The sequence below is a fragment of the Amblyomma americanum genome, chromosome 1 (assembly GCF_052857255.1).
Source record: "Amblyomma americanum isolate KBUSLIRL-KWMA chromosome 1, ASM5285725v1, whole genome shotgun sequence".
Taxonomy (NCBI): Eukaryota; Metazoa; Arthropoda; class Arachnida; order Ixodida; family Ixodidae; genus Amblyomma; species Amblyomma americanum.
In genome coordinates this window covers 396,127,742-396,199,830 of record NC_135497.1, presented here as the reverse complement: position 1 = coordinate 396,199,830, position 72,089 = coordinate 396,127,742, and the positions used below count along the sequence as shown (strand labels likewise).

The 72,089-nt window shown below is 46.0% G+C and overlaps 1 protein-coding gene across 1 annotated transcript; it reads right to left on the bottom strand.

Moving 5' to 3' along the window:
- Positions 1–31,364: 31,364 nt before the first annotated feature.
- On the bottom strand, positions 31,365–59,978 carry LOC144123500 (uncharacterized). The gene is made up of 8 exons (XM_077656319.1): positions 59,931–59,978; positions 45,702–45,794; positions 44,738–44,754; positions 43,427–43,479; positions 42,897–42,962; positions 35,767–35,817; positions 32,828–32,940; positions 31,365–31,580 (listed from the first exon to the last, which is right to left on the bottom strand). Exons 1-8 carry the CDS (start codon positions 59,976–59,978, stop codon positions 31,455–31,457), a joined length of 567 nt encoding a protein of 188 aa, XP_077512445.1. The 3' UTR covers positions 31,365–31,454.
- Between the last annotated feature and the right edge of the window lie 12,111 nt (positions 59,979–72,089).

Sequence of the window (72,089 nt, the reverse complement as noted above, 5' to 3'; positions counted from 1 at the left end):
CGTAGGTTGTAGCGTCTGGCGTCGGACCGCTGCCTCTCTTTGATCCGTAATCGGGCAAGCCTTCGAACTTCTTCTGCGCGTTGACGGTAGGCGGCAACGTCGACGTTCTCTTCTTCTGTAACGTTGGGCAGCATTGCGTCTAGCGTGGTCGTGGCATCCCTGCCATGGACGAGCCTAAAAGGCGTCATCTGGGTGGTCTCCTGCACTGCGGTGTTGTAGGCGAAGACGACGTAAGGCAGGATGACATCCCAGGTTTTATGTTCGGCATCGACATACATAGCGAGCATATCGGCGATGGTTTTGTTCAGGCGCTCGGTCAGTCCGTTGGTCTGCGGATGGTATGCAGTTGTCCTCCGGTGGCTGGTTTGGCTGTAGCGCAGGATGGCTTGCGTGAGTTCCGCCGTAAATGCTGTTCCTCTGTCCGTGATGAGCACATCGGCGGCGCCGTGTCGAAGAAGAATGCACTCCACGAAAAATTTGGCCACTTCTGCTGCTGTTCCGTTCGGTAGGGCTTTCGCCTCGGCGTAGCGGGTCAGGTAGTCGGTCGCTATGATGATCCACTTATTTCCAGATGTTGACGTTGGAAAAGGGCCAAGCAAGTCCATGCCAATCTGCTGAAAGGGTCTTGAGGGAGGTTCAATGGGGTTCAGAAATCCTGCTGGTCGTGTGGGAGGAGTCTTTCGTCGCTGACAATCTCGGCATGTTTTCACATAGTGTGCGACATCGGCAGACAGTCGGGGCCAGTAATACTTGTCTTGAATGCGGTGGAGGGTGCGAGTAAACCCGAGATGTCCAGCTGTCGGCTCGTCGTGTCAAGCCTGTAGAACTTCTTCGCGGAGACAAGTAGGTACAACAAGGAGGTAGGCTGTTTTGTTCGCTGTAAAGTTCTTCTTCACAAGGACCTCATTCTGCACACAGAAAGAAGACAGTCCTCGCTTGAATGAAGCGGGGGGTGAAGAAACCTTGCCTTCCAGGTACTCGATGAGGCCTTTTAGGTTGGGATCCGAGCGTTGCTGCTGAGCAAAAGAGCTTGCGCTGATGGGTCCCAGGAAGGCGTCCTCATCGTCGTCCAGCGGCGGTGCATCTACAGGGGCTCGTGAGAGGCAATCGGCGTCAGTGTGCTTGCGTCCGGACTTGTAAACGACGGTGACGTCAAACTCCTGGAGACGCAGACTCCATCGAGCGAGTCGGCCAGAGGGATCCTTCAATTTGGCAAGCCAGCAGAGCGCGTGGTGGTCGCTGACCACCTTGAACGGCCGTCCGTAGAGGTAGGGGCGGAATTTCGACGTAGCCCAGATGATGACAAGGCACTCCTTCTCAGTGGTCGAATAGTTAGCCTCGGCCTTAGAAAGGGAACGGCTAGCGTATGCGATGACCTTCTCCAGCCCGTCACTTTTTTGAACGAGAACGGCGCCTAGTCCCACGCTGCTTGCGTCGGTATGAACTTCAGTATCGGCGTTTTCATCAAAATGCGCAAGGATCGGTGGGGACTGTAAACGACGCTGAAGTTCCTTGAAGGCGTCTGCTTGCGGCGCTTCCCATTTAAACGGCACGTCTGCCTTCGGCAGTTGGGTCAGGGGCTCGGCGATGCGCGAAAAGTTTTTCACAAATCGTCGGTAATATGCGCATAGTCCGAGAAATCTGCGCACTGCTTTCTTATCGGCCGGCGGTTGAAACTGTTCAATAGCGGCTGTTTTCTGCGGGTCTGGGCGTACTCCTTCCTTGCTAACGATGTGGCCTAGGAACAGCAGCTCTTCGTAGGCAAGGTGGCATTTCTCTGCTTTCAAGGTTAGGCCAGACGACTTGATTGCGTCTAGTACTGTTCGAAGTCTTTTGAGGTGCTCTTCAAAGTTCGAGGCGAAGACAACTACGTCATCTAAATATACCAGACAAATCTGCCACTTCAGGCCTGCCAGCACTGTATCCATTACTCGCTGAAACGTCGCTGGTGCGGAACAGAGACCAAATGGCATCACCTTGAACTCAAACAGCCCATCCGGAGTTATGAATGCTGTCTTCTCGCGATCTCTTTCGTCGACCTCAATTTGCCAGTAGCCGCTCTTGAGGTCCATCGATGAGAAATATTTGGCGTTGCAGAGGCGGTCCAGTGTGTCGTCGATGCGGGGGACGGGGTAGACGTCCTTCTTTGTTATGTTGTTCAAGCGGCGGTAATCCACGCAGAATCGAAGTGCGCCGTCTTTCTTTCTCACTAGAACAACCGGTGCCGCCCATGGGCTGTTTGAAGGCTGGATGACGTCGTCGCGAAGCATTTCTTCGACTTGGTCCCGGATGGCTTGTCGTTCTCGCGGAGACACACGGTAGGGGCTTTGACGGAGAGGTCGGACGTGTTGATCCGTTATAATGCGATGCTTGGCAATTGGCGTCTGTCGCACCTTCGGCGATGTCGAAAAGCACTCACTGTAGTTTTGAAGCAGATTGCCGATCTGGTCTTGTCTGTTCCGATGCAGGGCTGGGTTGATGTCGAAAGTGGGCGAGTTCTCTTGGTCAGGCGGTTCTTCTGCGGAGGGGTCGAAGAGGGCGAAGGAATCTCGTACGTCAGATATTTCGTCGTCGAAAGCAATCGTCGTTCCTCTGTTAATATGCCGGTATTCTTCGCTGAAGTTAGTCAGCAGTACTTCGGCCTGGCCATTGCGGAAATGTGCGATGCCTCTTGCGATGCTGATTCCTCGGTCTAGTAGCAACTGCATGTTCCCCTCGATGATGGCTTCAGTGTTTATGGCTTTCGTGGCGCCTACGGTCACGATAACGCTTGAACGGGGTGGGACGCTCACTTCTTCCTCCAGGACACTTAGGGCAACGTGATTTTCCGAGTTTTCATCGAAGCGATGGCTTCGTCCGTCAAAAGCGTGATCAGCTTGGATCGCAGGTCAATGATCGCCTGATGCTCATTAAGAAAATCCATACCCAAGATCACTTCGCGGGAGCATTGCGGTAGCACAACAAAGGTCGCAGGATAGGTATGTCCTTTGACAGTCACTCGCGCTGTGCATCGTCCTGATGGCGTAATGAGGTGGCCCCCAGCGGTGCGAATTTCTGGGCCGTCCCAAGCCGTTGTGACTTTTCTGAGCTGTGCAGCGAATGTTCCTTTCATCACCGAGTAATCGGCTCCTGTGTCGACTAGAGCGGTAACTTTCCGGCCGTCGATAGTCACTTCTAGGTCGGAGGTCCTGGCTCTTGCATTGCATGTCGCTCTCGGCGTCGGGTCACGGCTTCGTCGCGTATGCGAGTCACGGGTTGGGCGTGTGGTCGAAGCTCCTCTGGGTGGCGGCGTCGATTTCAAGGTAGCTTGCGTCGTGGTCGAGGTTCTCATTGTGTGCGGCGTCGGTGCAGCGAGTGTCGGTTCTTCATGCGGCGTCGCGGGTGCAGCGTCTTCATGGGGCGTGGTCGGTGGAGGATCTTCGGCGTTTAGCTCGTGAGCAACCTCACCTCCAGAGGTTGCTGCCTTTAGTTTCCCCTACGGGGGCTGGGCGACCTTCCTCGTACCGCGGCTGCGTAGCTGCGGCGTGGCGACGCAAAGCGCGAGGTTGACGGCGATGGTGAGCGCGAAAAGCGGTTCGGCGTGTACTCTTCTCGACGCAGGAACTCGTCGATTTCGTGCGGACGTTGTCCGAAGCGTGGTCGTGGGGCGTTAACGGCAAATCCTCGAAGACCGATACGTCGGTACGGGCAGTGACGAAGAATATGGCCGGCCTCACCGCAATGAAAGCACAACGGCCGGTTGTCGGAAGTCCTCCAGGCGTCGCATTTCCTGGGGCTTGAGCGTCGGTCATAGGCTGGGCGGGCGGGGGCTGGGAGGTGGCGTTGTGGAACGATTGGCTCATCTCGGGGAGGACGTGGGGGTTGTCGCTGGGGCTGAGCAGTACTTACTGCAGCGGCGTAGGTCATGGCCTGGGGTTCTGTGGCCGTCGGGGTGCCAAGTGCCTGTTGCACTTCTTCCCGTACCACATCCATCAGAGTCGCTGCTTGTGGCTGTGGGGAAGATGGCAGTAATCGGCGTAGCTCCTCTCGGACGATTTCGCGGATAACTTCCCGCAAGCTGTCGCTGGTGGTGGCCGGCGTGTCCGAACGGATTGCACAGGCAGAGGAAGGGCGATTGTACTGCCGAGCTCGAACGTCGAGGGTCTTCTCAATCGTGCAGGCTTCTTGCATAATCTCCTCGACTGTTTTTGGCGGCTGGCGGACGAGGCTTGCAAAGAGTTGTTCTTTTACGCCGCGCATTAAAAACTGAACTTTCTTTTCCTCGGTCATCCCGGGATCGGCGCGGCGAAATAGGCGCTTCATCTCCTCGACGTAACTGCGGACGGGCTCATTCGGAAGCTGGATCCTGGACTCGAGGAGTCGTTCGGCTCTTTCCTCACGACACTGGTGAATACCTTCAATAGTTCTCTCTTGAATAGCTCCCATGTCGTAAGGGACGACTCGTAGTTTTCGTACCACGTGCGTGCGGAGCCATCCAATGAGAAAAAAACGTGTCCAATCTTTGCCGCATCATCCCACTTGTTGAATGACGCCACGCGCTCAAATTGATCCAACCATTCTTCAGGGTCTTCGCCTAGGGATCCATTGAAAGTTGGCGGCACCCGCGGCTGCTGCAGTATGATCGGTGTCGACATCTTCGGCGAGATTGCGGTGCTCGTAGCCGCGTCTTTTCGCTGTCTTGTGCGGTCCGGCAGTTTCCCGAACTCAGGCTCCTCTCCCTGGAGACGTCGGCTGGCTCGCTGAGCTGCTGGCTCGTCCTCGGGTGCGAAGCGCTCAGGGCTGGCTTCACGACTTGAAGGGGGCGTCCGGAACATGGAAGGCTACCCCGCACCTCCACCAGATGTCACGTAGTGGTGACGGCAGTCGAAGCAGCGATGAAGACGGACGAAAGGATCTTCTAAAAGAACTGTTTATTGGGCTGACTTGCACCCAAAATGGACTGAATCACTCGGTGGCGGCGAAGCGACAAGCGTGCTCGGCGGTCGTCGAACAGAATGCCCGCCGCAGTCGGCCGTGCTCAATTTAAAGCTGATAGCGAACATTCGAGATAAAGGGCGCAAAGTTACTAGAACATTCCGGAACAACGTAGAATCAGCTTTGCCTGGCTGCGATCAATCGAGATAAATCTAGTCGCGTCTTGCGTCGCAAACAAAGCGATAAGGTGGTGTCGCGGCAGATTTGAAAAACGAACAAACACTGCCAATATTGGCGGCAATATGTTTTCTTTCCAGGGTTTGCAAGTATCCAGCCAGGAGGCCATCGATCTCGAAAAGAACACGAGGCAGCAGTCTGGCAGCAAGATGTGGAAGAGAGACCGCGTCCATCGATTGACTGCTTCTTCATTTGGGGTTGTGGTCAAGTGCCCTACGGGGACAGAGATTGGCCTGCAGAACCTGACTGCAGACAAAGACCTTTCCTGTGTCAAGCCTGTTCGGTAAGTGAGGTCTTATTTTATTAAGTACGGACAATGAATTTCAAACAACACATATCGTCATGGGTAGTGCTGTGAAGCCTTCTATGTGCACGTCGAATAGCTCAACAGGTGAGCACAAGCGGTAGATTTAATCACTATTTGAAAGACAAAAGGTCAAACTTTTTCCCTTCAGAAAATGAAGAATGAATACCAACAAGTGCGAAGCATATGACATGGCATGCAGAACGTTGCCTGGAGAGCTCACCATATTTTCAGCAAAATATGTGGACATCTGAAAAAAAGAAAACGTTGCCTTTATAGACCATTTCAAAAAGAGGCCAAATGGTGTCAGCACATTTGCTTCTTTGCTGTGGATATGCACCAAGTCAGGTTCAGAACAGCATGTTTTCTTTCCTTTATCTTGATTTTTTGATTAGCCGACTGCCCTACAATACAATGCGAACGGTTATTTATTTGCTGTAGACCAGGCAAGCAAACTCAACTCTGGTCTAGGTGAAACTTCCTCTTGTGATGAACGTGCCTGCCTTTATTATGCTGTTATTGCAGGTACGGCATCACGAATGAGCAGCCGGCTGTGCAGCGGTACGTGGCTGTGATGAAAGCCAGGGGCCATGATGTCGAGGCCTTTCGGAGCGGACTGGTCGTGGACATTTCGTGTCCATGGCTGCGAGCTTCACCTGACAGGCTACCCTTCGACCCGTGCGAAATTCCTTTACATGGCCTTCTTGAGGTGAAGTGCCCATACAGTTTGAAGGGAAAAACTCCCGATGATATGGGGGATGGGCACTGCCTCAAGGACAGCATGGGTGTGTTTAGGCTGCACCATGGCCAAGAGTATTACTACCAGATCCTTGGCCAGATGGCTTTATCTGGTTTATCCTGAACCGATTTTGTTGTTTTTTATGATCAGTTCCTGATCATTGACCGCGTAAAGTTTTCTGCTGAAGATTGGGCTGTTGCAAGACAGAAACTCTACAATTTCTTTTTTCTGTGCTGTTGCCATATATGGCCTCGAAACGCCTTTAAAGATGCACTAAAGAGAAATCTGAACTCGTCCTTTTACCGAGGGGGCTCTATCTACACGTTCCGAGCATTCTTAGAAAATTCGAATTATTATCCAGTGCGGCCAATTTTTACCGCGGGAACTCTATTTACACGTTCCGGGCATTCTTAGAAAAATCGAATTATTATCCTGTGCGGCCAATTTTTACCGCGGGAACTCTATCTACACGTTCCGGGCATTCTTAGAAAATTCGAATTATTATCCTGTGCGGCCAATTTTTACCGCGGGAACTCTATCTACACGTTCCGGGCATTCATAGAAAATTCGAATTATTATCCTGTGCGGCCGATTGCACTAATTAAATCGGATGAAACGTCCCGGTTCCCGCCTTTTTTGAACTGAACGCTGTAGGTAGGCGGAGTCAACCAACTCGTGTAGTGCTTTTAATTCAGTCCAGTGGTGGCTTCGCTTTCATTTAGATTTTTATGTTTCTGTGAATAAACAGTTTCAGTCACAGGCAATATAACCACAAATTAGGCCCACAGAAATAAAAATACACGTGGGCTCATTGAACTACGTATCACTCCACCGAGGGCAGAGCGGCAAGCCGCCACGGGACTGGCTGACACGTTGGTTGACTCCTCCTACCTACCGCGTTGAGTTGTAAAAAAAAAACGAAAAGGCGGGAGCTCGGACGTTTATTCCAATTTAATCAGGATAATCGGCCGCCCAGGATATTTCGAAGCTTCTAAGAATTTCAAGAACGTGTAGAGTTACCGCGGTAAAAAGACGAGTTCAGATTCCTCTTTAGTAAACCTTTCAGAATGTTTAGTGCCTGTAAACCAACGATTCTGCTCTCAATATTGTTAAAAAGACGACAATGAAAAAGCGGGCAGTGGCACGGAACTGAGCGATGACACTAGGCCAGCAACCATTAAAATTGTATTTCGCCTGCCATCATGTCGTACTGTTCTTTGGCTTGCCACCCCGTATCAATATTATAAAAAGGAATGTAGAGTCCAAATCTCTGTATGTTTTACCCCTCTGTCATGTGTGAGTTAAGTATACCTCTTGTGAGACATGAAAACTTCAGCATAATTTCTTTGTCATCTTCATTCACTGTAGCAGTAAAGGCAGCCTGCCTGAACAGCCAGAAATAGTTGGCGAGTACCGCATGGTCTGTATTTACTAGTGTGGTACAAACCATGAAGAAAATCTAGCAACTAAAGTTTGGTGTCTGTACTCCTTTAGAACATGTCTTATGTGACGGGGAATACAATAGTTTTTGTTATGTAAAGGAGATGACAAGCATGTTACAATATTTATTCAACACTGCGAAATGCATGCAAATATTTAATAAACTCTGGAAAATACACCAGTCAAAAACGGACCAGTACGACAGCGAGACGTACTCCACGACCACTGGTGATGTTCTCAACCTTGCCCTTTTTTGACTGGTCCTGCTCTGGATCATGTACCATCTGGCCCATATTTCCACTCTATCTTAGGAATTCCGGGATCTAAACAAAGCTAAATGATCTAGAGCAATCGCGCTGGCTAATACCACGCGTATGGGTGATTTAATCACGCATGTTGTTTACTCCCGGGCTGCCCATTCCGCGGGATCTGTCAAATCACACCTTGCGAGGAACGGCTTGAGAACAGGTTCCCGGTAATACCTGAAAGCCGGTAAACCATCTTCACAGAAGCGCCGCAGGATGCTGTTGTTCTGGGAATATATATGCAAGAGCTATTTCAAAGATTTCATTATTTAGAACCAGGTTCAGTTCTATGACATGTAAAGAACAGCGATTCACCTTTCCAATAAAATGCATAATGCCTGAGAAGACGTAGAGGCTATATCTCCATGTTTTGGGCAGGCAATTAGTGAGAACCTGACTTTCATCAAATGCTTGACAGTATTTTTGGTTTTTCAAAGCTGCTTTGCTTATTCGCCATTCAAAAGACGAGTATAATCACTGCGCCTAAAGGCAGGACGAGGCAGGTGTGTTAAGCTTAGCGTGTAGTGAGAAATTAATGGTGACTTCCAATCGCAGTGTTGGAGCACTTCGGGAGCAACGTTTTCTGCTCTTTTCGGAGCAACTGTATTCCAAACGCAGATCTGTGCCACGGATCGCGTCTTCCAATGGTAGACAGGGAGCGGTTGCCGAGCCGAGATTGCTCTGTGAAGCAGTTGGGACTGCTCCGCCGAAATCGGCGGATCCGACCGGAAGTTTGCGTGACGTTGTTTTTAGCGGCGCTAGCAGCGCCCTCCATTTCCAGCGGCTTGTCGCGTCCGCCGCGTCAGCTCCTCTCCGCGCTGCGTAGCAGACGATAACCTTCGCCCGAAGCTATGTACTCAAAAGTGAATCGCGACTGGTGCTCGCTCTGCTTTACGACAGCGAGTCGGAAAACAGTAGCTTGTCATAAACTTCAGGCGTCACCTTCATCTCAAAAGGCAGCGGGTGTAGTCTTCACCTCTTGCAGAAACGGTCGAAAAGCAAACGACGACGCGCGATAAACGCGGCCAAGCGCAAGGAATGACGGGTACTTCCTCCAGCAGTTCGCGAGCGCCAACTACATGCTCTGGCCAGAGCAAGTGTACTCCAATCGCAATTTCAGGTCGGGCGCTCTGCGCAGGATTCAGGCGCTCTATCACAGAGCGTGCAGACCGCTCCGGGCCTGCGATTGGAATTCACCGTAAGAGATCACAGGCGCGAGAACAGCTTACAGCCCCGCATCAGAGAGATTATTTACAGGGAGGAGCAATTTTGAAGTGTAAGGTATCTTTTTGCTTTTTGGAGGCACGAACGTGAGCGCATAGCTTGCTTTTTTCACGATTTAGACCAGTGCGCAATCTGGAACTAGGGCCGTACGAAAACATTGCAGGAACTTCGGTATTTAGTAAAGTTCTGAAGTTCAGCGATGTGGCGAACGTTCATGATGCAAAACTTATCTTAAAGTAAACACGAAATGAAGGCAGGACGACGCCTACGAACGCTAACTCGCAACAGAGGGTTATTTCTGAATGTACGCAACTTATACATGACACCACAAAAAAAAACATTAAACGCACAGGTCTCCTCGAGAGCCGAGTCAAAGGCTAAAAAGAAACGCAAGCAGTATGTGTCACTCATCATTTACGGAAGAGAAGTAAACCAAGGACACTTTACCAATAACCCTTCGCGGCGGAGAATACAAAATTATTTTCACAATCAGTAATGACTACAGAGTGCTGGCTGATGCACTGATATCGACAGATCCGTGTGTGGTAAGCTTCCATGTGTGTGGTAAGTGGTGTATAAAAAAGATGGTTGTACTAGCAACTGCAGGTGTGGACTTTTTATTTTCCCAGTTTTCTATATTTTCATGTGCGGCAGTTTGCAGAGAGATTGTAATACCTGTCGTTAAGCGAATTTCGATGTTCGCCTAGTCTCACATTAAGGCAGGTTTCGCGACAATAAAGTCTTTAAAAAACTTACCACAGAAGCCTTCGATGTCAAAGCCACTTGGAGTTCGCGAGGAGGGAGGCTGACAGCTCTGCCAGGTTGGGCGCGCTCTCGTGCATACAGCTCGGGTGGCCCTCCGCCCGGAGCTCTGTTGCGGCGGCTGACTCCACATCCCAGTCCTCCGTGCTTGCTGCCGGAGAGTAGGAACGAGATCACGGGGCACTGGCAAAGATCGACGACCGTCGGCCACCAAAATGACCCCTGCTCGGAGGGCACGCAGTGGGCTGAGTTCCCGCACCGGCAACCCAATCCTTGCTGGGGGCACCACGCCAATATGCTCGCGTCTGGACACACAGTGGCGCAGCCGGTGAATAGTTCGGATCCTCAGTCGGAGAAGTCTTGACGAAGGCACACTGCATGGCTACTCCTCGCAAAAAATAAACGCTCTCTGCAGTGTCCGCGTTCGAAGCATCGAATGCTGGAGGGGTAGAGAGGTAGGTAGGCCTCAGGCATTGCTGGCACATACCCACAAGGTAGAATGGGACGAAGGAAGGCCTCAGACGGTGTTGGCGCATACCCACTACGGGGGACTGACGAAGACACAGGCGGTTAATTGCTGGATAAAGGAAAGTTTTGACGGGAAAAGGAGTGGTAATAGTATATAGTCGGATAGATTGGAAGACGGAAGGACAGGGGTCCTGTTAACTTGGATATCGAGGACAGGACAGTGACTTAATGTGCATAATAGTATACAATGCCTGTAGTGTTTCAACGTCGTACTGACTGAGAGCGGGAATAGGAATTAGAATGGGAGTCGCTGCGTTTCTTGAAGAAAATTTTGCACAGCAGAGCGCACTCTCCTCTCGCTTCGTACAAGCAAGAAGCGCCAATGGAAAGAACAACCGCGGAGGACACAGGCAAGCCCAGTTGATGAAATGGAATTTGCAAAAGACGCTTCCTCAAATGAGAGAAGCGGCGGCAGAACAGCAGGAAGTGATCCATTGTCTCAGGTTCGGCACAAAAAGGGCACAATAGGAAAGCCGCCAGGCCAGATCTGTCAAGGTAGAAATTTAGAAGGGGAACCCGGCAACGCAAACACGTGAAAGAGACCTCTAGTCTGCGCGAGCGCCAGTGTTTCCTACTCTAAGGATGCAGAATGGCTGCGCACGCGCGATTCTTCTTCTTCTTCCTCTTAAAACGTGGCACATACCCACAAGAGGGCTGGCCAAGGTGTAGTGGCATAAGCAAGAAAATATCCATAGGAGAGTACGACCAAATGTTTTAATGAAGCGGGAATTTTGAAAAATGTATGAAGAAAAACGAGAGAAGAACATTTAAAGTAAAATAACAGACAGAATTGTGATGAAAAAAGAAGAGCTCGAAGAATTTTAAAAGGATTAGCAATATAACCGTCCAGTTGCAATTATGTAATATTCGAGAATCCCACAAATTGAACCCAAAGCAAATATTTTGGCGCTCCCCCCGAAGGATGATAACAGTGCAAGAGATAACTGGAGCCCTAACCTGGAGAAAGGAACCTCCAGGTAAAGCTTCCTGTGAAGTGCGAACTTTTGAGAGTAGAGGACAAAATTGTTTACAGATTCAACTTCCCCGCATGCGTCACATAGGGTTGTCGGTGTCAACCCACACCTGCATAGATACAAATTCAAACTGAGAATCCTGCACCGCAACCGCAACATTGATACCTCATATAGCCTGGTTTTACACAAACGGACTTTCCAGTTATATGTTAAGCGCTGATAATCAGTGGTATTTAGAAAGGGATCCCGTAAAATGGCTTACATGAGTTAGAAATGCTGAAACCTGGAAATCGCCAGCAGGCTGAATTACTCGACCGCAGCGGTGGCCAAGTGGTTGAGCATGTGCCTCGCATGCGGGAGAAGCGGGGCTCGATCCCCAGTGCCGCCGAGATCCCACCGGTGATCGGTGATACAATAGGTAAAATCTTTCCCCTGGTCTTATGCTAAGCTTCTTTAGGGTGAAATGCTTGGGAAATGGGTCTTTTTCCCCAATTTGAGAAACAGAAAATATCTTGTGCCATGGCGCTCTTTGGCCGTAGATGCACTTGCGCCATAAAAATTCATAATCATCATCAGGGTGAAATACTGGATGATATGTATCACTGACCCGTGAAGAGCCGACCTTGCCAAGTAATCAGCCACCTCATTTGAATGAATACCTGCATTGCCAGGAACACAAAAAAAAACGGGCCTCCTTCAAAGTGCATGGCACAAAAAATCTCAGGCAACGCCTCAAAAAATTTCTTTGTGAAGTTTCAAGGCAGACTAAAACTTACAATCGGCGAGCATAATAACGTGAGGCACATGACATGGAATTTTCTGCGGGGCCATTCCAACAGCCAAAAAGTTGGCAAATAGTATAGGGATATAATCTGGGATGCGGACAGAATAGCTACAAGCAAACTGCAGCTTTTTGGCAGCTGACGGAGGCATCAGTAGATTCTTCTTATCCTGCCTCCTCTTCTTGGCACTTGCGCAAATAAATATACTGCTCGGATGACATCGGCAGTTGTATTACAGTGCCTAGAATATACTGGCATATTCTTAGCACTGCCGCAGTATTACAAGCGAGACATTTTTCGGCTGATATGCCCATCTCAGGGAGCATGGCGTAAAATAAAAGAACAAATTTTACTCGTAATGAAGTAGCGGCCCTAAAGATTAAGATGGACAGGAAAAATAAGGAAAGAACAACGTAACAACCTCGGTCAAAATTTGGACTGCCAATAGAGTTTAGGCGATGATGATGATCAGTGTCTAGAACAAGATGGACTGTCGTAATCAAAAGATCAAATTAATAATTTTGCAATGGAACTGCAGAGAATTTAGAAAAAAGAGGCCACATTACAGCAATATTTAAATATCGTTTATCTAAAAACCGCGGTAATAGCGCTGCAGGAGACTAATGCGTACGCGAAGCTAAATCAATACAAGACCTTTAATCTTCACCCAAGCACATGCATATAAGTACGTAAAGAATACACGTCACAAGTCATTAATCCTTAAGTAAAGGGGGTAGAATATTTTTGCATAGAAATGTTACCCTTTGTGGAGAAAACAAGAGTACTTGGATCGTAAAAATCCATACCGGGCCGAAGGACACAAGGGGCAGGGTCGAGGAAATACGCCTCATGTCTGCAGTCCTCATCTTCGCAATTTGAGTTAAATAACTTTCACGTGAATGGGTTTCAAGTGAACCACTACAAAAATTGCGCTCACAAGGCGTGTGTGCTTTCCTTGACAGATTTAGAGCAATAAAGCCAATAGAGTCGATAATCGATTAAAAATAGAGAAATAAGTGAAAACTTTTCATGAAAGGTGTGTGAAAACAGAAGGTTTATCACTTTAAAAAATTTTTTTATGCTCTCCAGCTTTTTCTGTTTTCTGCTGTACAATTGCAAGCAGTGCAATAACCGCGATTGATCGAAGAGTACTGCGTCGCATTGCCTTGTATTCTTGTTGCTGTAGTTTTGGCAATATTTCAACCACAAAGTTTTGCTACGTACATGTAGGCCGTATCACTTCGTTGAGCCAACTCAATAACACTTTTCGCTCTTTGTGAGTATAATATAAAGGGCAACCTGTATCAATATTAGACAGCTCAGTGAAATGAATAAAGACACGTTTACGCGCTAAGGTAGCCGTGCTAGCTTCACACGTAGCTTTAGAAGTGGCGAGCGACTGCAGCCCTCCGCGAGGCGGTGGTTATGGTGCTCCAGCGTTGACCCTGTAGAATGTGCATCAGTCCTTGCCGCGGTGAACGCATTTAGATGAAAGGTTAAATGCTAGATGCCCGAGAAATGTGCGTTTGTCAGTTCAGGCTAAAGAACCCGAGGTGCTTGAAATTATCCAGAGCCTTCCACTACGGCGTCCTGCATAGCCAAAGCAGCTCTGGGACGTTAAATCGCCTGAATTTAACCAGAAGGCTTCAGCCTGTATTTCTGACGCCCCAATCTTCAAACTTAGTAGTCCAAGTCGCCTAAGAAAGCGCACTACTCTCAAGATAGCAACAACATTAGAACTTCACCGGACAAATAAAAGTGGCGGTTTTTCAACATGAAGTTTCGTGCTTGAAAACACCCCGAGGGTTTTTTTTCTCAAATAAAGCAAGTGTACATAGCTCGAAACACATGTTTCGGCGGCGAATATGTCCAATTCCTACTTTCTAACCTATATATTTATGTGTCAATTAAATCAGAACAGCTGAACCTTGACACATCTCTGAAGGACTTTCCAGAGATGGGAAGCACAGGCCACCGTTAAGATTAAGAAGCAGATGAAAACTTGAGCTGCTGCTTATGTCGGTGGCTTTAATGTCGTGACTTGCGGCTCTACTTTGTGTGCGAAGTTTTCTTTGTATGGAGAGTTGATCTTGATCAGGGAGTCAGTAAAGAGCGAACAAGCGATGGAAAAGATTTCGGGAGCTACGCCGCGTATTGTATGTACCCGCCAACCAACAAGCCCAAAAAAGAACGCTGTTACTGTGTGTGCATTAGCTCTAAAGGACACCCTATGTGTCTCGCGCGAGCGGTTGTTCGCGTGCGTACTGCGACTGCGAAGAGAAAATCGCAGCGGTGGAGTGGTCTCTCATGACACGAAAACTGGCAGCACATTGGCATTTCAATTCCCGCGACTTGTAATGCTACTGTTGTGCCGAGGCTCGAGACGTGCAGGTGGCATATGTCGTCAGGATTCTGTGTTCTCACGAGATTAAGGCACAAGGAAACGCCCGATACGCACCTCCCAGGTTGCAGAGTCAGAAGCAAACCTCTTTGTTGCCTGCACGTTTTGTAGTCTAGGTGTATCGTCACGAAACATTCGACTCTGCCTCAGGAAGTTAATGCTGAAATTCATTTATTGGAAGGAAGGTCTCGTCGAGACTCCGATGTAATTGGTCTAGCTTTGATAATCAGAAGCGAATTCGCCGAATTACCGTGCTACATTGAACAGCACGTTTCCATCTCAGGTAGATTGACGGCTGGCCCTCTCTGTGCCGGGATATGCTGTGCCTTTTAAGCGCGCAAGTGTTTAAAATCCCGATGGCATCAGAGTTCCAGAAGCGTATTTTTATGCCTTGTAGAACGCAACAGAGAGCAACTGGACGGAAGGCGGCGCCATTTCATATAGGCAGCTTGGCTGTCCACCAGTATATTTTCATTACGTTCTGATAAATTGCGGGTGCCGGCAAGGCCGATGTGTGGCCTATGTTACTCGGGAATGTTTCTATTAAAAAGGCATATAACGTGTGGTATGGAATAATTTAAATTCACAGTGCGACCAAGTGTAGGACGCCACTGGAAGTGGGTTGTTATAGCAACAACCTTTTCCGCATGTTGTTGCATTTTCGGCATTTTTTGCGCATCAACTATCGCGGCGTATAAAAGAACGCATGAATGGTTGTGACCTATTCAAATATTTACGCGTCCCTTCGGATACTAAGGCATAGTTCCCTTAATTACGCGAACGGTCTTTTTTGTTTATTCCTTAATAAAGTTGATGTGGATTTCAGCCCCGCTTTCTTAACCGGATAAACTTTCACGTAAAGATAGCATTCATATTTAGTTCGAATTATGTTTGCCTTTCAAATGACTTTGAGAAACAGCCTTTTGGAAGAAAGAAGTGTGCCCCTGCTAAGGTGGCGGCACAACGCTCTTCAGAAAAACCTCGCCATCCACGTAAATACGAACCCTATTTGAAGAGAAGTGTATCTTCGCTTTCTGAAGAAGCTCCAGACGTCCTCTCACCGTCTGATGCCTTCTGGAAACCATGCTTGCAGCTGAGCTGGGCACTGACACTAGGCTTAGTGCCTCCGCTGCCACGCTGGTGGAGGTAGCTCTGCCGGCGTCTCTCCTGGCAGCACCTGCCACGCAGTCGACACCTGATCCGCGGCGCCAGGTCCAGCTTTGTTCTTGTGTTCATAAGCAGATGCACCCCTCCTGCCTTCCCAAAATGCCGAACTGCTCGTAAGTTATCTGCCCCCAGGGCCAATGGACATCAAGTCTACACTTCCGGATGAGCCTCAAACCGCACGGCATAATAAACCGGGCATTCTAATGGACTTATGGCACCTCTACCCGTGCAAAAGTGCCCTCGTGCCACTCACAAGAATCCCTCAAACGACAGCCAATCGATTCCATCTTCGGCAAGTGATGGCTCCCAAGACAAGCGCACTTGTATTACGATCGAGAACTCGGTAGAGCCTACACCCTGATCGTCTTCTTATATAGTGGTCATTAAATCACTGGCCAACAGAAGACTAATGGATATACCAAACAAGATTTTAAAAGTAACTTGCACGCGTGCCTCGGAACCAAAAGTTTTCGGGGCTTCACAGCCAGGACATTGCCCAACACTAATGCAGTGTGGCTTCCGACTCTGACTGCAGTAGAACGACTGCAAACGCTCACCAGTATTTCACTAACAAGCGAAATCTTTGTGCCAGTAGAAGTGTACTTAGTTGAAGGCTCCGACTTGCAGCGCTGCATCGTCTACAACTTCGATATCACTGAAGATCAAACTGCACTCCAGCGTGAGCTGTGGCGTCCCACGCACCATGTCATTAAGGCCCGACGCATGGGAAAGGGGCGCTCTTGTATAAAAACCTTGCAAGGCCCCCTGACACTACCAGCCAGTCTGTACTATTATGGCTGTTTTTTACGATGCCGGCTATATAAACCAAGTGCGGTATATTGCTATAACTGCTTTCCTACTGGGCATATGCGCAAATCCTTTCCATTCACTGCTGCTGGTGAAGGTACATCGGAAGGAAAATTGGCTTATCGATAGGGCCTTTGTAAATCCGACGACCACGAGATAACATCTCCAAGATGTCCGATAAAACAAAAGGCAACGCAAAAGGCTCGTCGTTGAATGACTAAGCATTGGCCAAATCATGACAGTACAACTTCATTGCAGACATTCAGTCGGTTCGCAGCTCTCCATTGGAATGACGACGATTGGCCGGAGCTTCCTGAGCACATCTCGCATGACCCTTCAGCTCAGCAGCCTTCTAACGATGCTGCGCGAGACGAACGCCTCCGAAAACATCCAACAAAGCACCGCAGTGTGCCTGAACTAACGCAGGACGATATGACCGCAGTCTACGAAAAAATCGCACGACTTCTAGCGGCAGTCACAAAGCTTCGCAACACCGTGAACTGCTCGCTCGATGTAGACGGGCAGCGGAATCATCCACCGCATCTATCAATGGCGCAGCAACATCGCCTTCCTGCCGCCAACCAGTGTCATTTCCTGTCGCCTCTTCCCAGATTACCGCAATGCCACTGGACAACTCTGCGATTTCTCTGCTCCGGTTTATGGTAAACCAGTTGTCCAACCTGACGTCCGTGATACTACAGCGCTTGGGCTAGTAACTACAAATGGCAAGTTCCAGTCCTGCTGGTGTGCTGCAGTGGAACTGCAGAGGTATTTCTACAAAGGTGGGAGAGCTGAAGACCCGATTACGAATTCACAAGCTCCAGGTATGGGTCATGTTGCAACAGGAAACAAACGCCTTGACATCAATTTCAGGTTTCAGTGCCTACATGTCTCATTCAATGATAGACCGCCGTGTACAAAGTGCTGCTCCCCGGGAAAGGCAGCTGTGTATATGGACTCACGTTTTCCGCATGTACGCCTTGTTCTCAAAAACTGGCGCACGTCTTATCAAGAGGTAGTGGCAGTGGTTGCGAAATTTAAGAAGAGAACCATTGTGGTCGTTTCATTTTACATTAGACCATCCGGTGGCGCTCCCTCCCGTATTAATCTTGGCCAGTTAATAAGTGTCCCTCGGCCGTGTCCCGGGTGTCCGATTTTAGTCCGAGGCGACTTTAACGCACCTCACCAGATTTGCGGTACTCTACTTCGAGTCCTCGTGGCCGGCGTGTGCAGGACGCCATCAGAGATGCCCAATTCGTGCTGCTCAACCAAGATTGGACAGCAACACGGCCAGTGCGTCAAACTCGCAGTGCTTCCTCTGCTACAAAACGTGGTGGTCGGGTCCGGGTACTCCCTCCTAGCACATGGAGCCAGACTGCTGAGGAAGTGACCATCACCCTATCATCATCGATCTTCACACCTCACATTTCCGACCTTTACGCTACAAATGTTCTGTGATCAACTGGAAGAGTTTTCGCTCCTGTCTGAACAATCTCTCTTCAGATTCTTCGCCAATCGTTGTTGAGCGCATACAAACAGCGCTCAAGAGTACTACAACTACCACCTTGACTGATGTTGGTCAACCGGCACCAGACGTCGGCCTTCTTAACTTGTGGGCGGCACGCCGTCAAGCCGAGCTGGCTGCTACGCGAGAACCTTCTTTGTCGCAGGCACGTAAGCAATTCCACTATCTTACAGCTAAGGCTCGCAAATATGAACGCTACCTCTCTAGACGGCAGTGGCATGCGTTGTGCGAACAACTTTCTGCAAAATCCTCGAATGACTCTCTCTGGCGAACATTCCGTACAATGGAACGCCGTCGCCGTTCGACTGACGCAGCAGCAACCGCATGCTTCGCGGCTGATTTGCCGCCAGATTATTTTGCCAAAGAAGCAGCGCGAAAGTTTTCCCCAAATTACGAAGCTGTGCCTTCTTCAGCCGCTAGTTTAAATATGGCAGGCATCCCAGCGCATGCATATCGAATGCCGTCTGATGTCGACGCATATGGAATTGCTTGTTCGTTCTCTATGCCTGAGTTGCTAGCTGCAATAGATGATGCGAAACGAAAAACAGTGCCCTCCGCGGACAATAATCAGTACGAGGTGTACCAGAACCTGAGTAGCGCTGCACTCCCTCAAATACTAGACACCGTAAACAAAGTATGGCTGGATGGCTTCGTGCCCGAGAGCTAGAATTCCGCTGTCGTGATTCCTATCCCGAAACAAGGAAAGCCTGTGACAGACCTTGCAAACTTACGACCTATCTCCTTAACCTCTACGCTGTGCAAGCTGGCGAAGAAAATGCTAGCGACACGATTGTCATGATGGCCAGAGCAGCACGGTTATTATCACCCCGCACAAATCGGCTTTCTCCCATATGTTGGTAAAAAGGAAGGGTTGGCTGTCTTGGCACCTGCAGTTTTGTCATCTACCCGCAGCCGCAATGTGCGTACTGTTTTAGCAATGGACTTTGAAAAGGCATATGGCAACATCAGTCATGCCGCCATTCTGAACTCCATGGACATGCCTCATCTCTCTCTGAGAGTGCGTAGTTTTCTCAGATCATTTTTGTAATTCAGAAAATTTGCAATAGGCCTCAGCGGCGAAGCGGTCCGATCATTCGTTCCTCTCTGCGGCATGCCCCAGGGATCAGTATTGTCACCGACGTTATTTAATATTGCTTTCATCCCTTTGGCTTCGCGCTTACATGACATCCATGACACAAAATTTCTTCAGTACGCTGATGCGATCACCGTGTGAAGTACTCAGAAAGATCTCCGTACTCAGGAGGCTGCCCTTCAATCTTCCTTGGATGTTACCTCTAATTACACATAATCCATCGGACTTCAGCTATTCGTGCATAAAACAACATACACGTCGGTCGCCAACCCCTGGTGACGCTTTAAACTTGCTGCAAGTTCAATCCGTCTTTGTCTATCAGGCACCCCAGAACAGGAAAGTCGAAGTTTAAAAATTCTTGGCTTAATGATTCCCCAATCAGGATCAGCGACTGCATGGTTTCTCAGGCAAAAAGGCAAGCTATTCCGACTTTGGGTTTTATTAGAAGAATTGCTCTTAACTCAGGCGGCGCAGGCTCGTTTGTTGCACGGCAGTTGGTGAGAGCAGTTCTGCAGCCACGTATTGTTTATCAAGCCCAGTTTCAACATCTTACAAGAGCCAAATGGGATCGCTTTGAAGCCGTGAACCGAGAGGCTATGAGGATCATTACGTGCCTTCCACGCATCACACCGGTCAATGCTTGACAAGAGAATGCGCAGTTTAATACCATTGATGAGCTGGTGCAGCAGCGGCGTGATGCGCGCAGCCTTAAGGCCAGTCCATCACACTCCACGCATGCACTGATGACTTATGCAACGTCACACTCCATTCTTCAGCAGCCAACACCAGTTCTTCCCCCATGTAAGTTTGTACAGCTCAGGCGACAACAAGAAAACAGATAATCGCTGACCAACATCTGCTAATTCAGCGTCGTTGCTTCGCCAGAAATTTGAGGAACAAGATGCTTGCCTGCCTGAAGTATCTATTGTTGTCAACGTAGACACAAGCATACAACCCTACGAAGCAACAACAGCAATGTACTGTCCATGCAGACCTGCCCTGAATCAATCCTCTTGGTTTCAGCTTACGGAACCCCCTTCGTCCTTTTGTGCTGAGCTCGTTGCAGTTCAAGAAGCTCTCTGCTCCGTGGCCGACAAAACTATGCTCCCTGCGGCCCGCGTCGCCATTCGCACTGACGCCCTTCAAGTTGTCCGGTTGCTACGACGTGTTAGCCGCTGTCCAACGATATGTGAGAACATCCACAGGTTCGCGGCACGCATCCCACATCCAGTACGTATTAAGTGTGTCGCACAGGATCTGCTGTACTCTCAAAGCCAGGCAGATTCAGCGACGCGCCTTGCGAATCCAGACTCATCACTGCCTTGGCTCCTTCATTTGGATAACATTACCCTCCTTTCATCAAGAAAGGAACTCCTCCGGCGCCGCACACGTGCTCTCATCTCTCCGTGCGCGGGAAGCCTCCCTCGCGGTCTTACCCGTGCAGAGGAGGTTGCGCTTAGGAGGATCCGGGTCGGGGTTGCCCTCACACCTGCCGTCACCAGGAAGTGGCCTCATTACCGAGATTGGTTTCCTCGGCCAGGGTGTCCGTTATGCGAACACGAGGACATTGAATTGAACACGAGGACAAGGATCCGGCACCTGAAGGTAGCCGGTCTTTCGCCAAGCAACCCTGCTTTATACATTGCCTCGACGCAGGGACCGTACTATCGTTCTCTACTTGACTTCATCAAAACAGCTCGCCTTTTCCCAATCATTTAACCGCTACTACATCTTTCATCACACCTTCATCCATCATTGATGCCTTGGGGCAATAAACTTCGCTTAAAAATGCCTTTGATTACAGTCGAATTGGGGTTTTAAGCATTAATAGAAAAAAGGCGTTACATTGAGTGGAAATATTTGCGATATTTAGGATTTTCTAAACGTTTTTTGTTATTATTACCATATTGTTCCTCGTGCGAACCGCTAGGATGTTCCATGTTTCTATACTTTTCAAGCGCTGGTATATTCACAGGGCTCTGATGTCAAGCAAAGGGAGTTTCTACTCTGAAATCATGCGTTAAAAACACAGGTTTTTTTCTTTACATATGCAACATCTTCCAAAGTATGAATTTCGCTGAACTTCTTTCCGAACGTCAGTTTTGTTGGCTACAGATTGGTGTTCGTCTCATCTTTCTGTAGTTTGTTTATTACGGCTTCTGAGTGTCGGGCAGGTCGGCGGAAGACAATACGACAAGGACTATCAGAAGCAAGGCGGCAATGTAAACTCCAGTAAAGTCGTGTAATTTCCCCGTGATGTTAATTATCGACACACATTGCGTGGAAAAAAATTATGCATAAACAGCCGCAGATTCTTAGTCTAAAGGGAGCTTGACAACCATTTGAAACTTTTCTATACGTTTCCTTGCTAGTTTCACACAAAATGTAGTGTGACAAAGATCTTATTAGCCAAAAAGTTACATTTCACCACTTTCATCTCCTGTACCATTCGACGACGAGGTCAGACTATTGTAGTATGAAAACGACCCTGTGTAGTGTCACATTCTGTACGGCGGTACTTCGCAAGGAAGAGACAAGCTATTTCCATTGCCACATCAACAATTGCCACCTCAAGCATTTCCTTAGGCGCAGGCTGTAAATGCCGCGCCGCCATCGCAATATCCAGTCTATAGCTGGGTGATACGTTCAACTAGCGTGGTATATGTTGGCACACGAAACTCCAATCTCGGCCACTACTGCAATGAGCAGTCAATATGCTGTGAAAATCCTGCCGACCAGTTTTCAGATAAGGAGGCAAAGAAAGCAAAAAACAGGTTCCAAAATTTAGCTTAATATGAGTCCCTTAGTTTTCTGTATGCCTCATTTCGAGACAAAAGAGAGATCAAATTTGTATGTTACTTTCATGTCTATGCTAAACTGCTTAAAAAATTCGCAGTTCCTAAACCTGGCTAACCCTGGAAATCAGCGATAAGCAAGCACGCATGCTAAGCGTCTGAGGGCCGTGCATGGCAGCTTCGCTACGTGCTCGTGACAGCCGTTCTATATATACTAAACGAACACATGGCTGTGACGTGGTATCACATAGTCTTGCGGAACCCCTATCGGATGTCATCACATGCTTCACATAACCAAACTTGATGTTAACATGAAAGGTCAGCCTGAAGGTCACCGAATGTGGAAGTTCCGAAGTCAACTAAAGGTCATAGGTCAAGGTCAGAGGACGAGGGTTCGACACCATAACTGTACCACTTATGGTCACACACGGCTATCGTTGGTCAGGCTGAAGGTCGTTCAAGGTCGTTGTGCGGCCTACCCGAAGACTTCTTTACCTAGCGTAGAAAGCATTTCGCTTCAAAAATAAACTACGCTTCTCTGAACTCGCACAAAATGAAGCAGTGCTATTGCGGAATCTTTGAAGACGTAGATATTGTGACACCGTGACTCCAGCTTGAAGCTACGTCTCATTGAAAGCAGAGGCGAAAATTACCTGCCTTGCGCACGTGAAATGTGCAAATCTTCGTGCACCTACTGAGGTGCGGCGAGTCTCGAGGCCTGAAAGCGCAGAAGGATATCGCCTACTCTCACCGACATTTCGCTCGGTGTAAGTTGAAACACTTAGTGAATAGAAATATGCAGACTTCTAAGAGAAGCCAGTGACCAAAGCGCCTTGTGGAGGTCCCCGCAGTAGTCCGCCGAGATTATTGTGCCAACATTAGAGCAGTGTGGTAGAGTGTACTCAGGCCGTAGTATCCATAGCACAGTAATGGAATGAGACCTCCAGACGACAAAATGCAAGCCAGCTTCATAAAAGATGCGGCCGCCACGGTACCAGCCTGCATCTGGTTTCGTGTTAACTGACATAGGCAGCTTCATTCCTTTTTAAGTTTATAGCTCGAAACGGCTTCTGCAAAGGGATGCTGAGAATATAACTCCATCCAAATAATTGTAATTTGTAAGCATAAACAATCTTGCCCTTTACAGCGATGCTGACGTTTGTCCAGCGACAAAACGGGCATTTATAACCGAAATAATAAAATTAGTGTTCCCGCCAGTCGGTTCAAACTCCACATGCCCTAACGGCAAATAACCGGTTTCTGAAGTTTTGAAGTGCAGTGTGGTGTCAGCAGCATCTGGAATCCTTGTCAAAAATCGTTGTCGACGGAGTAGCTCACTTGGGGAATGCGCCTGTGGAGATCAAAATTGATTTTTGTGTTTGGTCTCTTCTAGGTTATAAAAGCTACGTTGAGGTGAAATCTCTATTATTGCCCAGCTCTTTGCTTGTTGTTAGTTACTCTTGCACGCGCTAAAGGAACACATTGTGGTATAACAGCGTAACCGTTTCCACCAAACTGTTCCGGTGTATTATTTAACCTAAGTAAAGAAAATATTAAAGTAAATAAAGCATGTCTTAAGCTTGAGATCACCGGCATTCTAAATTTCATGGAAAAGAGTCTAATTTGACTCAAGTGTCATTCAATCTGCACTAGAAGATTTTTTGAGCTCCGCTTCGTTCAACTCAAATTCCACTCGACAAGCGTAGAACAGATATTACACAGTTTCGAATGCATTGGAAACGCGAACACTATTACCGTGGAGAGCAGTTTCCTCGCGCCATCATTCGGAAGATGATTTTTAATTTGAAAAAGAGGGCTATTAAATTCAGAAATTCTAACGCACATTACATGGGACACTAACCTTTCTATAAACTGTGCCGTGTATATAGAAGCAAAATACGTCGGCTCCGGTCGTCAAATATGGCGTCATTGTCTTTTCCTCCTGCGGCCATTATGGCACAGAATTTACTCCGACAAACCGCTATAAACGTGCGCTTGCACTTACAATTCGTGCACTTACAGTATTAGAGAGGAGGTATGGGGGACATTCGATTTGGCGCAAGCGACTCGCATATGTTGTAGCTTCGTTAGGGCCACTTGTGGTATCGTATCTGCGGTACAACATGAAGCTGCCCGCCGGCTGAGAGATAAACTCTAGAAGAGGGCTGCGGAGTGATTCTCAGCGCATAAGGTAGCTTAAGGTCAAATGACATCGCAGAGCGGACGTGTGTTTTTGAATTTCGTCTCCATCAGAATGCGTCTGTACAAGCTACTGAAGCTGTGTAAAAGGGCGAGGACAACAAATAGATTTTCAAATCAGATTTTTTCACGCACGCCCGCAGTGAAAACATCCATCTTTCTGTAAACAGCAACAACCTCTACAGCTTAAAACTTGCGCATTCCCGGACACAGTCATATGTGATACCTCAAGAGCAGCCGGGTGTACGACCGGTTGCCGCCTGCATAGAAAAATAAACTTACGGGACGATCAGACATCTGATGCCACAATTCAATAAAATAACTTTGATTAACCCTCGGTGATCACTTTTATGATTTTACTCCAGTCCTTTTACTTTAAGCAGAGACTTCATGCACGCGACAATTTTTCTGCAGAATGGTGGTGTGCGGTGGGGAGAGGGTGGTGGCTGGCGCTGTTAGAGGGTGAAGTTGTGGTGAGATCAGTCGAGGGTGGTTCTGGTTGTGTGGGCAGGCTACTGGCTCTGCAGGATGGGGTGTGGAGCTTGCGGGAGGATGGTGGTTCTTGAGGGCAGGTGGCTTCCAAACTGTATTTTGTATTCGATTTCGTCGTCGCTTTTTGGTTCCGCTGCTGGGTGGGCGTCTGGTAGGTTGACGCCTTGTGAAGGGCGGATGTAGGTGGGTCGCTGGTGGATTGCGCTTCTGTAGGACGGCACCTCTGAAGCCCCCGACTAGGGATATGCGTTAGAGAAGTGGCTGGTGGTTGGTGCTTCTAGGGGCTGAGTACATCACTCTACCAGGCAACAGACAGGACGACAGACGCTCTCGTTTTGGCATTTTTCAAAGAACTGCTTACGCAGTAAACGCGGTGCATAAAGCGAAACGCTACATTCGAGTTAAGTTGTTCACACCAACTCTGAGACATGTTTCCTGGAAGCCGCACTTTGCTTTTACCAAGATAGAATTAAAACTATCATCTAAAAAACAAATCCGTCTTCTCTGTAAGGAAAATCCCTGATTGGTCGGGAAAGGTCACATGACCTTGTTACGTCTACACAACCTGCCCACCGCGGAACTAGTCCACCGGTTTGTGAACTGCCAACCGTTGTCAAATTGAATGCATTTACCCTCAGTCAGAAATTGTAACAGCTTAATGGTCTGAAGGAACCCGTTATTTGGGCATGTTGCCTACGGCCTGTTGGCGACGGCCTGTTGGAGACTGGCCTGTTGGTGTTGGTCTTATCGGTGCTCAGCACACGCTAGGCCTACTTTCAGATTAATTGTGAACACCTGAGCAGCGTACTATTCTAAAAAGTATAATATTCTATTACCCAGGTTTTCTATCTGGTCAAAGATTTAAATGCTTAACAGTACATATCAACTTTATGAATATAAGCACTTTTATTCAGAGACATTTATGTAAATGAGGAATCGCAGCAGCTGGGAGCTGTACAGCATGAGTGCCCTTACGCTGCAGGTCTTCCAGCTTCTGCGACAGGTACTTCCGCACTTGCTTCAGCCTCTTCGTCTGCTCTTCAGCTCCCATGTCGCCCATGAACACATTTTTAAACCAACAGTATGAGCAGACGAAAAAACCAAAATGAGCTGCTATAAAGCACTGAAGAAAGAAAACGATGCTTTGAAAAGTGAGTACCGAAATGCACAGAAACAACTTGACCATGAGACCAGAATCCTCACAATTGAACAGTACTCTCGAAACCGCAACTTAGAAATTAAAGGGATTAAGGAAGAAAAAGTTCAGAATATTGTCTCAATACTTAGTCACATTGGCACTGCTTTGAATGAGCCCGTGACTGCAAATGACATTGAAGTCTGCCACAGGGCTAAAACTCGAAATGAACATGCAGTTCCTAACATAATTGTGCAATTCAAGCACCGATCAAACGTGACTAAGTGCTCCAGAGGGCAAGAAAGGTTAGGCTTTCCACTACTGACATTGGGTGGTCAGATGCAAACCCAATATATCTAAATGAATATCTTTGCCCGACGCTGAAAAAGCTGATGTTTAAAGCTGTCGAAAAAAAGAAAGCCTGTGGTTGGAAACTTGTGTGGGCATGGGATGGAAAGATTTTCGCTCGCCAAGATGAAGCGCCAACAGTAATCCACATCATAAATGAGCAAGATGTTCAAAAAATAGTGTGACCGCATCAATATGCAGCCTAGGTCTTTACCGTCATCAGGAATAGCGATGGAACATCATGAAGTAAATCACATTGCTGTCTCTGAGAGCATAAATGGAATTAAGTGCTTTCAGTTGAATATAAGATCAGTGTGCAATAAGCAAGATACTTAATATTCTACTAGAAAAATTTAACTTCGATTTTGAGGTAATAATGCTTACAGAAACATGCCTTCATTCAGAGTATGATATCACTGATGACAGGTACAATACATTTTGTCTGAATCGAACTCGGAAAGGTGGTGGCGGTCTGTTACACGTAAAAAATGTATAGCTTGATCAGTTTTCAATTGTTTCCGATGATGTAGAGTGCCTTACTGCCATAAGTCAAAGGTATCTTATAGCTGTCATGTATCGTCCTCCTAATGGAGTAGTTGACTCTTTTCTTAGTCACCTTGAAGGCATCCTTAATTATGCAAGCAATGACAACCTCAACTTGTTTTTGGGTGGTGATTTCAATATTGACCTGATGACTAAATCCAACACTCAGCAGTGCTTAGAAATCATACTCCTATCACACTCTTGTCACAATGTTATCAAAGACGCTACACGCATAACAACAACGTCGTGTACCTTATTGGACGTTTTTGTCACAAGCATACCTGAACACGAAGTTTTTGGTGGTGTTATCACGTCTGCCATAAGTGACCACTTGCCTATATTCTTACTCTCTAAAAAAACGCTAAGGAAACATAGGGACAGAGCCGATATAATTAAAGCATTTCAAGAGATTAATGAAAAAACTTTGAACACATTTCACAGAAACCTTTGTGCAGTAAACTGGGGACCACTGTATAGCTCCCCAACCGCCGATGGTGCTTATAAAGTATTTTTGAGATTGTTCATTGATGCATACTCAAGTTCATTTCCTATGAAAACTTGCAAAAAAAGAAGAAAAGTTCCAAAACCTTGGATCGATAACGATTGTTTGCAACTAATAAGAAAAAAATAAAGGCTATGTACTAGGTTCTTGAACACTCGCAATCTGAAAGACTGGGAAATTTTTAAAAGGCATAGAAACAAAACAATTGCTAGGCTGCGGAAGGCAAAACAGGTTTATTTATGCAACTACTTTGAAGTTGGTAGTGCCCCAAAATCTGAACATACATGAAAAAAAATTAATGTGCTGCTAAATAGAGCTCCTGTGAAGGAAAATGTAAACGAAATCATTTTGAACAATAAAGTCATTAAGGGAGCTATGCTAGCAGAGGAATTTAATACCTTTTTTGTAAACTTCGTCACCAGCACACATCCTCGGAGGCAACAAATGGAATGATTAGAAATCCACAGTCTTTACATTGACCCTACAAGTGAGACTGAGGTCTGTGCCGTGTACCATTCACTGAAAAACAGCTTTGCTTGTGGTATTGATAATATCCAAATGAGACCGGCAAAATATGCACTAGACCTCATTTTGTCGCCACTCACATACTTATACAATATTTCCCTCTCAACAGGCACTTTCTTCGGGAAGATGGAAATCGCTAAGGTAGTCGCTGTATTTAAAAAAGAGGTCAAAAACAATTTCTCAAACTATCGGCCAATTTTCATCTTGCCAGTTTTCTCGAAAGGGCTAGAAAAACTCATTCACACACAAATTATCAAGTTTGCAACTAACCATAATTTAATTATTCCCATTCAGTCCGGATTTAGAAAAGGAATGTCCACAGAATATGCTCTTTTGGCTCAAAAAGAAATAATTTTCAAAGCAAAGAAAAATGGCAAGAAAGATAGCAAAAGCTGCTGGGGTCATAAATAAAGATAAATCGTACTTACCGACGGCTGTTAAATAACACATTTGCAATTCACTTTTCCTTTCACATGTTAACTACTGTCTCTTAGTGTGGGGCAAAACAACAATTGGTAATTTAAATTGCATACATATCCTACAGAAAAGAGCGATCCGCAGCATAGGAAATGTTCATTATCTCGAACACACGCTCGAACTTTTCATTAAATTTGACATTCTTTCCATCCATCATAAGTACTCATTCTACCTTGCAAAGCGATATAAGTATGACTCGCATGAAATTCTCCGTACACTTGCAAACTTGACCCCTCAAACACGACACTACAATACACGCACTAACCTAATTTGGAAAATTCTTTACTCACGTTTAAAACTTTCTGAACAAATGCTCCGTCATGGCCTACCGACCCTACTAAACCACCTTCATTGTCAGCGAATAATCATAAGCACCATTAACAATAATATACTTATGTCCTTCTTTGTAAAGCGAGAGTGATCGTGTATGAAATTGTTTAAAGTATTTAGAAATTTTCTTTCCATTGTAAAATTGGTGTGCTACCATGGCTGCCTTGTATATATTGACTTTTAGTTGTGGCTCGAGAATGAGTGTATATTATTTTGTATTGCATATTATACGTACTGGCTGTTAAACTTTCTAATGTATAAAGATGTATATTTCGAAATATTCCACTGTATATGCCTTGTAAATGGGTTCTCGAAGCTCGTCATGTGCAAACTTCCACTTTTTTCTTCGAGCCCTCCTCGTCCTCCGTCAATCTTTTTCTGAGGAAGAAATAAAATACTGATTGATATTGATAAATTGCTTCAGCCTCTTCGTCTGCTCTTCAGCTCCTATGTCGCTCATGAACACATGGAAAAGAGCTGCATAAAAGAACGAAATACACAGCACATATAGAGAGCTTTGTGAACGAATAGAAGCGCGATAAAAAACTATTTGCCATGTGAACATGGAAAAAGTCATTATTTCAACACTCGATGCTAAATATCAAAAATTGGCAATGGTGTTCATTTTTTTGTAGACTGCTCAATTTTCCGAACATTTTATGTGGTACTAAAGCAGCACATTAAGTCAGCTAATCTATTACCAAGTCAAGAATGTAGAAAAGCAGAGGAATTCTCAGCAGAGTTGGTTTTTTGAAACTGGTTTTTGAGAAAAGGACATGGTGCCGTAATTGTCTCACATCTCGGTGGACTCCTGAACTACACAGCAAGGAAAGAGAGGAAGGTGGCATTGAAAGAAGAGGTGCTGTAGTGCTGGGCTCCAGAATAATTTCGACCACCTGGGGATCTTTACCATGCACTGGAACCCACAGCACACGGGTGCCTTTGCTTTTCGCCTACATCAAACACGGCTCTAGCGGCCGGGTCCGAACCTGAGAACTCCTACTCGGTAGCCGAGCGCCCTAACCACTGACCCACTGCGGCAGGTGCTCAGCATTACCTTCAAATGAAACGTCGACCAGTAACCACCCCAGGTCGCACACAACCCGAACACTGTGTTTATACAACCTTTTTCATCACGGTCTAGACCACATGGCCAAAGATGCTTCTGAATGCGTTCTTTTGGAAGCTTCATGTAGCCGGAAAGTTGTTGCCTGCGAATATCGTTTATACCCATACAAGAGCCACATTAATGCAAGGACTACACTCCCAACTGGGCAACTGGTAAACTGAGAAAACCAAAATAATCGTCCAAAAGAACCGTTTTGTGTATGCACAGTTTTGCCGACCCGGCACATTCACATTCTGCTAGCAGCTAGCATACTTACACATGCCTGTGACCGTCGGGACCGCCACAACGCTGATGTTTCGGTTTTACATATTTATGGGTCTATCGTCTCAAAGCGACTCAGGCTATGAGGGACGCCGTAGAGAAGGGTTCCCGAAATTTCAACCCGGAATTCTTTAACGTGTACTGACTTCGCACAGTACACTGGTCTCTAGAATATTGCTTGCATTGAAATTCAGCTACCGCAGCCAGGATGGAACCCGCGTCTTGCGAGTTAGCAGCTGAGCTGCATAACCACAGAGCCTCCGCAAAACGCAACAAGTGTAGCCATTTTATATATATGGTACACGACAGCTTACAACGAAAGCCCCATGACTGAGCCACTGGCAGCAAACATATTGCCCCAAATATTTACAAGGTAGTTCTCACACAATTTGTACGAAAATGATGCTATCAATAAGCAATATAGTACAGGAAAGGCATAGATAGCAAACAATATTTACGTTATCTCCTGCTAAATTTCATAACTTATGTAAGAGGTGCAACGGGTTTTTATTCAGTTCACATAAAAGTCTGCCTCCCGAGAGCTTCACTTCAGAATATATTGAATGACACAACTTTGAAAATTCAAATCACAGCAATCCCCAAATTACAGAGCATCTATGCCTTCTGGAGAGCACTGTGCTCACATACCAGCTATGAAGGAAATCCACTAATGTTTTCTATGCACATGTATTCCCAGCCACAAGATTTGGTTACCTGAGTGACTGATAAGAGTAACAGTTGGGGACAATCTCCACCTTTAAGGGCATGACACGATAGAATTACTACCTCCCGTCTGTGGCTCCCCTTGCAGATCCTCGCTCGTGCATGTGTACTTGGTAGCTCATTTTATTAATAATTCATTAATTTGTGTCTTTATTATCTGATACAAACTCATTAACATACAGTCGTAAGCTACCACATTATGCGCACGACTACTCGACACAGATATAAAGCCTCGTTTCAACAGAGCCATGCAAATGTGCCTGCATGACCTAGCGGTAGCACGTCTGGATCCGGATCCAAGTGTCTCAAAGAGCTACCCGACACGGCATGATCGAGTTGGCAGTTCCTTGCAACTCCTGCATGCCACGTGGTCATCGATCAATCAATGCCTAGCCACGTCGCCTGCCAGAGTTATGCTCCGATTTCTTATTCACAACCCCGACAATGACAGAGTTGGATTCTCCACGGAACAGTACCATTAAGGCTTTCGCGTTAAAAGGTTTGTGTGGCAGTGTACAGTACCAATTATTCAATGTATGCCATCTAACCATAATGCATGAAATGTTACACGCATTAGCACTGCCGCAGTCCAGGTCTCAAGCTTTGCATCAATCGAAGACGTTTTTGTATTGTCTAGACATTATTCTTAGCAAATGAAAAAACACACTTATTAATGACAAGACCTTCGGTGGCGAAAGTGCTGGTTTGGCCTCAGTCCTGCCAAGTGACTTGTGCTTGTTGGAGAGCGCCCCTATCACACAGCGGTTCCTGAGTTTTTATGGGGTCCAGTAAATTATAGCCGCAGTGCGGCAGAACATTTAGTATGTAAGTGACCTGAGTAGTAGATCCCGGGCACCACAGTCCACCCACATACCAGTGCCTGCATGCACCTGGAGCAGATTCCCAGCACTTTACAGGTCTGCAAAGAGAGCAGTGTTCAAAAAAGGTTTTAAAAAAAAATTTTATCACTTTGATAAAAGCAGAAAAATTAACATAAAAAAGTTTTTTTGCGGCAAGCAGCAATTATGAGCTGGACCCTCAAGCTGTTGTGTCATACATTACAAAAAATGAGCATGGCTAAGACTTCAAGCTTAGCCGAGATAGATTCGCAGCATGTGGCGTTATGCAATGACGTTTCTTCACAGAGTGCCGCTTGGCACCGGTTGCTACATCATTTTCCTTATTTTCAGTTACAACATAGCCAGAATTTGACAGCATCCAGCACTAGAAACAGGCTCAGCCGGCAGTAGCGGCACTTGATTGAAACCTCGCGCACTCCCATTCGTTGGCACGCCGCTTTCACCACTCCGCTATCAGAACGCTTTCAACTTCCTTGCCCTTATGTAGAATAACCACCTCTGCTGTCATGTCCAGCCTTCATGCACTGTACGATGCTCTTTCTCTTTGCAGCGGTGCATATTATTCCTGGTACAGCCAGCCAAGTCTTATTCGTGCTTCCAGGCCTTATCTGGTTGACACTTTTGTCCATCATGCGATACCAAAGCTTCAGTCAGTGAATAATTAGGTTCAGACGGTCGCTACCATAGCGCTCCATAAGCGACTTCGACAATGTCTACATACTATTCAGTTGGCCTGCCACTACAGAGTGTCAGCTCCCACTCCAATATCGGCATGTTTTCCACTTCCCTGCCCTCATGTACTATAACCATCTCCACTGACATGTCGAATCTTCGTCCCTCGAATGACAACCGGCTACACTTCGCCTCAAATAGCGCCGCTGTCACATTTGACGACCCATTGCTATGTACTGTGTCACGTGATTGGCACCCCAGTTGCCATAGCAACCAGAGCAAGCTCCACTCTACGAGCCTCTGCATTCTGCCCGGCCTTCACTTTTCTACAACTCTTGCTTTTCTTCTTTTCATGCGCAAATTTCCATAGTTTGACATCAACTCTGTCATTGTACCACCTGTTATCGGCTGTTTAAATAAACTAAAAAGCTTCCGCTTTACAACGAACACTGTGTATCTGCATTTAGGATTACCATCAAAAGGTTGGTAAGCAATAATTATAGCCAGATACCAGACACTTGTAAAATTGGAAAGCAGCCACAAGCAAGCTAAAAATTATTGGAGTGGCATCAATCTCCATCCATAACACTTATATATCATGCAACCTACACACATAAATAATTCAGGCAATTACCTTCCCATCGTCCTGTGTGGAGCCTATAATGCTGTCTTCACCACCAGCCATCGCCACCTCTAACTGGCAGTTGCCATCGTCAGCATTGATGTCCTCTTCACCTGAGAATTTTTCTGAACACGAAAACAACACAATTTTAGTACACCTCAGCAGTAAAAATAAATGCTAAGCGAAATTGACTGCCATAGCTTGGCATTTAGGGATATTACCTTTTAACAAAAAACTGGCCGATGAATATTGTACCCTGTATTGTGAAGTTTGAGTGCACCCCTTAACGTAATTAAGTATCTGTGCGCTCGAGATCAAACACGCATGTTGGGTCAGCATTTTCAATTTCAATAAAAAATATACAGTAATGGAATTGCACCCCGAAGAACATATCCGAGCTTACTTATTAAGAATAATTAACTCAATTTCAGTGAACAGCTAGTTTCCCGCACTTCACTTTCTAATTTTTCCGACACTCCACGTACCGCCCCATCAGGCTATAGCTGTAATTTTGTCTTTCAGGATGGCTACAGCACAAAAAAATTTCAACACAGCATATTTTGAAAAATGTCAGAATTATGAATGGGCATATTTTCCCAAATAGATATGAAACCTGGAAGTGAGTTACTTTGAGTATGATTATGTTTAGTTTAAGGGGGTTTAATATCCCAAAGCGACTCAGGCTAAGAGGGATGCCGTAGTGAAGGACTCCAGATTTTGACCACCTGGGGTTATTTAACGTGCACTGATATCACACAGTACATGGGCCTTTAGCATTTTGCCTCCATCGAAATTCGACCGTCGCAGCCGGGATCGAACCCGCGTGTTTTCTATCAGCAGCCGAGCCCCATAACTACTGAGGCACCATGGCTGCATATAACTATGTGTTCTGTTGGCAAAATCTGCACTGATTTTGGGGTACGAGATCTCCTTTGAATTTGAAACTGCAGTCAGGTGCAAGCAAGACAAAAGTTGCCAAATTTTGAGAATTTAAAAAATATGCCATCTTCAATTTCTTAACTTTCAAAAATGATGCCACAGAACATGGCCATTCACAAGCTTATAAACCATGTTGCATTATTTCTGCATTTGAAGACCTACACTGTAGTGCATATGACACTGTTAGCAGGATTGGTTAATGGTTTATGGGTTTTTAACGTTCCAAAGCGACTCAGGCTATGAGGAACGTTATAGTGAAGGTCTCCGGAAATTTGGACTGCCTGGAGTTCTAACGTACACTGACATCGCACAGTACACGGGCCTCTAGAATTTCGCCTCCATCGTAATTCGACTGTCGTGGCCGGGATCGAACCCGCGTCTTTCGGGTCATCATCCGAGCGCTATAACCACGGAGCTACCACGCCGGCCTGTCAGCGGGATTGCTGCTACAGCTAAAGCAATGGGTTAGAAGGGTCGGGCCCCAACATTAAGCACTCAAATGATAACTGAATAGAAAAGAACGGCGAATTATTCTCTTGCAATTACAGGTTTTTAATAATTTGTATGGCTAAAATATTTTTATTATCTTTATCTAGGCTTTGTGCTCACTTGCTGAATCTGCCACGCTTGCTCTTCTCTGCTTATTAGTGCAATCAATATCAGTTTTTCCACTCAAATTCAGCTTCTTGGACGGGAATACACCCTTCATGCAGAGGTTTTTTCAGCAAAACAATGTGTAAAAATTGAATGCTAGGAAATTTCCTCTTGCATAAAATTATATTTTATGTCTCATGAAATAATCTGTGCAGCACACGCTTCGACTTTCTGAGCAATCAAAGGAAGCGAATGCAAGACATGCTGGCGAAGTGCAACCGGCTATTTTCATGGGCAGCTGATCACGGCCGGAATAGTCGCGTAAAAGCAAGGCTCAAATTCACAGAGCCAATGCTTTCCCTGCGTGAATATTCATGCTGTGATAAACAGTGAAAGACTGAAGTTCCTAAGCTACTGGGTGCCTTTTCCCAACACACACTATTTGCACAAGGACAAAGTTCAAGGTTCCACCTCTTGTTTTGCAGACATCATCCCAGCTGCCTGATAAGAACCGAGGATCTCAGCCTACCATCTTTGGCTAATCGGGCTTGCGCATGTGGTGCATCATTAAAGGAGGTGAACATAGAAAAGAGCAAGCAGGGCATATACAAGTGAGCGCAAAGCCTAGATGAATATAATAAAAAATATTGATCTTTAAGCCACAGATATTATTAAATATATGTCATTGAAAAAATAATTTGGAGCTCTTTACTATTCACTCACAATTGGTCGCTAAAACTTGGGACCCGACACTTCTAACCTGCTGCTATTGCGTGAGCAACAATATCGCTAACAGGGAAATAGACTAGAAATACAAAACTAATGCAACATGTTTTATAAGACTGTGATTGTGCATGTACTGGAGCATCACTTCTAAAAGTTAGAAAAAATGAAGATGCCCTTTCTTTACGTAAAAACTTTCGAAATTTGGCACTACACGTGTTGCGTATTTTCAAACACAAAGGAGAGCTATCAAACACACTAAAATAAGTATAGATATTGCCACAGAACACAGTCATATATCAGACAAGGCTAAAATAGAATATTTTAATGCTAGAGTTTAAAGGCAACCCTACAGATTCCCTGGTGCTGCTAAGCGCCATCATGACGAAGCTAAGGGATTCACTCAGACCTATTTCCCATGTTCCAAGTTCTTCTATCAACCTTCCCAGAGATCCTTTCAATGAGCTCTGCGATATTCAGCCTGCTGGCCAAAGAAGCAATAGAGGAAGTGGTCAACAGAGGGGACTTGGCTAATGTGCACCAAATGCATGCAGCAGTAATAACAAAGCAAGCTATTTGGGCCAGAGTTCTCTGCCTTCAATGCCTGCTTGTTCAAGACAGCAGATTAGTTATTAGACCTTAATTACCCTCATGATAACAATAAAACAGCATGCATCACAAGAAGATTTGCTTACCAAACTCATCTTGGCCACTGTCGCTGATCACTCTCTCGGTGGATGGCACTGCTGGAGGCAGCAATGTGAAATTGATACTCTCAATACCCATTCGCACAGAATACAGAATAATTAACATTTAAGCACAACCCCCCAAAAAGAAAATGCTTGCACTGCACTATTTCTGCACATCTTCTACACCTAAAAATGCAACTTAAGCTCCTTAACTGAACAAAAAGTATGAATTAGTGAAGCTGAGCAGTCTTGCCAGTACAATGAAGCACAAATGGCAAGCGTCTGCACTTACCTACATGGCTCGAGCCGCTACAACTCAGCACAACCTTTGTGAAGAAGCATCCTTCAAAAAGTTCAAAAGTACAAATCTTAGACAGCAAGGGAGGTGTTCGACGCGATGGCTATCAGGGTTAGAGGTCAGAGTTGCGTCAGCAAACCATCTGTTAGATTGCTTGAAAAGGAAATCGATTATTTGTCTTCGTAATGGCGTGGAAGTGGGCGTCCACTGCTTCAGGCATTTTCCGGGTCTCACTTTATCTCTCCTTTCATCTTGTACCGTTCCCCTCCTTATATATTTCTTGTAAAGCGGAATAAACCTAGATAGATAAAGAGGAGGAGGGAAAGGCAGGGATGTTAACCAGAAAGGGGTTCCGGTTGGCTACCCTGCACTGGGGAAGAGGGATTAGGGGACTAAAAGGAGGAAGAGAGAAGGGAAAAAAGACATAACACACACACGCACGCACAACGCTGTCACAATTTGTCACTCAGTCCAGTCGCTCTCAAGTAGGCAAAGAGTGTCTTGTATGCCTTGAGGGCAGTCGACTGCTGTGGCCACGGACCGAGGATCTTTTGCTCTGTTAATGGGCGAGGATCGAGGCGGTCCAGGGCACAACACAGTGTATGTCTTGCACTCGCATATGCAGGGCACTCACACAGAAGATGAGCGATGGTCTCCTCACAACCTCAGCTCTCACAGGCAGGGCTGTCGGCCATCCCCATCCGGAAAGCATAGTAATTGGTAAATGCAACTCCGATCCATAAACAGCATAACAGCGTTGCGTCGCGACGTTCTAAGTTACGTGGAAGACGAGGGCGCAGTTCAGGGTCCAGTGCCTTGAGGCGGAGGTTGCAAAACTCTCGCGTGTTCCACGCTGAAAGTGTGAGCTCCAGCGCCAATGGGCGAAGCCAACACGCAGCGTCAGGTCTCGATATTGGGATCCTCACTGGAAGTCCGTCGTTGTGAGCAGAACGCGCATCCGCATCGGCCTAGTGATTGCCGTTAATACCACAGTGTCCTGGCAGCCATTGAAAAATGATGTCATGACGTTTGGAAACGGTGCCGTGGTACAGTAGACGGACCTCAGCAACAAGTTGCTCCTGCGACTCGCGGCGTAGCGCAGCTTGCAGGGCTTGAAGGGCTGCTTTAGAGTCGGTGAAAACCGTCCAGTCATGTGGAGGGTCTTGACTGATGAACTCTATCGCAGCCCGTAAGGCTGCGAGTTCCGCACCAGTTGAAGATGTTGGATAGGTCGTCTTTACTTACATGAAGATGGATCTGGCCGGTATCACCACCGACCCCGCAGAACTGGTCGAGTGAACTGATCCATCTGTGTAAATATGTATGCGGTATATGTATGTAGCTTTCTTTGTAAAGCCAGAAATACAGACGTGAACCCGAATTTCATGAAGACTCCATAAGGGAGAGCTTAGTCTTCACGCAGGTGTGAACTGCGATGGAAGATATGCGCGATGGGCTTCAATGATTTTGGCGAATGCAGTACGCGGCCTAATTATTGGGAGTGTTGCGAGGTGATGACAGGGAACCCGTGTGAGGTGCCGAACGTGTGTTCTCATGGTGTCAACAGAAATGTATGTAGTAACAGGATGTTCCAGGGCAACAAGAACAGTTGCTGCTGTTGATGCACATTTAGGCAGTCCAAGACAGATACGAAGAGCTTGCGCTTGCACACTTTGAAGAGTGTTGATATTTGTTTTTCTAATGGAACTGAATATTGGAAGACTGTACCGCATGTAGCCCAAAAATAGGGAACGGTACAGTTGCAGCATCGAGCGCACTGATGCGCCCCAGGACTTTCCCCCGAGGAAGGAGAGGACGTGGTCAATCGAAACTAGTCTCTTTCTCATGTCGTAGATATGTGGAGTCCACGTGAGGTTCCTGTCGATAACAACACCAAGGAATCTGTGGCTTCTCTCTTAGGGAATGGCTTCGCCATTGATGCGAATGGTGTAACGTGACATTATTTTGCGTGTGAACGCCACAAGTGAACACTTTTCGGTCGAAATGTTCAAGCCCTGCAAGCGAAGATAAGATGTCAATATCGAAGCCGCTTTTTGAAGTCTTGCACGAACTTGAGGACGTGTAACCCCTGATGCCCAAATACAGATGTCGTCTGCATATACCGGGATCTGAGCAGATCGTGGCAATACGTCGACCATGCCGATAAGAGCAAGGTTGAAGAGAACTGGGCTCAGCACTCCACCCTGAGGGACTCCGCGCGAATTTCGATTTAAGGACGTTGGTCCGTCCGCAGTCAGGACGAAAAACGACCTCGCTGATAAATAGCTGCATATCCAGCTGAACGTGCGGCCTCCAATCTCAGCAGCTTCCATTGCGTCCAAAATGGCGTGATGCGTTACGTGGTCGTACGTGCCCTTGATATCCAAAAACAATGCCCCGGTCAATCGTTTCAAACTTTTGCTGTGATGCACCGACGTTACAAGGTCAACCACGTTGTCGATAGAAGAGCGGCCCCGTCGGAACCCAGACATGAAGGTTGGATAAATCTGATATCGCTCCAAGTACCATTTCACGCGTGTGAGCAGCATTCTTTCCATGACTTTGCCGACGCAGCTGGCGAGTGCAATTGGACGGTATGATGAAAGGTCGAGCGGTGATTTCCCCGGCTTAAGAACTGGAACCAGACGACTGGTCTTCCAATCATGAGGAACTATGCCAGCAGTCCATGACTTGTTATAAGTGTCTAAAAGAGCCCGTCGACCTTCTTGGCCAAGGTTGGCAAGTGCGGAGTACGTCAAACCATCGGGCCCTGGGGATGATGACCTACAACAAGCCAGAGCAGCATCAAGTTCTTCCATGGAGAATAGTGCATCCATCCGAGAATCCCGTGAGGGTGGAACATGGTTGCAGTGCAGCGTTGCGCTTGGATTCAAAGGACCTGTTATTCTTGCGCAGAAATCTTCGGCTACTTCAACCATACTGTGCCTTTGGTGGAGCGCTACGGATTTAAACGGGTAGCGCTGTTGAGGGTACGTGCGAAGACCGCGAATTACACTCCAAACGCGTGACAAAGGCTTTCGTGGATCAAGTGTTTGGCAAAATGTCCTCCACCGTTGTGTTTGCAGTGCCTGAATTCTGCGCTGAATCTTCTGTATGCGCCTAGCATCTCTTAGGTTTAGGCGCGACTTTGTGCGTCGGTATCTGCGCTCTGACCTGCGCCGTTTTGATCTCAGTCGCTGCAATTCGAAGTCAAAATTGGTGTAGTTAGCGACAGGGTTAAAGGGGCAGGTGGCGTGTTCCATGGCCTCCTTAAATTTTTGTTCAAGACTGGTGGAGAAGCCCTCTGCGTAAGCAGCCTCCATAAGTAATTTAAAAACTGTCCAGTCAATGAGCTGCCTACACGTGGCTGGGGAAAATGTCGAACGGCCCGTAATAATCAGATAGGTTGTGATATGGTCGCTGCAATGGGTTTCTACATCCAAAAACCACCGGACGCTGTTGTTAAGGCACTTTGAAACGAATGTCAAGTCCAAGCAGCTGCTATAAGTCACCCCTCGTATATAGGTCGGGCTTCCGTCATTCAGGCACTGGAGGTCATGGTCAGAGGCGAAGGACACAAGCTGTCTTCCCTTAACATCCAGCCTAACGCCTCCCCACATGGTGTGATGAGCATTGAAGTCACCCATAATAACCCACGGAGCAGGTGTAGGTGCCATCAAACCACTCAACCTTCTGGCGTCGAAACGACGTGATGGCACCAAGTACACCGCCAGTAGCGTAAACGTCAGGTCACGGCTCTTCACTGTCAGGCAAACGTACTGATTGTCTTCGTTCGTAGGAACTGAATGTTGCACATATGTAAGTTCACGTCGAATGTAGACGATGACTTTGCTGAATCTGTTGCACGTGGGTGATGAAAATGCCTCGTAACCGGATATTCGCAAAATTGCCGGGGTCTTTGGTTCACAAATCAGAAGAATGGGGAAGTGATTCTCGTAGACGTAGTGCCGTAAATCGGAAATCCGGGACTGTAGCCCACGAGCATTCCATTGGAACATGAAAGCTTGTTTGACTCTTTTGAAAATACAGGTCCGAAGGAGCCATGATGCCGTCCACTGTAGAGCCGCAAGAACTGGATGTAGCGCGCCCAGCACTTGAAGTGCGCTATTTGCTGCTTGCGTGTGTAGGCTGGAAAGCAGAGCACGCATGGCATTCATTAGTGTCGTGAGCATTGCAATCACTTGCATATCTGGGCCATGGCCTTGATCGTGCCTGTTGGCTGGATCAGTCGTAGGCGCTGCACACTGCCCTGAGTGCGCCAACATCCCTGACGCAGAAGGCGTAGAAGGCTTTGGCAGTGGTGGCCAAGTTGCATCTGAGGCAGCAGGTCCAGCCTCACCAAGCGCAGGGCTCCCTTGATTTGGTACGGTTTTTGGTGGAGGCGGACAAGCTGCAGTTGGATTTGGGGCATTATTGTCAAATGTGACTGTTTTGTTTGACGACCTACGGCGGCGCGAACGACGTCGTCGCACCTTTGCGGCGACTTGTTTGTGCGTAGAATGGTCGCGCACCATTTGCTTCAGTACCGCCCGCTCGATCTTTAGACGGGGGCAATCTTTCGAGGAAGAGTCATGAGAGCCGTGGCAGTTGGCGCACTTCAAAGTAGTCGCGCGGCAATCATCACCGCTGTGTGACTTGGAGCATCGCGGGCACACGATGGAGTTGATGCAGACGCCGCTCACGTGACCGATCCTCATGCACTTCCTGCATTGAAGTGGCTTAGGCACAAAAGGTCGAACTGAATAAAGAAAGTGCCCAACCTTCACGTACGATGGTATGCAGTCACCCTTGAAGGTCAGCTTGATGCATGGAGATCTGCCTAACCGCTGAACTTGAATGATGAAAATGCCGTCGATTGCCGGCTTGATCAACATGGGTAAATCTGCATCACAGATGGCGACGTCGACGTTGTAGATTACGCCAGCCGTAGTGCCGCTGTCCTGGAGAATAAGGGGCCGTACACTGATGTTGCCGAGTTTTGTGATTGCGGTTAAATTCTCTAGTGAACATCGCTCCACCACATCAATGGCAATGACGTTTTTGAACGGGTTGATTCTGACATCATTTATGCCTCCCGGTACAAGGCTCTCCAGATAAATAGAGATGGCTTGCCTGTTCAGTAGGTTCAAGTTGTCCTTTGAGTTCAACGGCACAAACAAGGCTGTATGCGCCGAGGAACTTCGCGCCATTATCATCGTTGGCGTTCTTGATGAGGACACCGTTGACGTGCTCGATGAGGACGATTCGGCTTGTCTACGCAGTCTGCGCTTGGCCTTCTTGCCAACAACCGGTATGAAACCGTCGTCGGCCGATTACGAGGAGTCTTCACTTGGCACCGAGTATACAACAGTGCCCTGGCTGCTTGAGTCACTCTGGCGGTGAAGGCGCTTCCTCTGGGCGGCTGCTGCCGACCCACCGGGTTCCAATAGAGGCACAGCAGCCTCCACTTCCATCGCCGTGGCAAAAAGGGAGCGGCGCCTCCCTGATTATAGCACAAATTACCAAAAAACTGCACAGACGTGAAGGCAGCGTTCTGATACAGAACAACTTCGTCCGGAATAAACCTAAGTTGATAGTCAGCACTCGTGGTGTCAGTTCTTTCTTGTCTTTTGTATTGTGCTGCGTACACCGCTTCCAAGTATGTACCAACTTGCCCAAATCTCCGCCTTAACACATTTATATCTCTGGAGGACAAATAATGCAATTTTCAATAATAATATCGTGCAACATTTCAATCAACACTACCATGAATCAAATTCTTTTCTTTAGAATAAGAACTGTACAACTTTAGCCTCACCATGCTGTATTATAACAATGACCCGCTCAAGGTGGCTCATTAAAAGTACACTACATACAGGATGGTGCCTGTCCTTCGTCTCGTTTTTTGTGCATATCTTTTAGCGCCATGTGTTTTTCAAGAATGAAAAACCAACTCGCCTGGCAACGTACTTCACTGAAGGACATTGCATACAACTTTATTCAACTCTTCTCAAAGTAAAAATTGAGTCTTTGGCACTGTCTGGCTTTTTTGCTGCCATGCTTCACTGGCTGAAAAAGGAGGATTTACTGCTGATAAAACTAGAGTTCAGAACTTTTCTACTATTCAATTCACACAAGTTACATGAAAGGAAACATGCACTTAATGATCAGTAGTTGCAAGTGAATGATAATTCTTCATTGTCTCAGGGATCCAGATGAAACAAAAAAATGGTACCACACTGCCATGATGTTTTTGAGAGCCACCAGTACTAGAGACGACTGATGTCTTTTTTTGTTAGTGCAAAAGCACTACTTCACGAGGTCTAACGGGCTCACCATTCCCTGTGTCGTCAAATTGACATGCGTTGCCAACTTTGCCTTTATCATTAAGATGCGAGCGTGAGATAAGAATCCGCCCTTCCATAACCCTTGGATCCCGAGTTAGACATACTGCCCCTTGGCCACACAGGCATGTTTGTACGGCGTGTTGAAGTGGCGGTTTATATCTATGTTGCTCCTGGCAACTGGGGCAACATATAACACTATCCACCTCACAAGCATGCCGCTGGCAGCTGTGGTGAGGAGACAGCAACGCCAGTGAATCTATCGTGTACCAAGATAAGCTACTCCAAACTACTAATGCTTTCGCACGTCATACCGTCTTCACCCACATTAGGCCTCAGCAATTTTTCCCCCTTTTCCAGCATTAAAGCACTGCGTTTTGAGTGGAAGTAGCATTCTTTTTTGGATGCTATAATTTATTTGTCCTCGATATTCCTTTGCAGCGCTGATCATAAAAGCAAAACGAGCAGCACATGTTTGACTAGAAATTACTTACCTGAAGAATGTGGGTTAATCTGAGTGGGTGCGGTCAGGGTGAAGGTGGTAGGTGTTGGAGGCAGTGCTGCAACATTTACACATTTATAATGAACTTTCAGACTTAAAGCATTCAGATGATAGCCATAACAAGCAAACTGTGTCTACAAGGTACATTACAGTACCTACCATATGCTACTTTAAATATTCTTTTTCTAGGCCAAAAGGTTTATTAGTTTAGTGTATACGAAGGTTTAACGGCCCAAAGCAACTCGGGCTATGAGAAACACTATTGAAGTGCGCCTGAAATTTCAACCGCCTGAGGATCTTTAATGTGCCCCAACATCCCACAGCACATGGGCCTCTAGAATTTTACCTCCATGAAAATTCGACTGCCTCTGCCGAGATTGAACGCGTGTCGTCTGGTTCAAAAGCCGAGCACCCTAACCACTGAGCCACCAGGAGAGCCCAGGCCAAAAGGCATGAAGTCTATGAGTGAAACATAGATGTCAATATGAAAAGCCAGCATATATCGCAGGAGCCCGTGCTCACCTGAATGGCTCGAACCATTGCAATTTGCAGCAACTCTCGAACTTCCTGGGCCCCTGCAAGGTACAAAGCTTTCGAAACACTTGCACAAACCATCTGAAATAAAATAGTGCACAATGCAAATAGCCTTTACTGTAACAAAACGCCTATATACCTAATCAAGCTCATTTGAAAGGAATCATGCTAAGCTAGAACACCTGCTAAAGCACTGCTGATAACTGCAAAGAGAGCAAGCATAACCACACTTCGCTCACTCAAATTATGCAGGCCACCATGGCTTACTATGGGGCTAGCAGATGGTATTGTTGGGGGCAGTGCTGCAAAAGTGACATATTTCGGATTCACTATCACGCATAGTAAATTACATTTGAGCATGACCACTAGAAGGCCAGGTGCTTCCTCGGTGTATTCCTTTACATGCACACGACATGTACAGGTGCACACAGAATAATTTAAGCACCAAAAGAGCCTGACTCGCCTGAGTCACTTTGAGCATTAAACTCTACAGACCAAAACATAAACCACAGTGTGTCCCTATATCAGCGAACTTAAGTAAACAAAACCATGAATGCATTCCTAAAGACCACACTTGCCTTTTTCTTTTCAAGCAGGCAGTTGTGTTGGAGCTGTCACATGCACATCTATAGATGATGCATAAATAACTCTGCTTTCTCTAATGTACGACTTAACAGTCGACATTACATTAAACAAACTGCTCATGAAAATATGTTTAGAGAGAGCTTGAAGACGCTATCCTTTTATTGCTCCCAGTAAAATTTGTCTGCATCTTTGTGGCTGTGTTGACAATTAACCAGCAGTAAAGAATCATCAATCAGCAAGAAAATGGAATTCAACAATTTTCTCACCGCTTGTAATGTGCTTACTGAAAAGGCTGGGTTACCAGCGTTTAGAATAGAATGGCAGTATAGCGTAGCCTCTAGAATTTATGCCAAAAAATCTGTGTTGGCGCATGCGTTTTATTTGAAAAATAGCTAGGTGAAGGCAACTTGTGTTTTGCTTTTTCGACCTTTTTCATGTTAACTTTTGCTTAATCAAACTGCCGTTATTTAAGTCTTTTTGTGCACTCTAACACGTAAATAACGTCTGCCTTGGCATATACTCCACTTGCACAAACTGCACTGCTGTATCTTTTCCGAAGATAAAAAAAAAACTACAGAATAAACTGGAACACCCTGTAGTATTGGTATTACTCACATTGTTAGCACTCTAAGGCTGCTAGCATTACTCCCAATATTTTCTGTACAAAAATTCACCCACACAGCCCTAACTCTCATTCCCAACTTTTTTCATTACCCTTCCAAGTTCCTGTCCTGCATGAAGTTGAGAGAAAACATTCATTAACGAAACCAATAATTCGATGCTATGATACGACGGTGGTTTCACATAAGTACCCATCACATCCTGATTTGACCAGATACTGTAGTGATGGTTACAGCTAGTCCACCCACAAAATAAGATCATTTCAAGCTAAGCTTGCACTTAAGAGATGGTTTGAATGCGCGACAGGCTCAGCGGATCTTGAGCAGACTGTCCAGCAGTAAATGTACTGAAAGAATGCTTTGCAGACACATTTTATTCTGAGCAGTGTCCCTCAACCTGCTCTGTGAACACCACCTCTGACATCAAAGCTCATTTCCAGACACGTTGATCAATTTGTCAATGCTTTATACTTTGCACAACACTTCTAAATCTTTAAAATGCAGGAATTCGAGCACTATTACACTAAAAATTAGTTTTTGCTGCCATCATGTGTTTGCCTCCAGGCTTTCTTGCTCACTATTGCAATCAGTCATCTATCTGTAGACTGCCTTGCAGTTTTACTTCATTAACAGCAGTGTAAGCGCCAATAAATATAGGCAACTGACCCACACAAAAGAAGTGCAGATTAAACTGTGCTTCGGTCGTATTCGTACCTGAATAAAGCATGAATGTGTGTTTTGAGGAACTGTGTGTATTGTGTGCTTTGCGAAATGGATAACACTGTCAATAAATAAAACATGTAACCAGCTAATGCACTCACTAGACGCAAAAAAAATTTGCATCAGACTCTTCTGCAGGTCAATATTCAATGCACGCAGCTCTTTCACTTCAGCTTTCAGTCTTTCGTTATCGCCTGCACTGCATGCACAGGTATTGCAAGGCGAAGTATCAGTGCCCCGTTCCCCCTTCTGTGCAATTTCTCGTTGCAGGTCATCCAGCACTTCTTCACTGCCTGCAGCTCACTGCGCAATATGTCGCAAGTTATTTGAAGGCATACAGCATCTCCCGACTGCTCCTCACTGTCGTCCACGAGCTCTGTATCGTGCTTCTTTTGAACTTCTTTGCGCAACTTTTTAGTCGGCTGCGCTACCTGCAATTCAGAATTTATTGAGAGTCACTGCAATGTACTCACATTATAGCAAACCAAGAAAACATTGATACAGCTAAGAGAAAAGACAGAGTTGGGATATTTTGCGACAAAAAGACAATAGAGGAATGATCAGATGCCTATATACAGCCGTAACATGACGTTATAAATAGGGTTACATTGCTTTTATGAGCCGGTAAGTCTAGAGTGACAAACTGGTGAAGCATATTTCAGTTTAGTTTGAATGAATATATCTTAATTCTTAGTTCCCATATTCATCCACTACCCAATGATAGTTATTCCATGGCTGCATGCGCATTTAGGCACAGGATAGGCTGAAATGAAAAAAAAAGTCATTTTTGGTTTTCCACTAACAAGAAATAATGATCCCTTTCCGTACATTATTTCACCACTTTCTGCCCTGCAGCAGAGCTAGAACGACCCGGTTTTTTGCAAGCAAATAGTAATATTTCCTATTTATTCATGTAAAACTGTTGTCTGGGCTAGTTGCTTCACGCTTGTAGATGTAATGAAAACGGTGTAACGAACGAGGACAACGGTATAACACTTTTGTCCATGCTGTTTTCATTACATGCCCTATTTCCACAGAGCTTTAATTTCGTCACGTCTGGGCTATAAATTATGATGTGAAAAGCACAACTGGCAATTTTCTTAAGCTCAGCTGGACCTTTAACACCCGTCAGGCTAAGAAAAAAAGGCACGATGTGAATTTTATTGAACGCTGGCATGGCTTGCTCAGCGTTTTTTTCTTTATTCGTATGAGGCATGCCATTTTCTCACTCGTATGTTAGTTTGAAATTCGCCGTAGATTAAGCTTCAAGGCTTCGATAACATGCACAAGGCTATTGAGGCAAAGTGTTTCCGCAAAGTTTGCTGCCAACAGAACGCCTGTCGCAAGCTTTGTATGAAAAACTGCGAGATTTGGGATAGATGGTGAATGAGCTTTGCGCATAAATACTCTCTCAAATCAGTTCATGCCATAAAGTCTGCTTTCCAGCAACTGCACAACCACAGCTTCTCGAAAAGCGTTTTCATGAGCGAACACAAAAAAAATTGCCTGCTGTCCTTTTTTTCCATTCCCCAGCTCCGGTGCTTTATTATTGATGGCAAATGCCGGTGCTAGCAAATATTGTTTTCCGTTCTTATTAATAATATTTTAGTAAAACCACTTACTACTACTATACTAATACTACTACTACTACTACTACAAAAAATGCCTACGTGCCATTTAAACACATTATACGGGAGTTCACATCAAAGAATACCTTTCTTCAAGTGCTCTTCTCAGTATTGCGATCTTAAGACTCAGCACTCACATTCAGTGATAGCAGGGCGACTCGAATTTGCATCTTGCATCCTGTGACATCGCCATCGCCAAACCAAGGCATCTAGAATACTACCTCGATGTTACCGTCTCAAGCCGACTTAAAACAAACCTAACAGTCACACATGCTGTCAGTCTAATGTTCGTAGTAAGTGGACTGCCTGTATTGTAAGTGAGGTGCCATGACGCGCGCAATGCTAATCCACGCGCCAGCGCCTAGTGTGCTTCCCAACGCCCTTCGAATCCAGCGCACTAGCTGCCAAGTGACGTGGCAGGACACAGCAAACCCTCTCCCTCCTCCTCTTTCACTATGCATGCCGGCGTGAAAGCCGGCTGGGCCTTACGCCGCGCCGTGCCAAGGGCCGTGCTGCTGTTGTTCGTGTGCAGTTTGTGTCTGATTTCAAAATCGTTTCTTAAACTTGCGTAAGGGTTTCCTTCTTATCGTAGCTGGCGCCGCGTGTCAGTAATGCAGCCGTTCACGTAATTTTTGAAAAATTGACAACGCCCAGAAGCATGTAGCCGTTTCATCTTGGCAACACGTTGGACTTCAACCATAGCAACCCCTGCAGCTTTTTTCGTACAGCAGCCGCGAAGCAAGAGAAGAAAGCGGTTACTGGAAGGCGTCGAGTCTTCGTTTCCAGGTGAGACCCATAGTGTAGCGCAGAAGTGCGTGCAATATGCGACCACAAAAATAAACGAGCGAGCACAAAGGCGTGAAGAAACGGAAGGGACGTGGCTCTGTCAGCTCTGTCCTGTTCGTTTCTCTTCGGCATTGCGTGTGAGTCACTGGTTGTTTCCGCGGCAGCAAAGTGCATTCCACATCGAATCATCAACCTGCTGGTCTGTCAGTGTTCACAGTGTATGCGTTGCGATGCGAGCGCCGAGGTGTATGCATAGATGCGTTTGCTAAATGGCAGGCACGCGTAGGAGTCCTAAATGTAAATGTATCAAAAGTATACCGCTTAGCAAGACGCGTGACTGTTTTGGCCTTTCGTTAAGGTGCTTCCCCGTTTTTCTGTTCATTATTCGACGTGGGACGTGATCGTGCACTGCCTGCACGCGTGATTTTTGACGCCACTATCGGCCTGTTGCGGACTGCCGTTAGCGTGCGCCGATCGGTCTATGCAGCGTTGTGTTATTCGCTACGCGTATATACGTCTTTATAGTGATCTGATGTGGCGGCTTAAGGTTATAACACACCTCTGCGATCCGATTATACCACCTGTCAAGCTCAGAGTGGGAGGGGTGTGACGCGTGAAGGCATGCAAGCGACTGAGTGAATTGAGCCACGCGTTGTTGCGATACCCCAACAGTGAGCTGGCTGCTCGATCACTTTTGTAGCTTTCGTAACGTTGCCGGCAGCTGTAAAGTTATTTTGGTTGCAGGCGGGCGTAGAAAAAATCATTGCTAAATGTTGACGAAGAAGTAGCCCTAGAACAGGTGCGCTTTGTAGTCCTTTCAAATTAAGTGGTTTTGAATAACCTAAGTAGTATATATCTTATCATAAAAACTAGAGCGAGCAAGTGGCGTTATGTACTTGAAGTTTGGTTATTTCAACATTTTCTTCTAGTTGTGTGAAATGCCAGCAATACAAATAGTTATCAGGAAGCGCCAGACATTGTGGGTGCAAAAATGCTGAGCTGGAAATTATGATGTTATGCAGGTGAAGTGCCTGCTCTTCAAAAGTTGAGGTCTGAAAAGGGCTTCATCGGAGAGGATGTCTTCACTGTCCAGATTTGTGGCTGTTCTTGTCTGTGTCCGTTCAGCGTACATTTCAGATAACAGGTATGTGTCGAGTTTTCTGAGATCTGTTTTTTTTACCTCTGTGTTAAGATCAGTGTGTTGCAATGTCTGCTTTCGACCAGAATGTTTATGGCATCTATTGGCAATCTCCTGTTAAAAATAACCTGTGTCTCTTCTCAATAATTCATCTTAAGAGAGTGCCACTTCCATGCTCAGAAAAAAGCAATGCTTAAATTCAGGGGGTCTCGGCTGGCCTCAAAAGCCCTACCAAGACTAACGAGGTATCTGAGGCTTCCCGCACCAGAATGTAGGGAGCGTATGAATCCGAAGCAAGCAACAAATTTTCTTTTTCTTGTTTGTGGTGGTTGGAACATTTCTCCTTTCATTTCTAAAATTTCGCGGTGATTTCTAGCAAGAATCATTAACATGTTTTCTTAAAGCCGAGACGGTAAAGATGCAAAGTTGACAGCACAGTACACAGGCTGGAAGAAAAGGGTAAACCCGCACTCTCCTACCACAAGCCAGTCCAGAGCTGGCCGCTCTACTCCAAGGCTACACAGCAACAACGAGCACACTGCTATAGCCTCAGCTCAGCCACTTTCTCTCTCTCCCTCTCTAGTTCCCACCCCACCTGTTCTCGAGTCACTAGAGACCCACTTCAATGCAGCCAGGCTTTAAAAAACACCAATATGAAGTATTGGGCTACAGAGCAGCATTTCAAGGTGATATTACAGCATGAGAACAACGCTTTTGTCCTTTTTTCCTCTAGTACCCATCTCACATGGCAATCCTCATAGACAATTATAGCAGAACGATAACCATGTCTGCTGCAGGAAAATCGTATTATTTCACTTGGTGAAAAGAATATAAATGGTGTTATGTAGTGCAGCTATGAATGCGCCTCAAAGAAGAAACCTTAATTGGATTTGACAGCTTCTCTTGCAAGCTTCTCTTCTGCGGCCTCTCACTGTATAACAAAAGAAAGAAAACAGCTAATTTTAGCACAAACTACACAGAAAGATCAGTCAGGACAGTGCCCGTTCTGTTTGTTCTTTCTGTGTGGTTTCTGTAAAAGTTAGTGATGTTTTTACTTTTGTTACAGGAAGTTACACCAATTAGCGCAGCAAGAGGTACTGTTAAACCAACCGCTCACTGTAGTTGCAATATTTTCACTGCGTCTAGATCTGAATCGAAAATATGCCCCGTCTACTGGAAAGTATTTCAAGGTATGTTCAAATATAGCCTCCGCACAAGAAAATTAAAGTGCTAAACGAAAATGTGAATGTTCGCATAAATTGCTACCTCGGTTATTATCTTGGTGAGTTCTGAATTTTTTGCCATTTCACTTGCTTGGTGATGCCACTGTGCAAGTTCAGTGAATATACTTGCTCTAATACACATACAGAAAATAGGAGCTTGCAGTGACCTGTTTGACTCAGCGTTTCGGCATGTTACCTGATATCACAGTTAAACAAAGCTTGTAAGAAACTGCATATACTAAGGCCACCAGATGTTTGCTTGCGTCTACTTTCAAATGATGCCTTAAACATTACTGTACATAGATCACTCTGTGATATTTGCTCTATGACTGCTAAATAATTTATAATTGTTTTTCTCCTTGTTTCAGTATTATCAACCGAGCGATGGCTGCGACGTGTACTGGTTTTCAGGTCATGTCAAAAGCAAGAAAGCTGGTAATATAACCGCTTATATGGCAATTGTTGTAAGTCCAGCTTTTGAAACAGGCTGTTTTAGGTGTTGTTTAATAAAACTGCATATCAACGTTTATGTTGTAGACTTTTCTATACCTCAGCTTACCTAAAGGCCATCTAGGCATTACAGCCATCATTAGGCTGATCAAGCTAAACATGAGGGAAGGAAATGGAATTACATATTATATAATGGTAGGAAAATACCACTTATGGATTCATGTATCCTAATGTCTATTGCAGCATTGAAAAAATGTGACCAAGATTACGTGTTTGTAGTCCTTGAAACTAATTTTTTTGTGCTGCCCATTTTACTGTTCTCAATTTGCAGAGGTAGCAGTGTTTGGTCCTGCTCGCCTTCTTTTTGTTGTCCTCTTTCTATTCATTGGTTGTGAATAGTTTTCCTGTGTTATTTTGTGTTGTGTCATCGCGTAGTGCATCCTCCTTTTTTGTTTGTGCATCACATCTTTTCAGTGTTCATATTTTGTGACAGGCCCCATAACAGCTTGCAGCTTTCCTTTCATTTTTTCCTTCTGCTCTTACGGTGCTCATGGTACTAGACAAAATATAATTTACTGAAAGGCTGAATTTTAAATTGTACAGAATAATTTAGGTGCCCTCTTCCTTTTCAGCATATGTCATTAATGGTGATGCCTATTGCTGCCAAGAATCTTACATTCACACAAATTTGTTTCGCAAGTGTAGGGCATGTTTTGCTCTCATGTAGAGTTTGTGCAATTACAGTGTATAGTTTGTGCATGGTCTCTTAGTTGGTGACTGACACAGTGGCCTCGTTGGCTGACTTTTGTATTATTATGAGGGGTTAGAATTCGTTTTTCTCTCTTCTGATGAGCGTTTGCGGGAGTTTTTTATGCCTTCTTCAACGCTCATATCTTTTTTTGCTATAGTTAGGACACTGAGGCTCAAATCATCGAGCATCTGGGGCTAAAATACCACTATAACTTCGTGCAGTTTGTCAGCTTTTTTTATGATGTGCACAAATGTGCAAGTGGGGAATAATATCAGGTCTCAGTGGTCCTTCTTTTGCTTTTGCTTCTCAACCTTTATGCCAGATATCAGATTTTGGAGGATAGTTTGTCACCGCCTTCATCATTGAAGTAGGTAGCACAATGTACCAGCCGTCATTATAACTAAGCACCCCACCCCCACTTATTGAGCATACCAAAGCTGAGATCTGAAGGAAACTTGAATGAATATGGACACCTGAAGTTGTATTTTTGCAACCATAATGTTACAGACCGCTTGAAAATTTCCTTAAGCTATTGGGTTCAAGTCATGTTTTTGCTTGCTGTCAAACTTGCTGCATGGCACTCTCTTGTGTAAATGAGTATAACAGCAGGAAAAGGCAGCCTGGTCCTTCATGGAATGTGATTGGTGCACATCAGAATTTTGCAAATCATGTGGGCCATATGGGAGGTTGTGTTAAGAATTATTGAAGCATGGAAATGAAAATGATGATGCACACTTAATACCATTTTGTGGTCCATGACCAATTTCTGTCTTTTAAAGGCACTGGTCCATCGGAGCCGCTGGAAACCTTTTGTGTGAAGGAAAGGAATACTGATTATACTCATGACAATTTATTGATTGTGCAAAATTTAAAAATGACCATTTACTACTTCCTAATGAACATGTACTCTCTAGTGTCAAATAAGGTGTAATGACGGAAATTTTCTGTAATTTTTCTTTGCACTTCAGTTTTGTTTCTATTTATATTTTGTATTTCTTAGCATGAACACCACAGGCCATGCACTCCTCTAATATTTTGTATAAAGTAACAGTGGCGGGACCAGCGTCTCTGTGTGTGGGCGTTCGTTGAACACTATTCTTAGCCACTAAGTTGTTTGCCTTGGACTGTATCAATAGCTCATGCGCTTCTAGCTGAAAAACATGTTAAGTAATGTTTCATTCAATTTTGACTACAAGAAATTTGCTAACTAGGCAGCATTTTGAGGGCACATTAGCTTCCGTGCAGGTCAACCGGCATTATTACCTTGCTTGACAAGGGCATGGCCAAGAACTGTAATTAGAAAATTCCTCTTAAGGGACACTGCGAGTTGATTTAAACACTGCCAGTGCTCCTACTATTGTTGTTTTTAGTATTTGCTGCCACACATACTAATTTGCGATTATCAAGGACAAAGTGAATATTTCTTCAATAATTGTGCAGTTTAAGTTGCAAGTTCTAAATGGCAAAGCAAGCGGTTGCCTTTTGTACTTCACACTGCTATCATAACTCACCACTATTGCATGGCACCATCAACGTCAAGGTGTAAGTCTTGTGTTGGCAATAAACAAAATGATTTCTTACCTTCTTGCTTCAACAGGTGTTAAAGCATACTGCCGCTCTGAAGTATACAAATACGATTAATATCAAATTCTTGGCTTCGAATATGGCTAAGAATTTTTATACGCGTGTTCTTTTTTCTCTAGGTGTATCTGGATTCAAGGTAGAGAAGGCAATGTCTGACATTATCAATGGAATGCCAAAGATGCAATAGATCACAAGAGGACTGCCATTACCATCTGGTCAACAGAAGCAGTTGTACAATGCAGTTCCCGTGGCAAGTGCTCAGGAGGTGACAGCGGAAGGCAAGGAAAAGGTTCTGCACAAGCCTAAGCATAGAGGGCTGGGATAGTTATTTTTGAGAATATTCATGAGACATCATTCCAGCACAAAAACTCTATGCCTAACTGCGTGCAGGTGCCAGCTGATGAAATGCTGCTGCCATCAAAACCGGCGCAGCGAAATTGGTGGATGTTCTTCCACCTGTCTCGACATCAGGAGTGCTTGCCGTTTTACACCATTTGACGAGCGTTAGCAGGGATCTCTAAATTTTGCTCAAGGTAGAATGTCCAAACTAACAGCATATCTATCAAAACATTGTACGGTACACCTACCACACCAAATCGATTGGTATACCGACCTCACCAGGAAACACTAAACCAAAGCACACCAGAACCGGTGTCAGACAACCGGTTAACAGCACCGAACACCTGACCACAACACAGTAACACACACCGCACTACGATACATCATTGCTCGTGTCCGAAATCCCGGCCTGGTCGGAACACCCGATACGGTCACACCAGAAAACACTACACCAGGTCACACCAGAACCCGTGTCTGAAAAGCCGCTTGGATTTAAACACCAGAAACAGGCTGGTGTTTTTTTCTACTGGGTATATTGCATTTCTTTCAATTGTGCCTATAAACTACTGGAAAGGGATTGATTGCTTTGAATATAATTTTGATGCATAGTGTTTTGTTCAGGTGTAGTTTAACTTGAGCCCTCTACATATGGTGAGTCCACTTCAGATTAAGTTGGGACTTCGAAATTCCCTCGTGTTGCGTTTGGATTTGTAGACTCGAAAGCTTCATTTTGTACAAGTCTAGTTGAATGAGCATTTGCTGTACATAATATCTAGCCTACTACAAGAAATTAGCACAAGCATTAGCATTTCTGTGCATAGTGGCAGCTGATGGTTATGTGCTTACATCAATCATGTAGCTCCAGACTACAATTTTGTCATGGCTCAAGGTGGCCTTAATGGCTTCACTTTTTCCCCATGTCTTATTGTTTGGGAAGCAAGTGCCACAGAGTCATGCATAAAAGAAAGTTAATATGGTGATGCAAAGATGGGGGTGTAGAAGACAAAAGAGGATTCTGTTATCGTTAGGCTGATTCACACCACTGTGATCATAGGTCTGTGTGAGTCCTCTGTATGATCCTGTTCTACATGCTTCTGATTTTTCTTGACTTGCACATGGTTCCTCAAAGAGGGAGTTCTATTAAAGATTCATTGTATGGGTTTCATGCAATAGTTCGCTTTGTATAATCTGTATAATCAATTTCAGATCAAATCCTAGCACTCTTTAGGGGTGAGATAGCTGATGAGGCTACAAAACTTATGAAGACTGGAGTGGAGACTCCTGCGGCCTTCAGGTATACATTGGAGGGGCGGGGCGAAAAACGAACATTTAAGAACCTACGGCTCTACAGCTCAATTGTTGATAAGAACATGTGAATCTTCTGAAGGTTGAAATTCTGTGAACACACCATCTAATTGCAGGAAAAAGGTACTTTCAATCCACCTGGCGTGGTTTCAGTTTTTCCGTTATTAATTATTGAGTAGGCATCTAAATTTAAAGGACTATAGGTACCAAATTTTTGCTTATAATTGGTTTTTTGGGGAAAGGAAATGGCGCAGTATCTGTCTCATATATCGTTGGACACCTGAACCGCGCCGCAAGGGAAGGGATAAAGGAGGGAGCGAAAGAAGAAAGGAAGGAAGAGGTGCCGTAGTGGAGGGCTCCGGAATAATTTCGACCACCTGGGCATCTTTAACGTGCACTGACATCGCACAGCACACGGGCGCCTTAGCGTTTTTCCTCCATAAAAAAACAAAAAAACGCTAAGGCGCCGAGCAGTTGCCTAGCAGTGTTTTGATTTGTTCTTGATATCATAATTCTTCCTAAAACTTTCTAAATACTGTATGCACACAAAACCTTATTTCAGTGTAATAAATACCATGTTTCAGGAGAAAACAATTGGCAGTGGCTTAGCTCGGCTATGCCAAGATGTACGCAGCGAGAGGTGCGTTTCCCTGGCTGAGCTTCTCGCGGTCACTGTATGTTTAGCAATGAGAGACATTGGGCTCCTTCTCGACGGCTGTGAGCCAGTCTGGCATCTTCGTTTGGCAAGCTGTTTCTCTCTCTGTTCGGGCATCTCCGCTACTGTCTTAGCCTTCTTACGCTCATTCTCTCTTTGTCGAGTAGGCAAGTTCCAGGCGACAACCTCAGGATCGGAAGAGAATCTCCTCTTGTCTATACCGCCGTTTAGCAGCGGTTGGACTCTACTCAGCATCCATGTGAAACGTTGTGATACAGCCGCCCATTACATCTCCGCCTTTTATACGCCATGCTGCGCACGCGACGCGCGGTTCGGGTGATAAAGCGGCCTTGCGGCGAGGCCGACACGAAGCGCGTGGCGCACCTGTGGGAACTCTCTGGTTACCATGCTATCGACGCATGCGCCCAACTGTTCATCCGAGAGACTATGGTGGAGCGGGCGCCCGGCTGTCGCCGCATCTGATGCTCCTCTGATGCATCTGATGCGCCATAGTAACGGCATTTGCACGGCTCCCAGCCACAGCGAAATGCTCGACTGGTAGCTCCGTGCAGCTCCAGCTACAAAAGTTATGACCGGGAGGTTTAAGGCAGCGGGAAGAGATGCTGATCAGTTTGTGTCGCCGCCGTTTCAAATCCTGCTCAGGGCAGGTATTTGCCGTTGGTGACCATTCGGACTAAAAGTTTTTGAATATTTCGGATAAGTTCGTCCTAATGTTTGTAGTAAGTTTCTCCCTCATATTCGGATTCAGGTTAAGACGATGGTCCTATTACGTGTCGACAGCGGTACTTGAAAGTAATTTAAGCTTAAAACACGCTTTCGTCTATTGCGGGTGGAGGTTTTTTTGCGCGGCATTTATATCACGCAATACCAGTCACCCCGGCTAACCACCTTTGTAAAATTTATTGCGCGGTAGAATTGAAAGCAAGCTCTGCCAGCAGCACGGTGGTTGCTCCTCTTATACGGATACATGCAGGTGAGCGGTGCGTCTCTCCATCCGACGCATCGTTCTTTGCCGGCGAATCTGTGCAGACCGACGTCGGCTTACTTCGGCTAGCATCAGTGGCTGGCTTTGCGTTGTCCGTGCGCAATGTTAGCGGGAGCGAGCTTTGCAGTTCCCTGTATGCGCTATATCTATGTCTGGCGCATAACTGCCTCTGTAACCGATACGTCATAAAATCTGAAACAACCAAGACAACGCATTCGCATGTCCGTTTTGGGAGGTTTGACGTGACGGCCAGTTGTAAGGCACGCATCATAGGATGTGCAACCTTTTAAGGACTGCAAATCGTCGTTTCAGTACAAGAGTTGACACAAAACAATTATCACCTACTTTGTTTTATGCCAAAGAATTCTTTCTAGAGAACATGTGGTCGACTGAATGAATTCCTTTTTCCTGCGAAATTGGTCCAATTCAAGACGTGCAATCTTGTGTCACGAAAACATTTATTCTTGAATGCTTCCCTTCTGCTCTAGCATTTTTCTCCGTACGAAGGCGATTCACAAAGTAATGCCTCCAAGCCCACAACATAGCCAATAGCACTGCAAACATTTTGAACTTAATCATTAATGCACTGAAGTTTAAACTCTAGAATGTAACCTGTATTAACCTTCCTATTTCTTCTCGTTCCACCGCAATCAAGCAGACTATGTCATTCAGTCCGGCTGAAATAGCTGGCTGTAACTGAATTTCGCTCTGTGGAAGGTTGTGCGCCCGTCAATAGTCATCTCATTCTGAGTGCAGTTTACGGAGATGCCTGTATTGCCGTCAGCACTGTGCGGTGTAGGGCAAGGAGTGCGAAGGACCAAGACCCCGCCGCATCAAATCAGTGGGATAAGCATCGAAATGGAAGGCCCTCAACGGCCTGTGATAAGGACCAACAACATCAGGTGCACAAGTTGCTTAGGGTAATCGCAGGAGCAAACAACACGAGATCGCAACAACACTCGCCATTTTCATTGGTTCTGTGAATGACATCATTGAGGACCTCCTGCGTTACGAGACATTAGGTTCAACGACAAGTGACGCCTGACAGGGGAGTCGAGGAAGTCGATCTGTCAGCAGCTGCTTCTGCGATATGAACAGGTAGGTGAGGACTCTCTTCGCAGAAATTTTACTGGCGATAAGTAGTGGACACACCAATGGGATCCGGAAGCGATGCTTCAATCACTGGAGTACCGCAACACATGCTCTCCTGTCCCACAAAAATTGAAGGTTGTGTCATCGGCTGCCATAGTGTTGTTGAGTCTTCTGAGATTGGGATGACGTGTCGTGCATACAGAATTTCTGCCACGCAGTGAGACAAACTCAGACTGCTACTTCGCAGTCACTGGCAAAGATATTCGAAAACAGGCATTTTTTGCCACCAAAACAATGCTCGTTCGCACACAAGCCGTAGAACTCAGGAAGCACTTCTGCGCTTGAGGTTCACGGACATTGTCTCATCGTCACTTTGGTCCGCATCTTGTTCCCTGAAAATTTTGGCTCTTCCCAAACTTAAGGATCACTTCATGGGCCAAAGCTGGATTTGTAACGCGCAGATGGAAGCAGCAGTTCGCCAATGGTGTCGCCGGCAGCCAACAAAATTCTAGCCGACGGCATGAAAAACCTTGATTTGCGTTGTTGCAAGTGCGCCGCCTATAAATGGTAATATGTTGAATCATAATGCCATCATTTGTAGCTCTCTTTGCAAGCTTTCCACTCATCGATGTATCGGTGCGTTCTGTCAAACACAAAGGTATCGCCTTGGATTCATTACTTTTTGAACTGTCCTCGTAATTGCTCTATGCAATTAACAGGTGGACTAAAAATAACGTTGTAGTTATCGATTACTTTGTGTAGTTGTCCAGTAACTATTCTTGAGCTGAAACTAGATTTCGGATGCAGTGGTTGCAGTTACAATCGGTAAATTGTTGTTTTCGGTAACATATGTATGCGAGTCTGGTCACAAGTGAAGGACTCAGCGTGTGTCAGTTGTTCCTCTCTAAGCTTAGTGCCATTTTGTTGTGCATTCTCGACGTGTCTAGCCGCTTTTACTAACCTTGCAGCGGACTCGGTAAAAGTGGGAGTCCGTTCAGCAGGTATATTCATCAATTTAAATCTTTTCGGCGCTTCCCTGAAAGATGCACTAAAGACGAATCTAAACTCCTATTTTTACAGCGGGAACAATATATACATGCTCCGGGCAATGTTATTAACTTTGAGTTATTATTCTGTGCGGCCGATTGCGCTAATTAGATTGAATTGAATGTCTCGGCTTCCGCTTTTTTTTTAACTCAGCGCAGGAGGAAGGCGGAGTCAACCAGCGCGACAGCAAGTCCCGTGGCGGCTTCGCTTTATCTTTTACTTCGTTTTTTAAGTTTCTGTGAATAAACATTTTCAGTTACAGACAATATAGCCGCAAATTAGGCCCACAAAAATAAAAATACACGTGGACTCTTTGATTTACGTATCTCTCTGCCGATGGCAGAGCGGCATGCCGCCACGGGACTGGATGACGCGTTGGTTGACTCCTCCTACCTACCGCGTTGAGTTCAAAAAATAGCGGGAGCAGGGACGTTTAATCGAATTTAATTAGGGCAATCGGCCGCACAAGACAATAATTCCAAGTTTCTAAGAATGCCTGGAACGTGTAGATAGAGTTGCCGCGGTAAAAAGACGAGTTCAGATTCCTCTTTAGTGCACCTTTAACTAATAAAGAGGCCTACTAATAGGCCCAACTACCCATCTTTACTTGCCTTGCTAAACTTTAATCTACTAAATGCTATCATGATTTTTAGAACCCATTGCAGGTGGTGATTTTATAAACAATGTGATCAAAAAAATCATTCGATGAGTGGCGCAATACGCCTTAACTTCTGTCCGCAGTGTACTTACACCTTGCATCTCATTTTGACAGCCCCCTGGGCATGCAAAGCTGGATCTTAGCACTTATTTGACATTTTTAGGATCTCCCAACCCCAAATCAAAGGAGAGAACATTACTTCTCCCCCCACACCTTGCTGTAAAAAGCAACAAAGAACTGTTTAAAAAAAACGAACATCATAGAGCGCTGCTGTTGTGTATCCTAAGGGATAAACTGGAGCCCACTAGATCGCACTACACGTACCTCAACTCAAATCGACTCACATCGACATTTACATCGAATCACCCCTGCGCCACTTCAATCCCCGCGAGGATGAAAGAGGTTCCTCCTTCTCACCCGCAATCCATTTATAGGCTGTTAAAATTGCAACATGCTGGCCCTTCCAGCTTAAGCCTTTGCCGTGACTATACCGTCCCCCAGTTACGGCATCAGGGAGGATACATTCAAGCCCGCAAAAATAGGCGTCCTGACTCGCATATACAAATGACGCATTGTCAGTGCATATCACAACATGTGAACTGAGCAATAATGTATTCAGGTTCATGGGTATCTAATGACGTCAAGCAAGAGTGCTGAAACATTTTCTTTTTCCACACGGCCGTGCATTTACGTCAGGCCTAGAATCAAGGGCGCGATCCCGCGCTTTGTTCTGATAGCATCCTTAGGCGGTATATCGAACGCGGCCGCGGAAAGAATGCACGCACCTGTGAAACACGAACTCACGCAGACATAAGCCATGAGCCGCAGCAGATGACTGAAGCGCAGCTTCCTGCATCGATCAGTGTTTCAGAAGCGCATCCAGGCCTTAGCCCTACCAGCTGTACGGTGGTGGCGTTAGTGCTGGGAGGCACCACAGATGACACCACCGACATAGGTACCACGCTCAGCCAAGGAGAACGCACAAGGAGTTCAAGAGAGGCGCTTTTTAGTTCAAAGCCGATGCGGGTCGTTGGCTGCAACAGGAATATAAATTCGACTAAACTGCAAATAACTATAGTAGCAAACACTCCAGCGCATAAAAAAAATCCACCTGTTTTTAACACACAGGGAAGCGGGCAGGTATCGACAGGATTGGTTGCATTATGTGATGGGGCAGTAAATCAGTTCACCAGGGCGATTTCTCGCGAGAAGGATGATTTAATTAGCCGCATTTCGGTCTTCCCATTGCAACCCTGAATACGTAACTCCTATATGCAAGCACCGTTAGGTAGCAGAAAAAGATTCACTGCCGAGCATGCGATGTAAAGCTTGGTTGTCAAGTTAGCTTTTACGTTGATCGCCTTCCTACTGACCTAGAATTTCATTTCGTTATAAATCTTATTTTGGGTGGAGGCTGTCCACAGAGGTGGATTGAGAAATACTTGTAGGTGGCAAATGCATTTTTTCCTAGGGTTTTCGGAGGTTCACCCACCGGAAGTTTCTCCGGAAGAAATTTCCTGGCTCGCAAGGCGCAGCAAAAATACCCCGATAAACTCCTATCGGCAAAGGGCATTGGGTAGTGGAAGCTTCAGATACACACGCAGATAGCGGCTTCCAACAGAGCGATGACAATACTGCCAACGTAGTGGAAATGTGGACTATGGCTCTATGTCACTGTTTCTATCATTCTTATTATTATCTTCGTTATCACTAACGCTCACTGTGCTTAGAAATTGGAGACCAGCAAGGAACTGAGGAATCCTAATCAACGAGAGTTGCAACTGAGCTCCTTTGCAGTTCGTATTGGCAAGCTGCGAAAAGATCTACGAAGGATAGAGCCCAGGTAAGCCCAATTCCTGGCAGTATGCTCGTAAAGACAGCCTACGCTGAAATACTGCGTTCAAAGCCACATTACGGGTTTAAGCCTCGTGCACTTCCCTTTATTATGGTATATATACCATTTTTAACCTAAGTGTGTTGTGTGCCAGTATTAAGCAGATACCGTCAGAGACCAGAGGAAATATTTCTCAGGTTGGATGCCATTTCGACCATCGCATCTTTCTAAAGGATTTAGGAAAACATTTTTCTAGGGCGGTATTACCGTGGTGGCAGCTGGGAGGCCGACTGAAGGTTCTAAGGGCACGGTGAGTCCCCGTGGCTGCTCCCTCCGCGTCCCTTGTCTCCAGTGGCAGGTAGGATGGAAGTGGCCAACACCGAGTGCTCCGTGTGCACTGCCGCAGCGCCGGACCGGGACGACGAGGCGCCCGGTGAACTCGGCGACTGGCGTGCGCCCAGATGAAAAAGTTGCACGGACCCAGCTGAGCTGTGGCGGCAGAAGCAGACTCATCGGCCGCCGGCACCCAGCAGCGCATGCTGTCCCCTACATCCACTTGGGCACACCCTAGGTGGTGTGGTGCAGGTCATATCAAAAGGAAGGACGCTTGAGACATACCCGGATATTGTCGGTGGGAGAAGGCCTTTTCGGTCATGAGTTCAGTAGAAATTACCCCGCAAGGGGACCAGTGACTGGACGCCAAACAACGAACAAGGGCCATTCTTCGCTCTCTTCTGCTTCGCGAATATTTGTCGCGCGTGCAAAAGGAAGAAAGCAGATGATGGTGTAAATGTGTAAACTCAAAAGCCCAAAATGCAAAAAAGTGTTATGGTTTTGACGTAGCTGTACCGAGTAGACGTGTAAAAACATGTGTTCAGCCTCTTTGGCTCATGATTTTGCTTTGGTGAGTGGTGGGAACGTCTGGCAACGATATTAGATTGATGAGTTTAAGGTCTCACTGAGGTTAAGGTGATCCGACATGTTCGCGCCGTAGATGGAAGTTGATGAAGACGACGATGGGCATTGCATAGCGCGAGAGTGTGTTGCTGTTTAGCAGCAAAGGTGTGGACAGCAAAGATGATCGGTTCGCACCACTGCGGGTTGAAAACCAAGTGGCAACAAAATTTTTTTCATTCCAGTATGGCTGTTGGTATGTTAGCTTTTGCGAAGATAACATTGAAGGTCAAGCATCACAGAAACTCGAACAGCCGATTGGCCTCACAAAGTAGTGCTTTCGCATTAGAAAGAAAAAGCTGCGCACAAAAAAGGCACAAAATACGTTGGGCTGATTTCAGAGAGGGCCGTGAAGTGAAAAATCACCGAATGAAGCATATTAAGACAAAAAGATGAATATCTCTGGAAGGTTACATATAGTACTTGCAGTAGTGCTAGTTGGTTTATGTTATTAGTTCGAATGGCACAAAGGATAGGAACATAAGAAATACAGTGTGGATGGAAAGAGCGCCTGCCGTCAACTGAGTTTATTGCGGGCAACACCAACTTTTTCATAAGACAGCACATCATCACAGCCAGAGCAGTGTATTAGGAAAAAATACAGAATCAGTATGCATTGACCGATAGTCAGGTTCTACACGTGTCCATCTAAAAAACAGAGTTCCTGGCCGCAGGGTCTGACTGAGGACGTACTTGTGCACCTCGGCCCAGCATTGTGTTTATGGTAAGTCTCTATTAATTTTCTTTCGACCCGCTGCTTGCCTTTGCCGATAAACATTACCTTTTGAAACACTGGTTCACATCCTTAACAATCTTTGCAGTAAACTGGAAGGTTCACCCTTGCATTCTTTTTCATTGACCGTAGGTGTTCGCTCACTCTCTCATGAAAACAATGGCCGGCCTTGCCGACGTAGACATGCCCGTACTTGAGCGCTTTCTCGTAGATGTCCTCAAACTGCAGTCAGCTAACCGCAGAGATTGCCTGATAGCGCATGTGGGTGGTCATCTTCCCATCATGGAGCGCAGCCTTCCAAGATTGAAGGGTGCTGAAAAAACCCACGTTCTTTCCAGATCGACCGCCTATCTTCAAGTGGTGCTCTAACTTGTGCCTGTAGGGTATTAACGCCAGAGGCCTCTTGCCTCTCTGCGTCCTTTGCAGTTCACCACTCGACGTGAGTTTCATTTTCTGAATCAAAGTTTTACATCCGCTCGTTACCAAGAGGCGTGGGTTGGCAGGTCATGGATAACGCTGTTTACCCGCGACTCTTGATAACTAGCATACGCGAAACTGCTGGGCGGACACATGAACTGCGCTGTCGTCATATGGACGAGGGGTGAGTGTAGGTCTGGTACTCTACACACGTGATCTGGGCAAGAGTTTTAGACTGTGGCTCATAGAATACTGTGTGCCTACATATTGCGATTCCGAACGAGGCATGTATGATCTGCCCCTCAGGTGTTGTGTAATATTGTGGAGTTACGGCACTAAAAGCATTCCTTATTTAATTTGCTACAGTTTGCAGGACATCAATGTAACAGCTACTCTTCAGTGTAGAGACATCCCCACACAAAGGTACAGCAATTCAAGTGTGAGCGATAAAGCGCATAATAAATTTACAGCCTGATAGTGGTAGGGAACAGGTTTTGAGCTAGAATTAAAGCTCCTACAGCCGAGGTCCGTTTTTTGGCCATTTGCTTAGAATGGCTATTCCATGTCATCTTGCTTGAAATTGTTCCGGTAGTATTCTTTGTTGATTTACAATATTACGACCTTGAGAACCTAATATTTATTCGTGACTAAGAGCTACACGTTTGTTTTAGGGGCGAATAAAACACCCTTAGTTTTTTCCCTCTTATTACCAAACTGTTTACCTGGAACCAGTTCTGTAGATGGACAAAGTGCTATTCGCCATCCCAAACAAATCAGCTACACCGCCGTGGCAGCTCGGTGGTTATGGCGCTCATTTGCTGAGCCGAACGATGTGGGTTAGATCAGGCCGTTGCGGTAGATTTTCGATGGAGGCGAAATTCTACAGGCCCATGTACTGTGTGATGTCAGTGAACGTTAAAGAACCCAAGCTGGTCGGAACTATCGTCAGCCCTCCACTACAGTGTCACTTCTTAGCCTGAGCCGTTTCGGGACATTTAACACCAATAAACCAAAGCAAACCAAACAAATTGGCTTCATTTTCTGAACTAAAGAACAAACTAGAGTCATCCGCGTACAGTAAAAAAGTGGAAATATAGTTGATAAACATAAGCTCATATGCGTAGACAAAAAAACGGTCCAAGGATGCTGCCTTCTGGAGTCCATATCTGACCTGTAGGCAAGCGGAGCGATGGCCATTAATATCAGCGCACTGAGTTCAGCCACTTTTGTACGACTTCAAACGTGTGTGTGTTAATCAATGAACACCAGAGATATGATTTATTAAAAAAGGCTTAAAAGGCAGATAGAATCGAAAGGTTTATTAATGTCAACAAAAGCTCCGAAAATGAATTTGTTAGCCTCTATGATTTTATTTGATAACTTTTTATATTAGGAGAGCGGATTCGGTAAACCTGCCATTCCGGAAATCATCTTGATATTCAGATAAGATATGCTTGGTAAAAAGCTAGCCACTCAGGTGAGCAATGTCTTCTCAAAGCCCTTTGAATATACGGGAACGATATATTGTAGTTGTTGAAGTCGTTTTTGTTTTTTCCTTTATAGAGAGTATTGTAGACACTTCCACGTTTCATGCTATCTGCGAATTTCCCTGATGCTACTGAAAGTTTAAGATGCGCACTAAGTACGATCATGTAAGATCGATGACATCATTTATAGGCCTAATCTGGATACTATCGATGTCTAGGGCTTTACTGTTCTTGATGCATAAAATCTTGGCGTTCACTTCTGATTCAATGGTCGGTTTCAAAAACATGGTTTCGGTACATTTGTATTGGAGCGAACTGGGGGCGTTTCCAATCGGTGGGTCTTCGTTTGGTCTGCTGCTGAAGTGGGAGTTAAACTGGTCTCATGAAGCAGACCCAGAAAGCGTTTCTCCTTAAATTATGAGTCCAAGCATATCATCACGACTATGGGTCACCCCATTTGCATCATCAATCATTTGCCATGATCGCTCTGGTCGAGACTTAGATTTGTTGAAAAACACTTGTCGATAGTCTGTACTTTCGCTTTCCTCTGTTCGGCCATAATGCTATTGCGAAGCTTCTTGAAAGCCGCCAGTGTTGATGATTTTCTTATTTATTCAAAAGGCGTTATTATTCATCTCACGAATTAACTGTATATGGTCTGAAGAATCCAAGGTTTCCTCTGTTGCTATTTAGCTTGAGTGTTTTTTATAGGAAACAACAAATGTGCAGTCTAAAAACGTGGTCATAAAAGTTTTAGGCGTCATTGACTGCAACTTCCTCAAGGACGGAAGTCCAGTCATTATTCATAATTTATTTCTAAACCAACTCAAGTTTTTAAATACTTATATATCGAAACGTGATCACAGGCAGACGTGATCTCACTCGGCCAGAGGAGCAAGCGCAGCCTATAAATATGGCACAGCAATCAATAATGCGCCAGCTAATGTTGCCAGCTGAAACGATCGGTGTGTCGCCGTTACTAATGAAAAGGTCCAAAATTGCAGAAGTCGTTAATGCTACTCCGGTAGGTGTCACGATCACGTTTTGGAAACAAGAGGAAGGTAATTATCTACATTAGATCTTTGCATATAACACTTTCAGAGAGGTTTCATAAATAAATCACCAAAAAAACGAGCCTTAAGCCATTATTACAGATAAACACAAGAACACAGTCCACAAAATCTAATAAAAACTACTCGTACTAGTCGAAGGGGTACGATACACAGCACAGAAAAGGGTTGTGTTGTTTTGCAAACAACGGCCTCAAAATTCGGGCTTATCAATGTACATTGGGGTGCCTCATCACAACAAATATACTCACACACGTAGATTGCTATACCACCTGGGCATTTGGCAGTTCGGTGAGCAGAAAACATTTATAGTCATCAAGCCTAGGCGCAGTATCACGGCAAGGGATTCATATTTCGGTTAGCACAATAACATTATATCTGAGGACAAAGTGCTTAAGATACAGCATGAATTTGAACTCTCGTTAAGTAGAGAACAAGCATTACCCAGAGGAACAGAAATTGCAATTAGGCTGTAGGCGCAAAGCTGGAGCGATTCAGGGCTGACAAACTCTTATTAATAGTCATTCAAAGCAATGAAAAAAAACAAAGCCAGTTAAGTGGGCAACAAAGTTCTATGCACTCACGATGAGGCGATCAGCAGAGTTGATCTCAACTGACCTACTACCCTCATTCTTAGTTGCAAAGATGCGTCTATTTCGTATCCATACATAACGTCAATGAAACTGGCGCTTTCTATCAAAAGCCAAGGATAGTAGTTCTTTCAGGCTAGGGCATAAGCGCACTTTGACAAACACTGGGCGGCCATCGCGTAGAGGTGTGTCCTCATCTTAGCTCCTGGCAGGCGCCAAGCTGCGTGAAGAATTTGTGAGGCATTGTTACCTGGCCTGTTTGAGAACACGATCCCTCAGCTTGCGGCTTTTGACCTGCGCAATGATGTTCTTTGCATCTGTGCTCCGTGTTGGCTGTGATGGCAGGCCTCAATATCACCAGGTGATATGCCTCACCCACGGCAACGCCAACTTCCCTGACAATCGTCTCAAGTTTCTTTTGATCTGCTTTGACCATCCTTTATTTCCAAGTTGCACCGTCACGAATACTGCTCGCACTGGACAAGTTTACTTTAAAATGAAGTTATAGTTCTTTCATTCCATGTACATCTTTCTTGAAGACACTCGTTTTCCTTTCTTAAGTCCTTGTTTTCCCCTAGAACAGCGTTAATATGCAGTTTCATGTCTTAAAGTACTCCTTTATCAACGATAAACTTTCCTTAATTTCCGCCACTTCGACGCGACGGTCACCGCTCTCGGCGTGTCTCTCTGTGCCTTGCATGCCATTCGTCATGACAGTGCTTAAACGTAGGCAGAACAAAGAGCAAGGCAGTTTCTGAAATGCAAACGTTTGATTGCGTACCAGCAGCAACTGCGCTTCAAAGGTAGCAATGTTCAAACTTACGCAGAAGACCAACATGCACAAGTACGGCAAAAGGTATTAGAGATTTGCACTGAGCGCTGGCGCTGCTGCCATTTCTGCTTTTTCAGTTGTGCTGATCATGCTCATGTACGCGGATTGGGCAGCCAACTGTTTATTTTGGCACATGACTTGTTTAGGTTACTCAAACGAAGTGCTTCAGGGCTTTATACGAAGCTAACTGGTTCGACCACACTCTCCTTTACATTAAATAAGCCCTAAAATTTAAGCTTTTCTCAATAATCGGCTCTGAGCGCAAGCAGTTAGGCCCCGAGAGGGGGGCTGCTGCCGCCTCTGGAGAAATTTCGAAGGGTAGCCTGCTTCCTCACTTTCCCACTTCACGCCAGCTTCTGAGAGAGAGAGAGAAAAAAAAACGTTAAATGCTTAGAATGCTTCGGTGGGCCCTCATTCCAGGAGCCCACTGGCTTTTGCCACCGCTCTTGCCCGGTTCCCCAGCTGGTCGTTCGGATGTGAGCTCGACAGTGCCTCCTCCCAGTCCTCATTTGTTGGGTGATTGATTCTTGGTACAGCTAAGTTTTTCTGGCATGTCCATGCCATATCGTATAAGTCGGCCATTTCACCGGAGAAGACGCAGTGCGGATCGTGCGAATTTGGAAACGTGTAGCTCAATTTGACAGGATCTATATAAGTATGCGATTGCAATTTCCTTAAAGTGACCACTTCCTGTCTGTTAAAATTTTTGTACGGTTCGGCGTATATTTTATAGTTAATCTCAAGTGTTGGAGTAAATCTCTGCAGCTCAAGAATGGTTCAGAATAATTATGTTGCTGTGAATTTTGGGGTACCCACAGCGCGCGGGCAGCGGCGTGAGCGCCTTCTTTATCAAATATCTAGAGTGTTCTGGAGTCCATATGACTAAAATGGAAATAAACTCTTTATCTTCTTAAGTTCTGAGTTTTCTATTTGCGTGTTTACCATTCATTCCTCTTGTATATTTATGACATGCACTCTGGGAGTCCGTAATTACACAGGAGACCTTCCTGGAAACCATCGCCAAAGCTTTCGCTGCTTCCTCAGCCTGGGCGATTCTCTGGCATCGAATTACTGCCCCGTTAACTAATTTCCCTTGCGCATCCGTGTGTGCTATCGTTCATATCTCGTTGACCGGTCCTGCCGCGTCCACGATAATTGCCGCTTCCATCGCACCTCATGTTCTCCTGAAGGCGTTCGCCTTATTCTTCCTTCTCGAGGTGCCTGGACGATTTCGTTGCCGAAAAAAAAGCGCAGTTTTTCTTTGCGCGAGCGCACAGTTCTAAAAAGAGAACGAAGAACTCACCCGCGCGACTTGACTGCGCGTGGTCTGCTCGACGAAAAACCGGTTTTCGAAGTGCTCACACCCCATCCCAGCTCTGAAAGCCTTATCTCGAAACCATCTTAACAAGGCAATGTCTTCTCGAGAGCGGACACCGCAACCGACTACCGAAGGGGAGTCTACAAGAGCCCTGCAGGCTGCACCTTCTGCATCCACACAAGCGATGCCTTCACTGCTAAACGACAGCTCTGAAGCGACGAAAGATTGTGACCAGGATCCGGTGCCAGTCTCCCAAATGACACCGCCACCGATTCGCGTGTCACACTGTTATTCGTTTCGCCAGCTTTTTTCACCTTCGGTGTCAGGGAGTTGGGAGACGCAAGAAATCGAGACTGTGCGAAGCGGCACCGACGTTTTTCAGTTGTCCAGTTCAACAGACAGCACAGCGGCCGGCTTGCTTACTCTCACTGACCCCTGCGCTGACGTAAGTGCTGCGGACAAAGCGGGCGACACGTTTTCAGCGTCTGCTGGGCCCTTTAATTCTACCATGGTGAAAGGAGGGAAGCCAATCCAGGAGATAGACTTGCCAAGCTTGTCTGCTTCTTCGATGCTTCCCGAGTCAACTGCCCCGTCAGGAAGCTGCGAGACGATAAACTCTGAGACCATGCCGGGCAGTGCCAGTGTCCATCAGCTGCCGAGTCCAAAGAGCCACGCAGGACGCTGCTTGCCTCTGCTGAAAACTTTCTGCACCGAAACAAGTCCTGTCGCAGAAGAGGAAAATTTAGGTATGTTGCGCGCGGGGCCCCTGAACTCGACAATGGTGGAAGGAGGAATCCCTATCGACCAGATGCCCTCGCCAACTATGCCTCTGTCGGCTTCTTATTCAACTTTTTATGAACCAGCTGCGTCTTCCACTTCTGGCAGCGGGGAGACTGAAGCTGTGGAGACGACGCAGTGCAGTAGGGATGATAGCACAGAACGCTATCTAACTTTAAGGGAATCTGCACCGAAGCAAGCGCTGCGGACCAAGAAGGATGTGTAGTTCTCCAGCCAGTGAGGCGCCTCAACTCTACCATGGTGGAAGGAGGGAAAGTTCTTTTTGCTCTTCTGCTTGCAGGCTTCTAAATTAATGTGTTCTTGTGCTGCAGAACAATTCTTGATAGCAACATTGTACAAGGTGTCAGCGGCTCTGGCTTCCTCGTTCAACCTAAATCGGTCAATTTCCATAACCGTTAACTGCTGGGCGAGTTGGTTACTCATGTTCAATAAAAAGCCAGCGAAAATGAAAACGCAGGTCAAGAAGGCACACACACACCGTGGCACACATACACACTTTGTCGCTGGTGTGTGTGTGTGTGTGTGTGTGCGTGTGTGCGTGTGTGCGTGTGTGTGTGCGTGCGTGCGTGCGTGCGTGTGTGTGTGTGTGTGTGTGTGTGTGTGCGCGTGTGTGTGTGTGTGTGTGTGTGTGTGTGTGTGTGTGTGTGTGTGTGTGTGTGTGTGTGTGTGTGTGTGTGTGTGTGTGTGTGTGTGTGTGTGTGTGTGTGTGTGTGTGTGTGTGTGTGTGTGTGTGTGTGTGTGTGTGTGTGTGTGTGTGTGTGTGTGTGTGTGTGTGTGTGTGTGTGTGTGTTTACGCGCACGCGTGCGTGTCAAATTTGTAACAAGTTACTTTGTACCAACTTTGACGAAGCGTGCACACTTTGTACCAAGTTGTCAGCGGCTGTTGTTTTGTCGTTTAGCCTAGGTCGGTCATTCTTCGTAACGGCCCGCTGCCTTCGTAAAACGTGTGAGGTTTTCTGCAGGCAGACACGGGAACGGCACAAAAACAACGGCAGAAAACGCACTTCTGTAAATTGCAGAAAAACAATGAACGCGCACCGTAGGCGGCCGCCTGCGTGTGAAAAACTGAAACTCAGCTTTGGCTTAAGTTACAGAGATATCATGGCAGGCCCTCAGACACTGATCACTGTGGTTGCTTAAATAGCCCAGGCGCACACAGTGCAAAGCCGCCTATGTGATCGCCTGTCGACGCAGGAACCTATCCACACAAGAACCCCTGTGACAAAGCTTCACCTCGCGTACATTATCCCCTTCCAGCCGGCCTAGGTATCTCTCAGAGTCTAGCCGGCGCTGGATAAATTTGCTTTCGGTTCAGAGGGTCACAAACGTTGCACTAAGTGCTCAGGAGATTTGACTACCGCTAGCTTCGACTGGTGTTGGTCTAAAAGTGTCAGTCAGATAGAACCTGCGCTATAGGTTCTTTTTTGTCATCAACCCAAAACGCCCTGCCACGGTGTCTAGCTTTCGGCTTTGAGCCCCATGTCGCGGGATTGAATCGAGGCCATGACGGTGTTATTTCGATGCAAGCAAAACGCAATAACGCCCGTGTACCGTGTGGCGTCTGTGAAGGTTAAAGAACTCCAGGTGGTAGAATCAATCCACAACTATTCAAATACGGTACCGGCCACAGAACCACACAAAGCTCATGGACGTCAAAACCCACTTACACACACTCGAATGAAAGACGAAGATTTCATGAACGCTGTCAACTTTTGGGGAAAAGGCAAGGCGGAAGAAGAGAGATTGGGTAAGTATTGTGCGGCTGGTCTTGTTTTCCTTTTCTCTCTGTGCTATTGCACATTTTTTTGTGTGGATAACGCACGCGATGAGTTTCTAGATCACAGGTAATGCCTACGCACTTTCCCTGCGAGGGGAGGTCCCCTTGGTCGGCTTCCCTGTCACCTCAACAGATGCCTCTGGAAGCTTTTCAACGCTCCGATGTCCGCAGCATTTCTGTGTCGCTGCTGCCAAAGGATGGTCGTTCTATCAAACATAACAATCCAGGGCCTGTTCGAGCTGCTCTCCAGGCGGCCACTTCCCTTTATGAGGCAATCACTGAGATAAAGCAGTTTGGACGTGGCGGATCCTGTGCCATTCACCAGACCTGTTGGGCGTAAAGGATCATCTAAACTCCTTATCATTGTCTCCTCTGGCCTGTACAAAAGGTTTGGTTCGCGGTGAGGACTCTTGCTAGTCTCCAGTTGAGACCCTCGACCTTCTGTTTGCAGCGGGTGTTGTTGCTTTGTATCGCTTTAGCCGGGAGAACAATGAGCGGGTGCCAACGGAAACAGTTATTGCCACTTTTGCGGGTACTGCCTGCCCCTCAGAAATAAAAGCATGCTCCCTAATCTTCCGTGTAGATCCCCTTCCGTCTAAGCCACTGCAGTGCAGCAATTTCTGGCGATACGGCCATAGTGATCGTGGCTGCAAGTCCACCTTGCGCGGTTGCAAATGCGGCAATGACCATCCAGCAAATTTATGCTCTGTTCAAAGCGAGAAGTGTTGCCTTTGTGGCGGATCTCACGCTGTAAATTCCATGAATTGTCCTTCTGGAGATCAGGAATTGCAAATTGTAGACACAACCGACAGTAAACGCTGTTCGCGGAGCGACAAATTATCAGAAATTAAAGAGACAGCTCACGGCTATGCAGGTGTGTCAGCCCGTTCAGGAGTGACACTAGATTCGTATATCTTTCAGCCAATAGTGACTGCTGTGGAAGCCTCTACGGCTAAGATGATGTACAAAATAGTGTCCACTGTCACAGAGTGCATATCTAATGTTCTGGCAACGCAGATTACCCAGGCCATTCAAACTGAAATGACTTCTGCGATGTCAGCCATGCCTTCGTTAATGACCCAACACTCCTTGCCTGAGCAGTCTCAGCCCCAAGAACAAGTTACTGCTGTTTCTCTACTTCCTCGGTCCACTAATTCAGATAATTCTCAAATTATTCACGATGCAGATATGGTGGATTCGGATACGCGAATCCTCAAAGGCAGTGAATCCCCCATATCTAACCCTTCTTCTCCA

Coding starts and splice junctions, on each gene's coding strand:
- LOC144123500 (XM_077656319.1), bottom strand. CDS start 59,978: ATGTCGGTGGTGTCATCTGTGGTGCCTCCCAGCACTAACGCCACCACC. Junction 42,963..43,426: donor CAATGGTTCGAGCCATTCAG/GTGAGCACGGGC, acceptor TAAATGTTGCAG/CACTGCCTCCAACACCTACC. Junction 32,941..35,766: donor CAGTGGCCAAGATGAGTTTG/GTAAGCAAATCT, acceptor TTTCGTGTTCAG/AAAAATTCTCAGGTGAAGAG.